The following is a 72,089-nucleotide window of genomic DNA, read 5'->3' on the forward strand; positions in this document are numbered from 1 at the left end:
CAAATAATATTCTAAAATTCTTTTATTAATTTTAAAAATATAAACATACCATGGGGACCCATTGTGCACATAGGCCCACCGTATTTCTAGAACGTGGGGCCCATGACTACCTCCCTTGGGTGGCATGCCCCACCCTTGTTCTCTTTCCTATTATTGTGGTGATATGACATGTGGTCATATGGTTAGAAGATATTGACTTGAAATATCTTTGAAAGATTTTGTAGAAAGATTGAGTAGACTTGTGCTATTTTATGGTATGACCAATATTTTGATTAGAAATAATTGATCTAATTTCTATTGATGAGAAAATAGTTTAGGAAATGGGGATAATAGTTCAAACACCTTCCATAATGTTAATAGCCCATCTATGGAATTGATGGCTCAAATCTCTCACCCCACAAGTTACCCAACATCAATGGTTCATATTCAATCTCACAAAAAGATGCAAGCCAAAGAAAACCCTAAGAAACTCTAATCTTGTTCAAAGCCTATAAAAAAGGATTGTCTCTGCCCAAAAATCTCTACACCTTATCTCTTGTACTTAATTCCATATTTTTTTCTCATATTCCACGAAGGGGCATGCCCAACTTAGAATTTTTCCTCTCTTTCTTGAGAAAAATTTCTCTCTCTTATGAAAGTCAAAGAGGGCACGCCCCACTCTTTCATCTTTTATCTATCTCTCCCACATTGTGAAAGAACCTAAGGATTTAGGTTATGAAGTTCTTCTCTCTCCTATCTCTCAACTATTGATTTATGACTAAAGGTTTTAGGATTTAGAAAAAAGAGAATTCATCTCTCTCAAATTAGTTGCTAACAGAATTCACATAGGGTCTGAGTTTGTGATTAAAAGGGTTCATGTTCTATTGGTGTGGCTTGGCCTAAACGTGCTTTCCCAGTTGAGCTTGAAGGTTGATCATTGATTCCATGCCATAGGATGGTGGTGACTCGATGTGGGGTGTAATAAGTCCGGGTCAGGTAATCCGACACTCTCTTTTGTTTCTTGTCATATTTAATTATATTATCTTTCTATTCCCAAGCATAAGAATTGTGGAATATTTTCTTTGTTCAAAGAAAATTGGTTTAATGTCATTAAGGTTTTTTTTTAAGATTTTGGATTTGTTAGTTTTATTTTCTTTGAAGCAATAATTATTATAATAAGACTACTTGTAAGTGATCTTTGCCAAAAGAAAAGAAAAAGAAAAGAAAAGGGGTGAAAAGAAGAATATATATATATATATATATATACATACACTATCAGTTGTTTATGTTGTTTTCCTTTGACATCAAACCAAACCTCACTCAAGCGAGGCTTCTCCAAATCCAAAGACACACAAACTCTTGATTCAATTCGCATTTGCAACTTGATCGGTTTGTCCATAAAGATAGGCTTTCCTACTGATGAAGAAATTCGAAATAGAAATTATAGCTCCCAGAAAATCATTGGAAGACCAAGAAGCTTAATCCATACATGTACTTCTTGCCTTATATATATATATATATATATATATATATATATGTATGTATGTATGTGTATGTATGTATGTATATGTATTCCTCGGTAAGATCGCATTAGTCTTTCTTTCATCTAAAGCAGGTAGTTCATTTGAATCCTTAGTATTGGTTGTTAACTGAACAAGCCAATTCCATTTGATACTCAACTTCGCCGTACCATTTATATCAACAACATTTGTGACATGGTGTCTGTACTAGAATAATCTCTAAATCAAAATAAAATCTCAGAGCATGCATTGGAATATTCAAGATATTAAGCCCATCACCAAGATATTAAGTAATGGGGAGAGAGAGAAAGGGTGGGGACACATGGGGAGAGAGAGAGGGATTTGGGGAAACACAAGGGGAGAGAGAGAGTGAGAGACACATGGGGAGAGAGAGAGGTTTGGGGAAAGTTAGATAGACAAATTTAGGGAAAAATCACGTGAAGAGAGAAATGATGGCGTTTAGAAAGGATATATCTTTCTTGTATTTGTTAGGGACAACAAAAATAGGTTTAAAATGGATAAAATTAGCTCGGGGGCTTAGAAAATACAGAACTTAGAATTTCTATGACCCAAGATATGTTTTGAAATCTTAGGTCTATTGAGATATACAACTTAAAAATAGGGCATATGGAGATATTTTCTCTTTATAAAATGACATACTGATCAATTCATGAAGTCTTGAAAGTTACAACTCCCCTTTAACATGGATCATGTTAGAATGGCAATGGCCTAGTCTAGCCCTCTCTTTTCTTTTCTTCTTTTTGTTTGTAAATATAAATGAAGGGAATGAAACCCTATATGATATCACTTTGGGGTCATTTTTTCTTGTAACATTTGAGGGTACACTTTTCTTTTTTCATTTTAAATAGATACCATCTCAATAAAAAATTTCAAAATAGCTAAATTGCCATTTTTCAGTGTTTAGAATGCGTAACAAACATGCGCATTTGTATATTTGACCCTTAAGAGGCATTAACCTAATGATAAAAAATAATCTTCGGGGATCAAAAATTCAAGGGAAATTATCGCTAATATACCTTAATTTTAAGAAAGTCGCAAAAAAAAACCCAAACTTCCCAAAACCTAGCCCACACCCTTTTTCCCAATTTTTGATGTTTTTTGGATAAAAATACCCTTTACGGTAATCTTTCTACTGTAATGTATTGTGACCATTACGGTAATTAAAATACCGTTGTAAATAGAGATATAATTATGGTACTTCTAGTACCGTAATAACATAAACATCTATTACGGTACTTTAATTACCGTAATAACATGGAGTATTATGGTAATTAAAATACAGTAGTACTTTAAAGTAGTATTACGGTGATTTAAGTACCATAATATTGCCCAACTCAATACGACAAATTTTTTACTCTCTCAAGCCTACTATTTATTTACTCCCTCGACAAAGATCCACACTAGCTGTAATTTTTCAAATCTCAAATTTTTAGGATATAATATCTACTTAATTTTTATATGGTTCTCAAAATTTTAAAACGAAAACACGCTTAAATAAGTGTTTTTGAGTGAGGGAGTAGATCCACATCGTGCTCCCATGGGATCATAGATTTTTTGAAAAAGATAGCCGTGATATTAGCTTTGGTTTGAAGCTTTTTAAAATATTATTATTTAAAAGGGTAGCTCTGATATAAGCTTTGGTTTGAAGCTTTTAAAGTATTAGGGTACCACCGTTATATTTTAAAAGCCTCAAACCAAAGCTAATATCAGGGCTACCCTTTCAAAAAATCTATGTTCCCATGGAAACACGATGTGGATCTACTCCCTCGCTCAAAAACACCTATTTAAGCGTGTTTTCATTCTAAAATTTTGAGAACCATATAAAAATTAAGTAGAGATTATATCCTAAGTATTTAAGATTTGAAAAATTACAGCTAGCGTGGATTTTTGTCAAAGGAGTAAATAAATAGTAGGCTCGAGAGAGTAAAAAAATCTTTCGTGTTGAGTTGAGCAATATTACGGTACTTAAATTACCGTAATACTATTTTAAAGTATTACTATATTTTAATTACCGTAATACTCTATGTTATTACGGTAATTAAAGTACCATAATAGATGTTTATATTATTACGGTACTAGAAGTACTGTAATTCTATTTCTATTACGGTATTTTAATTACCACAATAGTCGTAATGCATTACGGTAGAAAGATTACCGTAAAGGGTATTTTCATCTAGAAAATGCCGAAAATTGGGAAAAAAGGTGTGGGCGCGGTTTTGGGAAGTTGGGCATTGTTTTGCGATTTTCTTAAAATTTAGATATATTAACACTAATTTCCCAAAATTCAAATAAGACACACATTGTTCAGTATTGGTAATGCGGAACACCTAGAAGTATTTTTATTATTTTGTACCCAAACACTTTGTCTGTATCAAATTACAAAAATACCTCAAGTTGTTATGCATTTCAAATAAACAAATAATGAACAATGTATTTCTTATTTGAAATGCATAACAACTAGGGGTACTTTTATCATTCGATTGTGAAACAATCATGATTATTCATAAGGTAATTTAGATATTTTATATATTAATTTATTAAGGAGGTATCTAATTAAAATGACAAGAGAAAATCAATACCCTCCAATGTTAGGAAAAATATATAATGAGACCATTTATCTTTGGTACAAAATGGTAACAATTATTCTTGACCATTGAATGTGGAATTGGGCGACTACATTTATTTCATTGATCAAGCTCAAAGTTTTAAAAAAACTTTCTCAAATTTTGTGATACATCCAAGCTATCAGATTTCACATTAGAAGGTTGTAAGTAATTGTAATCTCCTTATACCAAAAATAAATGGTCTCATTGTATACAATCCTCAATGTAATTAGGAAAAGGGAAAATTAAGTAAATATCCACTTTAGATTATGTTATTACCAAAATACCTGTATGTTATTACTTATATGTTTGTTTTTTTGAACATCCTAACAATTTTTTTAAAAAATACGAAACTATCGATTTTTGGTTTTTCAAAAACTGAAATCACGTTAATTTTGGTTTTTGAAAAACAAAAAGTTTAAAAATTTTGATTTTTCAAAAAATGAATTTTTTTTCTCTCTTATAAGTACTGTACATATTCTCTCTCTACCAAGCGCTGAGCCTGATCTTTTCTCTGGTTTCGGTCAAGCTCACAGTTCAAATTTGGGGCTTCGAGCTGAGCTGTTAAGACTGCTATTCCTCTCAAGTAGTTGGAGTAATAGGTCCCTTATAGGAGAATCACTGCTCCCTTTTTCGCCTGTAGTTCGCCTGCGCTTATGCTCAGCTTGATACGAAGGCCCCTTCTCAGGATAGCAAACGCCGGTTGCTTCTCGCTTGAGATACCTGCAAAGTGGCTCTCATCATAACAGTACTACTGGAATCTCTCTCCCTCTCACCTCCCTTTTCTCTTTCTCTCAAAACCACAAAACCAAATAACCGATTCTCTAGTCCCAAAAAGGCCATCAGAACACCATGGAAGTCTTACGATCACATGGATGTGTTTTGTGACGCAACACAATGGAAACAACAACATCAACTAGCTATAACGAGAGATTTTCATAGATGGCGTCTAGAGAGAGAGAGGGGGAGAGAGGAAGAAAGACCATACGCAGGGAGTCCATAAGAAAGAGAAATTTCTTTTTGGTTTCTGAATAATCGAAAATTTTTAATTCAAAAATCAAATATTTTAAATGTTTAGTGTTTCAAAATCCGAAATTGACCTTTATTTCAGTTTTTTTAAAAACCAAAATGGGAACTCCAACAAATGGGCCTATCGGTAATAACGAAAGTATTCGGTTTTTTATAATTAACGAAAACTAAGTCAGATATTTACGTAATATTCCCCTTTGGACAAGGGTTTCATGCCTTTGGCGATATTTTTCTTTTATCTTTCGAGTCTAGGGTCTGAACCGAGCTTTCCTAGTCTTGGTCGGGCTCGCCAGCCCGATAGAACTTGGCCCGGCTTGGATGACGACTGGCCCGTCTCAGGCGCAACCCATATCCTGCCGTGGCACCCACCGTGTACAGCACGGCCTCGCTGCTAGTAAAGCCACGAACAAGGTTGGCTTTTGGGTGGATTCGAATTCGAAAGGGTGCAGGCATAAGTCGTAACTAGTAAGGCAGTGAAATTAGTGTGGATCACACGGCTACTGAGTTCAGGCAGGGCTTTCATGGAGGAAGGTGTGCTCCCCCTCTTTTTCTTTATAAATTTGTATCTATGGGCGAGTAGAGCTTTGATTTTTCTTTTCCCTATCTCATCTGTTTACTGTTATAATGATCTAATCTTGCCAACTAAAGAAAGAGAATCCTTTAGCATTAGCTCTTTTTTCAACAAATAATTACATATTTTCCCTTTCTCTTGATAGTTTTTTTCAACACAGAAACTTGCAGGATCATATGATTGTTTATATGCAGGTTATAGAATGCTTGCGGTTGTTGGGTCTTGAAACATGTAATATTATAGGGAAATGGTTTATTTGCTTACATAAATTGTCTCTTTAGATGATTTTCTGCAACTTATTAAGAGACTATATGTACTGAGTGTTTAGATATTAATGGCCGTATTGATGGGTCTAAATACGGAAAGAGACCATCTGTCTCAAACTTTATATGAATCCATAGCTGGATTCTTATGCATATCAGGTTATATTTGTGAATGTTATGATTATATCATCACTGAAAGCAAACAGGACATGTTTAGGAACTAGTGCATTTTTGCCGACCAATGATTACTTGTTGTCCCAATTTTTATTTGGAAAGAATTAAATGTGGGGAGTATTGATGCTAGATTCCATGGATGAGGAAAAGAAATGATCAAATATCAAGTAGTTTTACACCTTGTATTGCCATGGCATGGTGCTGGTTGATGTTGTGGCAGGTTGAAGTTAGAGTTGAAATTTGTGAGTGTTAGTTCTAGTTATACGTACCAAAGAAGGACTATCCATTGGTTAGCAGTAAGTATGTATTGCTAGATAGAGGGGAATACTTTATGGTGCTATAGATTCCTTCAAGGCTTAGCTGCTAGACGTTCTTATTGTTGGAGATGGTATGGATTATTGGAATTGCTTCCCAGTTTACTCATGGTTATGAAGAGAGCGTCACTTTTTTTTACTAGAAAGGATTTCGTTGGTGTGACACGGAGACTTGGAGACTATTATGATAATGAAGATAGACATAGCTGATAAAAAAAGGAAGGAAGAAAAGAAAATAGCAAATGGAGGTGAATATAGAAAAAAAAAAAAAAAAGCAGCAAATGGAGGTGACTAGGAAAATAGGCCCTAGTGGGTGTGAGTACTTTGGGTGATAGAGGGTTAAGGACGAGCACCTCCTTTGAAGACAAGAAAAGCTAGTATTTTTCCTTTCAAGTTTTGAATACGGATACTCATACCTTATTTTGTTCTAGTCACTGTTATGATCCAAGTGGTATTGGTAAAAGATTCATGAAGATTGAATGGGGACGATTTAAGGTGGATGGCCTCTTTGAGCTGTTTCTCAACAAAAATATGATTTTTTTTTTCATTACTCAAATGAAATTATGCCCTTTCTTTTAGAACCCAAAACCTACTAATATCTGTGATCAAGTAACTTTCCTTAATATAGGCATCGAACTAATTCAAATGGCAAAGAGAAATAAACTGAACTAAATCAAAGGTATCCCACAAGGAAACCAACAAAAAGGCCTCTCGTTTTTCTTTTTTTATTATCCTAGTTCTATTCCAATCCATTGGGATATTCTCTGTCTTCTATTTTAGACTTCTTTGTAGGGTCAAAATTGTAGGTTTTGGGTTATAAAGGAAAGAGGTAATTTCAATTAAGGTCATGAAATGCACCAACTCTGTGTGTGTGTGTGTGTGTATGTGTGTGTGTGTGTGTGTGTGAGAGAGAGAGAGAGAGAGAGAGAGAGAGAGAGAGAGAGAGAGAGAGAGAGAGGTGGATGGACCCCAGAGTTGGTGCTTTTCATGACCTTAATTAAAATTATCCCTTTCCTTTACAACCCAAAACCTACAATTTGACCCTATTAAGAAGTCTAAAATAGTTCTAAGTGGTAGGCTGCCATACCAATTTTCTTAATAGTCCAATAAGGCCCATAAACCATGGGAGAAGTGTTTACAAAAAATATGTGATCTGGCTCGTTCGTTGGATACTTTCCTAATTTCCTATTGGCTGATTTTATATTGGAAATTGGCGATTCTTTAAAAATATAAGCTATTATGTTTTTTTTCATGCGAAGTAAGGTATAATAGCTTAGTTGGCTAGCCTGAGAACTCCGAGGCATTAGGTTAGGGGTTCGAATCCCTTCCCAATCAATTATACCTGTTACTCTAAAGCTGTTGGAGGGCAAAGTTCTTCGTATTTTTAATAATTTTATTTAATTTTCAAAAGATGTATTCTGTAGCTTTAATTTTAGGATTTTTATGGTTTTTAATTTTTTTTTGGGATTCTAGGATTTTTATTTTTTTTAGGGGTTTGAGAGATGTTTAGAAAAGTCATTCGAATACTTATGGAGTTATTTATTTTATTAAGGGCAAAAGTGTCGTTATGAATTTTCTTTTAAGTGAAGAGACTTATGGGGCAATGTCACCTTTATTAAAAAAAAAGGGACTTATGGGGTATTTTTATAATGTTTAACTGAATTAAGAATAGTTTTAGTCTTCTTTTTATTATAATGTAATAAAAAGGTCTGGGGTGTTAGGGTCTCTAACACTTTTTGGGGCTTGAGCAATAGAAACAAGGTGTGAACAATACCAGCAAGCCCTATCTAGTGTTTTGGGGTCACTTTTTTGTGTAAAGACAGCTAGATCCACTCAAATTTGGCCTGTTTTGATGATTTATTTAACTGGTTTTTGCCTATTTTCTCTATTTGGGAATCCACAGCCAAGTCTAGAGCTTGTTGATTTTAGGCTAAATTTTCTCAAATCAGCCTAGAACTTGCTAGTTTTAGCTAGGTTTTGTTGGTTCTCTTATTAGAATTTGTGATTTCGATGAACCACTGAGAGGAATAAGAGGTCGAGGTAGGGGTATTCATATGGATCCACCTCGTGATTTGCAGGATCGGGATATAGAGGATCTGAGATGGCAAGTTCAAGAACTTTCAAGGTGGCTTAAAGGCAAGGATCATGGGAGAGATGAAGTTTTCTTTGTCCAAGAAGATTTTGAGTACAACCCTTTTCACTTCTGTGTTACGTGTGAAGAGTCAAGTGAAGAGGAAAGTCAGAGAAGACCTTGGACGTGGGGATCATCACTATAGGGTTTTTAATTTAAAGGAGGAAATTCTTGATTTTGACGCAGGTTGTACAATAAATCAGCAAGTTATAGATTGAGATTTGCCACTAATCTTTGGTACATGCTTAGATGAAGAACAATATCTTGCAGGAGATCCGATTTGTGATGATGATCAAGTTTTCATGGTTAAACCGATCTTTGATGAAGAAAAATGTGAAGGAGTCCAAGGAGAATCAATCGGTGAAGTTATTTGTTCAATCATCAAATCCAGTGCTCATCTCGAAGATGCACCCATGTTGTATTCTAGGGCTGAGCCTAGATAATTTTAATAAGGATATTGGTTAAACTGATGCAATTTCAACAAGTTCATGTGGCTGAACAAACTTTATCAACATGTGGTGACCCTTTCCTCGATATATCAACTGATTACAAAGATTCAGTTTCAATGCACAATCGTTTTTTGATTAGTGCAATAACCCACAAGTCCTATAATTATGTTTACAATAAGAAGATTGCAAGACTAATGCAAAATTCATCTTAGCATACATCAAAACTTGATGATGAGTTTTTTCTAACTAGGGGAGAATGATGGAGGGAAAAATTCTTCTTATTTTTAATATTTGTTTAATTTCAAAGTATGTATATTTTATTTTAGTTTTAGAATTAGGGTTTATAAAATTTTTTAGGCATTCTAGGATCCTTTATAGTTTTTAGGATTCTAGGAGATGTTCAAAAAAGTCATTAGAATACTTATAGAATTACTTATTTTATTAGGGGCAAAAGTGTTATTACAAATTTTCTTCAAGTGAAGGGATTTATGAGGTATTTTTATTATGTTTTAACTTAAGTGATGGTAGTTTTTGGTATTTTTATTTTTTTTATAATGTAATAAAATGGCATGGGGTATTAGGGTGTATAACACTTTTTGGGCTGTGAACAGTAAAAACAGGGTGTGTGTAGTACCAACAAACCCCATCTAGGGTTTTGGGGTCACTTTTTGTGCATGGAAAGCCATATCTACTCAAAGCTGTCCTATTTTGATAGTTTATTGAACTGTTTTTTGTCGATTTTCTCTATTTTCCTCCATTAGAAGCACTCTTATCCTTGATTTTTTTTTTTTTTTTTTTTTTTTTAATTTTTTGTTTTTGATACTATATAAAAAGGAAGTGGGGTCCGTGATCACAACCCTGACATCAACAGCCAGTGTACTAGCTGACTAGGTTGCTTAGAATAGGTGTTATAAATGTTTACATTATTCTTATATTTCTCAAAAAAAAAATGTTTACATTATTCTTATATATGTATGTAGTACTAGCTGACTAGGTTGCTTAAAATAGCAGATGTAAATGTTTACATTGTTCTTATATTATTCGTAAATATTGTTGTATGTATATTTGCATGTATATGTATATATGTATGTATGTATGTGTATTGTTTCACCTTTAACTGATCACCAATCTGGATGATATGGATTGGCAATCATTTTACCTTTGATTGATAGCTGATCTGGACGATCTGGATTGGCAATCTGACAATTCGACATGGGATAGGTGGGTGTGCGATCCACCTGTATATGTGTTGTTTTATCTTTGACTGATTGCCGATTTCGATGAACCAGATTGGCAATCCGACAATTTGACACGGCATAGGTGGTTGTACGATCCACCTCACTGATCCATTTTTCAAAACACTGTTATGCACTAAGCCTGTCACAAGAGCTTATGCACAACGCATTTCATAGGGTAAAGTCTGTTAAACCACAGAGCTTATGTATTATTCTTTGAATTTAGTAACTTAGACATTGCCTTGTATTCCTGAGGGCAGTGAGGAAACTGTACATGTAAGTAGTGTGCAAGGGTGTGTGGAAGAAAGGATCAAGAATGTAGGAGGCCAATGCACTTCTAAGGTTGGAAATCAAAACGATAGGAGAAGATTCTGTGGAGAAATATGACATTATTCGCATCTTAGAGGATTAATGCACTATCGTCTTCTAAGAAAAACACTAACAATTGGAGTCAATGGTAGATGATCAATGCCATCAGGATTTCTCTACAGAGATCGGTATGGTCTGTGGCATTTAGCTTCTTGAGGTAGGCAAGACATGAAAGGGACAATTGGCAGGTTGCCTAGTAGGCTTCAAGTAGGCACTGGCCCCCTATATAATTATTCTTAAAGCTTCACTTGGCTGTATGTACACGTTTGCTTTTAAGAGGGAGACACTGTTAGGAACTTCACCTGCTATTGGAGACTAATTCGAATAGTGCTGGACGTCTGTCCTAATAGGTTCATGGCGGTCAATTTTTTAGATTCATAAATCTTTATTGGGGGGTTTTCCTTTCTCATGTGAACCTAGCTCTTGGTCGTGTGAGGTCCTAGGTGGCCAACGCGGACTAGTGTGAGGTTGCTGGAGGTCCCATGCCATGGACGCAAATGATTTTTAATGGTTATATCATTGGCACAGTCCACGATGTGGCATGAACATGGTGCATGATCCTTGGTGCACGGTCTGGCCAAGAGCTCCAGACATAGCTATGCCTCCTGGCAGTTAGACGCTTCTACAGTGACTCTATGTGGCTAGCATGACCCCAACTAGCACACATCTACAATCCTCTAGTGTCTTTTTGACATTGTTTCCAGCAGCAACTGAGATTTTTGAAGGGCTTCTTAAACACATGCAGCCGTGCAACAATTGTTAAGTAGGAGGCCATTGCTTGCTCAAAGCCTTCCAAGCAGTGCATCATGAGTCCTTTTTGTGCCTCACCTCCCTCCATTGGTTTGCGCCATTGATGAAAGGTGTCCTAGTTGAGAAATTTAGATGACTTTATTGTCCATCATTGCTAGAAGTTGTTGGCATCGTACCTCTGCTTATGTAACAAGTAGTCCTTGGAGCTGCTCTTTCAAGTCCAAATTATTCATCCTTCATTGTGTCCTGTTCTGTTTTGATTTCCCACCTCAAAAGATGTCCTCGAGGCAGATGTCTAGGAGAGGGCCCTGCTTCAGCCCTTCCTAGGTTTTCGAATTCATGTCCCCCATGTCCCATTTGTTCCACTCATCTCTGTTTCCTCATTGTTCTCTAGAAATGAAGTTAATGCAATCATGCACACTTCAGAGGCTACTGGAGGCACATGATCTTCATTCTTTGATAGAGACGAAGAAATAAGAGCCCGTCCATAATGTTCGAAGATGAAGATGATGTCTCAACCAAGTGTAAATTTTGCTAAGATTAAATGAAAATAATAACTCTTGCTGAAGAAAAATGATGCAGGATAGGATGCTGCTTATTTTTGAATTTTCCTTATTAGATTTGGAAATGTTTAAGGGTTCATTTTTAGTCTTTTTAAACTTTTTTTAACGGATTTTAGGATTTTTTTTTAATTGATAGAATTTTAGTTGTTTAGAAAGGTAGAGTGCGTATGGAATTAATTGTTTTATCAAGGGTAGAAATGTCACAATGAAATTTGCTGATTTCTTAACCCGAGGTTTACTGATTTCAGCCTAGGGTTTGCTGATTTCAGCGAACCCGTGGCAACAAGGGGGGGGCATGGAAGGGCAGCTCATTTAGCCTGTGATGCCAGAGACGAAGAAATTGAAGATCTCTAAAGGCAAGTTTAATGAACATCACTCATGGGAAGACGGTGCTCTTTTGCCTGAGACGATGTTGAATACAACCCTTTTCACCGTTGTGCTTTGTGCATGGAGACAAGTGAAGAGGAAAATGTTAGAAGACCTAGATGTGGGTGATATCACTCCAGGGTTTTTGATTTGAAGGCGAACATTCTTGATTTTGATGCAATTTGCATAGAAAAGTAGCAGGTTGTAAATTTGGATTTCCATAAACCTTTGACACATTCTTAGATGAAGAACAAAATCTTGTAGGAGATCCGATCTATGATGAAAAAAAAGTTTTTGTGGTTGACCTGATCTTTGATGACGAAAAAAATGTAGGTCTTCCAGGAGAATAAATAGATGAAGCTGTTGGTTTGATCATCGAGCTGGGGCTTATCTTGAAGATGCTCCCTTGGTTTGTTTTAGGCTGAGCCACGGCAATTTCAGCAGGGTTATTTGGTTGAACTGATTTGATTTTAGCTAGTTTATGTGACCGAACCGAGCATATATATCATGGTTGTTTCATTGACAGAATGACCCTTTCGTCCAGGGTTTCTCAAAAGTGTTTATGAATATGTCAAAGTATTTCAAACCCTCACTGTTAATGCATAATGGTTGTGTTTTGATTGGGCCAATACCCATAGGTCTTAGGATTTGAAGCATAACGCTTGGGGTGAAGAAGGTTGTGTCATTAACGCAAAATTCATCTTAGCTTACTTAAAATACTCGAAAATGAGTTTTCTTCAACTAGAGGTGATTGATGCAGGACAATATACTTTTTACTTTTAATTTTCGTATTGAATTTTGAAAGTAGTGGCTATGTAGGATTCTTGGGATGTAAATTAAAAAATTTACTTTTTTTTTTTTCTGTTATTAACAACTGGGTAATTCTATTTATAATGCTACATTATACGACATAAGCAGAAAATAGAACCTAAATACAACATATGGATCTCAACTCTTACCGCCTTAAAGACAAATGGAAACTTTATTCATAATCTGAATTTAATTATAAGTAAAATCTTAAGTCAAATAGGAAATCCTAATTCAAATAGGAATCCTAATCCATTAGAAATCAAGAACAATAAAATGAGAATTTAAACTCAAAATAAACAAGAAAACTTGGGAATACTTATCTAATCTTTGCCTAGGGCCACCCCCATAGGACTTAGCACAACCCACTGTCGATGACCAGACCAACGATGCATTGATCCTTGGCCGTACTTGAGCCCTCCAAATCTGGGTAGCACCTAGGGCAATACCCTCTCACAAGTTGGGGCTGAGAGCTTTAATAAACTAGGGTTTGTTTTTCAACCCTTTAAACCTGGGGCATGCCACAATATGGCACCACCCCCTGAAACCAAACTAGGCTGGGCGTGCCCGCTCACAAAAGAGAGGGAAGGAGAGAGAGAGAGGTCTCTGCAAGCACACATGATGGGATTGAAAGGGTTTCCCATTGTACATAAGCCCTCATGACCAAGGGTATGCCATCTTCCAATAAGACTCAAATTTGACCATGGAGTTTAACATGATTTGTGAGTTGAACAAAGAGTCAAATTTGAGCCATCCATTCTTTAGATTAGGCATCATGATCATTGAGGAATTCTATAGCCGTTACCCCTCAGATCCTTAACCCATATCCACTTCTACTTGGACCAGAACTATATCTTCCATAATCCCATAAAATTTGGGCTGTTTCTTACATAGAAACATCTTCTAATTACTTTAGAAATCAAGAGTCGACAAAAAGATCTAACTCAAATCTAATTTGGTCAAGGCTTAACTAACCAAATAAAAAATAATTCTCTTTAAGAAAATTATGCTTAACAAATCATTAAAGGACATGGGGTGTCCCTCCCATAAGGGTTGGGTTTGTGGGCCTAGTGGGCCCCACGTCGTTGCCCACTTGGGTCCCCCAATGTGTGGGGTTGGGAGTTGGGCCCTTAGCTCTCCACATGGGTCCTACAAAACCCCTCATAAGTTTGGAAATATCAGAATGCCCTTTTAAGGTTTATATGCATAAAATAAATTTATTGAAATTTGAAAAACATTTAAAAATTGCAAAATCATAAATAAGGTTGGAAAATAATATTTCTGATAATACCAAAAATTCTGAGACATATTTAAAACAGATCTAGAAGTGGATTGGTACTAATGGGTTAGGAATAAATGATAACTTTGAGGCACTCCACCAAGATCCACAACCATCTTCTCAAACTAACCCAACAAAACCCATGACCCACAGTCAATCGCAAGAGCTCATGATTGGACTATCAAAGTTGGTCAGTAAATAACAGAACCATGAATCTAGTGTGTGGATTTCTGATCCCCCTGCCAAACAAAAGCAAGTGATGTCCATAAGGATGCACACACACATATCACTATAGTGCAAGGGAACACTCTCTTATATACATGTACATAGTTCCCTCTTTATAGCGATGCTTCTCCAGAGTGCAACTATCATATGTACATGCCATGCGATGGTTGTTGAAGAATTGGCCATTGCCCTCATAGGCCTACAACTACACATGGGAATCCCGGTGGCTTCCTTGCTCTCGTCATTTTTTTTAGGCATCTCTTTGACCTCAAGAAGGGATGATCATTGAAATCCTCATTGGTAGTGGCTATGCTCAGGAGTAAAGGAGATGTGACCTAGACCATAAACTGCCTAACCTAAGTCCAGTCAACCAATATTTCCACTGAAGTGTGAACATCCACTATAAAATATTTACTTTAAAATGCTTTCAAGGCCTACAAGTTTTAAGGATGTATTTTTGGAAGATTTTTGGGTTTTTGAGTTTTTTTAAGGAATTTTATTTTTCGAATAAAATTTTTACGATTTTAAGATTTTTTTTAGAAGTTACAATGCTTATAATTACAAACTTTGTTTAATTAGGACTTCCATTTCAATTAGAATCAGGATTTCTTAGGCTCTGAGTAAGGTCTTTTATTATAAGAATTTAGACTGAAGAGAGTTGACGTTTTGATATCCTTTTTCTTGGGTTAGCAATTGAAGCCTGGCGTATAGGCTCCCTCTTTAATTTTCCATTCAATAGATCATCTCATTATCTTTCTTGTGACATTCAATCTGCATCAAAAAATTCACTTTTTTCTACCTAGTACCCATATTTTTAGGCAAGGGGAGGAGCATTCAAATCCTCTTGTGCAGTAAGAACAGTTGACACAATTCATGTATATGAGTTGAGGTGGCACAACTGTTAACAATTTTTAGGCATTGAGAATGAGTGCGATGATTCATCCATGCTCTTTTCACAATGAGTTGTGCACACACACACACACACCCACACAAAGGAAGAAGAAGCGAAGTGTAACACAATGAAAACGGAGTTTTATGACTGGGTAGTAGGCTTAAAGAAGATAATAAATGAGTAAATGGTTCTTTTATTCGTGATTGACTAGTGAACAGGTTCCGTTTGTGATGCACATAAACAGCTCCAGACATAGCTAGAAAATCAATTGTCTGTGATTTTACATAGTTTTTTAAAGTATCCATCAAGGATATCCATTCTAAAGTATCCATGCATCATATGTTTCCTCTTTTGAGGGGTTTATTGCTGGATAAATAGAAGTTATCCATTCCCTCTCTAGATTGTCCCAAATTTAAACCCCACTCTTCAAGGGCGTAGGTTCCTGAGTGAGCTTTGTGTCACGACCCCGCCCCTTGGTCCCTACCGCCTAGCTGGAGGGCGACAGGGTGCGAGATCACGACCGGAGGTCGTGACTGACACTCAGGTGGAAGTGGCTCAACGCGTATAAAATTTTCGGAATCAAAGCAAACTACGAAACAAAATAAACTCATAAAACAAAGGGCCACGAACTGAGCAAAATAAAACCATCTCATACAAATATATATATTCAATCTCCAAAAACTCTTTTTCAAAATGTTCAAGACGCTACTGGGCTGCCAACAAAAATACAATATTCATCAGAATGGCATTGTGGCACCTCCACCAGACACCTACAATCAAAAGATCCTTGGATAGAACTTGAGCTTCAAAAGTCTGCTACCACTGGCCAGTTGCCCACGCACGTGCTAAAGGTTCTCACTCTACATAGAAGGGAAAAAAAGAGGTATGAGCTAAAAGCCCAGTAAGTAAATCAGTACCCTTGCGGTCCTATCTACATGCACACATGAGGGATAATAGGCCCACAGATTGTTACAGTTCACGCGGTGTCACAGAACAATGTCATGCATCAGAGTATACTGGCGGAATAAACAGAGTAAAGTTCAGGTATTAAAACTTCGCACATTTTCATGAGCTAACAGTTACATGAACATTCTTCAAAGTCACACAGTTAGAAACTCAGTTAAAGCATACAATTCATACAGACAGAAGCTAGCAGTGCGTACTCCTGAAGTAGAAGTCCCATCGATCAGGCTAAGCTAGTCCTGTAACTTGGAACTTCTACCCTCATTCAGGAGGGAGGACAATGACAAATGGAGGTCCCATTTTATAATGTCCTTACTCACACACAATCCCCAGTGCGCTTTGGGGTTTTGATAGGCTGAGGCCTTGCAAGACACGACCATCTCCTTGCACCTTCAGGCGAGAGGGTGTTACACCACCATTGGAGAATCCATAGTGTAGTGCCTATAACAATTTGGGGGGCACGACTCACCTTGTTATATACAGTTACCTCCCGACTCCACTCCTATCATTGGAGTCAGGGCAAAGTCAGAACTTGTCGGCAGTACAATATCCACTACCAATGGAGGATCCATTGCGTAGTGGTCAGAATTCACATGTATCAATTTCATATAACAGAATCACAATATCCACTATCAATGGAGGACCCATTGCGTAGTGGCCAGAAATCACATATATCAGTTCCACATGACAAAATCACAGTATCCACTACCAATGGAGGACCCATTGTGTAGTGGCTAGAAATCACATATATCAGTTTCACCGTGTATAAGCTTGCGTAACATTTATTCATTCATACTTTACTCTCTTCAAGAGGTCAGGAACATTCAATATTCGTAGGTCACAATCATACCATTTCGGTGTCTTATAACAGAAAATTTCAATCACGTTGCAAAAGGATTAAGCCATGTTAAAAAACATTGCTGCATGACATGTGCATAATTCATATACAACTTAAAATTCGTTGTTGTTCTTATCAATCGTGGGCATATACAGAGTGAGGCATAGCACCCAAATTCTGAGGGGAATCTAACTAAATTCTGATTTCAATTCGCTAACTGAGTGTTACTCGATCAATTAAGGGTTCAGTATATCGTTCAGAATCTTGCAGAAATCTAGGAATAGTGACATATGTTCACAATTTAAATCATAGCTTTCAACCTAGCAAGAATTTCGAAACAATTTTAATATGCAGCCTTTAGTAGACAATCAAAGCCTTTAAATGGTTGCGGTTTTGGAGTAATTGGACTCCATTTGGTCAGCCAAAATTCATGGCAACAGAGACCAAAATTCTGAGTTTCTGTGAGATCTGTCCACAGTGACATACTGAAACATTTTTTTAGCATAGTTCCTCATTTACAGAGAATTTGGGCAAGGTTAAAACATGAAAAGCATAGAAGACTCATGCATCTATCAAATGGCTGTGTTTTTGTACAATAGGTCAGGCAAAGTCTCAGTGCAACAGAAGCAATATTTCTGGAAATTATCACAGTCTGCTAACAGTGACATACATGCATAAATTGAAACATGTCTTCCAAACTACTAAAAATCTCAACTGAACATAAACATTATGCTCAAAGTAAACTCAGAGATCTTTTTAATGGGGGTCATTTGAGGCAATTCTGAGATCATTTGATAGGTTAGTGGAGAGTCACAAAAACCTCAATTGTCCCTGAAATTTCACAGTCCAGCCATAGCATACTTCAAAGATTAAAGCATAACTTCTGTACTACACTAGATAATCACATGAAACCAATTATAGCTTAAACTAGACTCACAAGAGCATCATCCCAGAGAATTTCAGGGCCATCAACAGAATTTCAGTACTCATTTTCACCATGTAAAAGAAGGCAAACTTTCTGGATAATACAGTCATCATTTTTGCACATGCTTATGTCCAAACTATGCTCAAATCGAGCTTCATTCATGTTCTCAGGCTCATGGTGATCTTACTTACCTTTGTGTTCCAATGGTGATCCCAATTCTCCTCCCACAGTCCACTTCACCAGGCTTCTCAAGCTCCCCAACAGTTAGCGAAGGGAGCCTTATCCAAGTCCTTCACTTACCTTAGAGAGAGAGAGTGCCTGTGGTGTGAGGGGAAGGAGGAGGGCTTAAATACTCCTCAGGTGGCAGGTGGCATCCCATGGTTGACAAGTGGCGAGCCACTCACATGTAGCTAGGCAAGTGGCAAAAACTGGCCATGCACGACAGTGTTGCACACAGGGTTGGCCTCCCTTGTGCACGGCGCCAGACTCAATCACGTGCGGCGTTACTCCTTCTTCGTGCGGCGTTACGAGCTCACCAAGTTCACGAAATTTGGATCGTTGCACTTTGAGATTCCTACTGTGGGCTATCTCGATTGGACAATAAGCCTAACTTTAGAAATGTCACAGTAAATTATTATCTGCCACTCAAAAGCAGGTCTTCTGCTTCAATCTCTATAAAGTCCTCAAGTACCAAGGCCAGATTTGTAGAATCCCACACCTTTTCTAACTATTTCTTGGAATATGTATTGGGGAAAGGGGACAAGATATGCAAGACAGTTACTCTTTTTGCTTTAAAGGGACAAGATTAGCTTCCTATGAGGATTCACACTAAAATTGGCACTATTCAGGGCATGCCAAGTAGGTCCAGAAAGAAGGTTTGAATTATTATGGAGAAGGAAGAATGCCTGAGTCCTCAGAGCCTCTCTATGTTGAAAGCAGATTTGGGATTGGAAACCATTGGTGTTAGAGAAATCTAAATCAGTAGTACATAATGTGTTTAGGGATCTCAAGCTCAATCCTGTGCTCCGCGACAAGGGATCTCGATTCCAATGGTTTTTTGACTTTAGGGATCTCGATCCGCAAATTGGGGATCTAAATCTCTTGTTAATGGGATCCAGATTCTTCTCATCTAAATCATATTTCCATGAGTAATGTGGGACTTAAGCATCTGGCATGTGGAATTGAGTTTCTTTTACATTAGAACTGAAGATAACCAACACATTTCAAGTTTCATGCACTGACCACGCCCCTCTTCTTCCACTCATCCTCTCTCTAACTCACTAGCCCATAATCTCTCTCCACCCTTGTGCAGGAGCATATTTTTCAAAAAATTCTGATATCAGAATTAACTTTTTGGTATAGAGCTCGGCCAGTTGAGAAACAGTCCCAATGGCCACAATGGCAACCAAGGTTTGAAGCTTGTAATTTGAACTTTGAACTTGTGAGTCATGAAAACAAATGCCATAACATACAAGTTGCTGCCATATTACGTATGGAACCTGTAGATGAAGGAGAGTAGCTAAAGTTGCTCCATGTTATACCCTAAATCCTGTTGGTTTCACTTACGAGAAACTCTAGAAGGTTTATATAATTGATCTTTGTTTCTAATACCCTCTCATTGACCATATCCACCAATACAAAGACCACAGGTTGACCCTTTCTTTGCCTTTGGACCTTTTTTCTTGGCCTCTCTGAATCTACAAAGCTCTTGACGAGTTGCATACCCAATCTCATGTAAGTGAAAGGACTCAAATGAGGGAAAACAAGGACACTGCATATCCATCAAACACTAGAGTTTCTTTCATGCCTAAGGGCTACAATTTGAATCGTCTTTTTGGGTTTTTATAGTCAATTCTCACTAATGAAACAGACACTCCAATGATAGCAAGAAGTGTTAAAAATATTAAAAAACACGATTCTTTGATGTAATGGTACTTTGGTTTTTGAATTCCGAAAAATTAATCGTATCGTTCAATGAAATTCATTCCCGGTTAGAGTGTCGTGCCCTATGTGGGGAGCCTCAATTCTAAGCTAGACGGATATCGTTACTATATATTTTTATCATTTTATCTTGGACAAATTTGAAACACGCTCCCTTAATATTGGGATCGCGATCCCTATAACTCACGGTGTACGGATCTTGATCCCTATCCCATGGATCTTCGTTCATCTCTTGATCCCTCAGTCCGTTCCCAAACCGGCATCTGACCTTTCTCCCGGTCTTGATAACTATGGCTAGAATCCTCTAACTGGAGCCATAGCATGAGGCTAAACATCAGTTTTTACTTAGTTTTGCCTCTGCTTTAATGCAATATTTCTAACCTTGAATGAAATGACATTTATCATTTACATTGTGTTCTTGGTTTCATGCGATTACATTTCCATCTTAAAATTTATGTGCATTCATCTGTATTGTTATGCATGAATTGATATGTGATTTGCATCCACTGATCTCTTGGCAAAAACAGCAATTGTGGTGCATATTGTTTTCTCAACATTTCAATTTTTATGATTATTTTCAGATTGAACTCACCCAGCAGTTCCCTGATTACATTTGAAGTCCTTGGCCAGCTACTTCACTTCTCTCAGGTAGAATTTTTTATTTAGTTATTTCTTTTAGATGATCAATGGAAGTTATTGAGATCCAGAATATCAACATGATTGTTGATAGAAGTATATTTGAAGGTTATTTCTCTATGTTTTTAGTTTGATTCTGTTTGTTTGTGAATGTCTGCTTACAAGGATAAAGTATGTAAGCATATATTTATATAATGGATATTGAGCAAGTTCTATTTCTTCTGTAAGGAATTGCCTTCACATCTATACCCTTTTAGAAAACATGATATTTTCATTTGACAGGGGTCATTAAGCAACAAGCTTTATTTTGTAACAAAGTCCATTTATAAAGACTCAAAACTGGATAGTTTGGAAATGGATGTGGAATGACACTTTCAAGCAGCTTAGAAATAATGCATAGCTTTGGCAATGAGGTTTCAAAAACAAATAATTGTGTTCAAATACTTTTTTCATTAGGCTGGGATCATTCTTATTTCTAAATAATTAAAAGGGCAACTGAAAAGTTGGGACATATGGTGCAAGCTTATGTGCCTGAAATTTTGGTAGTAAATTAATTAAAGCAGCTTGAGGTTGTGCTTCTCTGGGGAAGATAACAGTATGTATCGTTCTTTACAAATCAAAATTTGTACAGTGAGCAATAGTAAAAGATGGCTGTCTAGTTTTTATCTCATCTACTGTTCCTTTGAGGTTCATGTTATCACAAATGTTGATTTTTTTTACTCTTGTTATTCATCATATTCATCATCATTTCTTTACTCTTGCTATTGTGACGTAGAAATCTTTTTGAGCTCATGTTATTGTAAATGTGGATTATTATATACTTTTTTTTTTCATCTTTGATTGTCAATGTAAGGATACTATGCTTGTATTCTGCATTAAGCATTATTCTTAAGGGGTTCGCTAGGTTATTATTATCTAGTATTTCAGATGTTTCCAGGAAATACTTAATTTTCTTTTAGTTCTCATACTATACTTATGGCTTTGTTATTGAAACTTGTGTATATTTTCAGTTACTGTGAATTGATACTTTCTTGTGTGTAAGTTGCTGAATATCAGCTTTACTCTCTGTTTTGAGTGTCTGTGCATCTTTTGTGGGTGTTTGTGCATCCAACATAATTAAGCAACATCATACTAAGTGTAAGATAGATGTTGCACAAATGCATACTGGATTAGGGCACTTGGGGAGCCGTCAATTAACTCTTTAGAAATTACTGTTGATGATAACTATCGTATAGGTGGCTAGTATCACGGTCTTTAGATAGTTCTTTGGGTATTTATTTTAATGTCTCTAACAATGATAAAGAAAAAAATGTTGAGTCGACCCAGAATCGCTTAAGTCGACTTAGAATTCGTGGAGTACTGGTCTGGCTCTCGTCCGGACTTGTGCAAGTTGCCTGGGACACCCCTTTAGATATGAAAAACAGGTTAAAAAAAAAATACTTTTCTGAATTTTTGTTTATTCAACCAATACATATCTGACCCCATTTTGATTGATTTGGGCACACATCAATCCTTCTTAGCACCAAAAAATAAATTTTTGATAAAAAATTGCCTTTGGAATTATTTTTTCATGAAATCTCACCATTTTTGAGCCCTAAAAGCCATCCGCCTTTCTTGCAATCTTTTTCTCATTTTTCAACCAAATCATCTTCAAATTGGTTCAAAATGTTGGTGTTGGAGCCCTCAACAGGTCTCCATAATGATTTGTTAAATTAAAAGAAAAAGAGAAGAAATCTAGAGTCCAAGTCTTAAGGGTTTTTAGAACCGAAAAATTGGAAATATTTGATTTCTTTATCATTTTTCTCCAAAAATATCCAAATTTGTCCCAAAATGTTCCTTAACACATTGATCCACAAAGGCTCTAACAAATGTTTTCTTGACTCAACCAAAAATCTCTAAGATTGATTTTTTTGGATTTTGATTTATACCTTCTATTATATGAAACCAAATATTTGATTTTCAATTTTTATTTTTTACTTTTTTGTTTTTCACCATTTCACTATTTCTGTCCTTTTTTTTTGTTCAAATTTACTCATGAGTTGACATGATGAAGTCGAGTATGCTTTCTCATGTTAACTTTATTACTTTTGCTTAGAGGAATAATGCGTTCTGTTGTGAACCCAGGGATGTGGTGACATAAACTTTCTAGTTAACTTAGATGCCTTACAAGCTATGGCACATACTCTGAAGCAACAAATTTTGTTGTCCATGGGACCTTCTAATAGTCACCAAACTATACAAGGCCACCAAATTTGACCGGCCAATGTTCAATATGCCTAAGCTAGAGTGATCGTACAACTTGGTTGAATCCCAGCACACCAATATTTAATTTTAGACAATGCCCTGATTTGCTGCTGTTTTATTTTTCATGTGCCATAAGCATTCTGCCATTTGTGAATGCATAAAAATGTCCGCCTACTCTTGTTCGTCAAGGCAAAGTTTCATCCTTCCACAGCAAAGTTTCATCCTTTCACATTGACTATGTTAAATGATATTACGATGTATAGATAAGGTTTCCTAATTTATGTAGAATGAATATTTTCATTTGGGAAAATGATCAAATTACAAGAGACAAACAATTTAACACTTCACACATATTTTTTTATTTAATAGTAAAATACCCATAAAAAACCACATGATCTTGAGTTGAAATAGTTGCAAATGAGTAAAATGTCAGATAGTTCACCTCTTATAGGTATTTTGATAAATTTCCCTTCTCTTTTTTTTTTAATTTATTAATTAAAATTTATTCTCTTGATATTTTGTTTGTTTTCTCCTGATGTCCATAGTTTGTTGAATTTGTGATGCTGATGCCTTTGTATATGGCAGGATCCAAATTGAAAGCATCATGGAACTACAGTTTGGGATACTTCAATGTTTCTTGCCAAATTCTTGGTAATATTACCTTCACTTCATGAGGTCTCTTTGCTGTACTTTTAAGCTTTCCTAGGACATTTTATGAAGTAAAACTTTTGTGTCAATGGCATTATGGATTAAAGTTAATTGCTTCTAATTGTGGCGGGAAGGCCAAGCTATTGATGCAATACTTCATATTACTGAAGGATCTTTCATCGTAGCATGAATAAACGTTAAAAAATACAGCTGCTAGTCAATGAAGAAGGAAAAAATAAGAAAGATAATAAGGGATAAGAAAACATAAAGAAAGGAGAGAGAGAGAGAGTCGCGTTGGGTCTAATTGAACCTGAAGCCCTCTCCTCCATTATATATTAGTTATTAATTTTATTAATGCAAAAAAATGCCCTCAAGTAAAGGGGGACAATAAGTCCTTTGGGACTTAAACACAATAGAAAAAGAACTATAAGTTTTTAACATTCATTTAGAATACTCCCCACTCAAGACATATATATCAATCATGCTCAACTTACTTAAGATCACTGTTAGTCTAGGTTTCTAAACAACCTTTGTAAGAATGTCTGCTATCTTATCTTCTGCTTTTACATGTGGAAGAAAAACTTCTCTGGTGGCGACTCTTCTCGCGTGAAATGTTGGTCTATCCCTACATGCTTGGTTCGATTATGGTGCCTTGGATTTTGCACTATACTGATAGCTGCCTTGTTATCATAATACAAGAACATCGACCCCTTAACAGGAAAACCAAGCTCTCGTAATAAAGGTTTTAGCTAGAGTTAATCACATGCACCATGGACCATGAATTAGTACTCGCTTTTGGACTTGCTCGGGCTACAATTGAGTTTTTTTACTCATCCAAGTCACAAGGTTACCCAACCAATATAGAATAGCTAGATGTAGATCTTTGGTCCAAAGTAGAACCCACTCGATCTACTTCTATACAAGCCTCAACTCACAAGTGTTCATAATAAGCAAATAGCAGTCCTCTCCTTGGTGATGATTTTAAATATCTAAGTACTTTGTAAGCTACTTCAGGATGAATAGTTTGAGCAGGGTGCATGAACTGACTAATCATGCTCACATCATATGCAATATTTGGACATGCAAGTGAAAAATATATCAATTTACCCACTAACCTTATTTTTCATGCTTCCTTAAGGTCTAGCACATGCCAATGTTCAAGAAAGCGGAGGCAGCTGCCTAGATGGCTAGGCGACAGCCACCCATGTCTTTTTTCTTTTTTTTGGGGGGCAGGGGAGGGGGCATTTTCTCCCTTTTATGGTTTCGATTTGTATAAAAAAATTAAAATTAATGGCAGGCAATGTGTAGTTGTATAAAAAAGTAATATTAATATCATGGCTATTTGCATGTGATTGTTGTGTAAATGTGCCGCAAGTGTTTGTCTCTCTCTTCTAAAAATTAAAGAAAGGTATTTTACTAAATAAACGAAATTTACTTTTTCAAGAGCTGTGCCAAGTACTTTACTTTTTAGCGAACAAAAATTAAAGAAAGGATACTTTTATTCAAAAGGACACTTTTTCTCTTTAAAATAAATGAGAAATACAAACAATAAAAAAATTGCTCTCCAAAGACCTAATTCTCTCGCACTAAATAAAAGAAAAAAAAAATTGTAGAGGTTGCACCAGACGGACACCCAGGCTCGCCTAGGCGCCTGCCTTAAACGAATATGCAGGCCATATAGGCGGCTGCCTAGGTGGTGGGTGGCCAAATTTTTGTAGATTGGCACATACTTCTGCTGAGAGAAAAGATTCGTCTCTTTGACTTGGCCACTTCTATACTTAGAAAATACTTTAGTAGACCTATATATTTAATTTCATACTCCCTTGCTAGAAAACTTTTGAGTTGCTCAATTTCCTTAGGACAATTACCTGTTACAACAATATCGTCCACATATACAATTAGGCAAGTGGTATTTACCTTGGTATGTTTGACAAATATGTTATGGTTATCATGACTCGTAATATTGCCTATTATTTGGACATCACCTCTAAACTTCTCAAACCAAGATATGGACACTGCTTTAGTCCATAAATGGCCTTCTTAGTCTACAAACTTCTCTCATATCCAGGAACCCTAAATCTAGGTGGAGGTACCATTTAATACTTCTTCCTCCTGCAGATCTCTACGAAGGAACACATTATCTAGTTGATGCAACAGCCACTTCATGTTAGCTGCTAGAGACAAAAATACCTAAATGAGTTTATCTTAGCCACAAGAGCAAATGTCTCTTGGTTTTCTATTCCGTAGGTCTTAGTGAACCCCTTTACAACTAATCGTGCTTTGTATCTGTTGACTGGACCATTAGCCTTGTGCTTTACAATGTAAACCCATTAGCAACCAACTAGCTTCTTGTCTTTAGGAGGATTACTCACGCTTAAGTACCATTCCTGATTAATGACTTCATCTCTTTGCACATGGCCGCTTTCGGCTTGGGATGAGCTAAAGCTCCTGTAAACATTGGAAGAAATAGTAACAGAAGACACACAACACATAAAAACATGATAGGAAGGAAACAATAACTCATAAGAAGCAAAATTGCTAATTGGGTGTAATGTGCAACTTCATCTACCTTTTTATGCAACAATGTCCTCCTATCTAGGTCCTCAAAAACACAATGGGTAAGGAAAGAAGGTCACACTACAAGGAGGGCGTTGCCTGAGGTCCCATGATTCACACTACTCTTGCATGGTACTAGAGGTCTAGCTTTTGGGTCTCTTTTGAAGTCTCTCTCCCCCCACTCCCCTTCCAGCCCACCTCTCTCTCTTTTTAGTCTTTTCTCTTATGCTTCCACAGATGTTGGTCTATTTCTTATACGCTGCGACCTCCACTGGTGGTCCTCACCTGGTTTTTGTATTTGAACGACCACTATGTGAGTAGCTGGATTTTGTAATGATTGGAGAATTCTTATTCAAGTACCTGCAATGTGGGTTTCCGTTTTGTTTTCTCTCTCTCCCCCTCTTCCCATCTCACCCTCTCTTTGATGCCCACGCCAACTTACCAGGTCAAGAGAGAAGGATGAGAGATGAGGGCTTGAGAGAGAGAGAGAGAGAGAGAGAGAGAGAGAGAGATGAGGGCATGAGAGAGTTTAAAAGAAGAAAAGGGAAAAGGGCATGAATGGGTTAAGGTTTCTTGTACAAGGCAATTGAAAGGGCATAAACTTAAAAAGACAGGAAGTTTCGATCAGCGGGTGGAAAGAAATGTTTTAGGAAATTTTTTTACTAGATATTTAGGAAATGTGAGGGGATGCTATGAAATTAACTCTGATTTTAGGATTATTGAGATATTTTCCCATTCTTTAATATGACTATTCCTTCCACAATGTCACATTTCAACTTTTATCTCCTTGATTGGGCCCCTATTTTCTAGATTTTGAGGTCTACTCCCCTTGTTCTTAGGAGATAACGAGGCAACATGGTGCTTTTCCTACTCTACTCACTTTAAATAGAGTACACCTAGTTGAGCGATGGAAGAGCATCCTTGCTGAGTATTTGAACCTTAGATAACTCAGTCATTAAGGTTTAATCTCGCCAAGAACTCAAGAATATGATTCTGTTTCACAAACTCTCTGTATTTCTCTCCATCTTCCTTACAGGCTAGTTTAAACATTTGATAGTGGTTGGTCCAACTCCTCCCACATGCTATGAATTAATGAGATATAAATAGCAAGAGACCTGTCCACCTGTTGAAGATGGGAAATTTTTGACCTCAGTTGGCACACTTGACACACATGTTTGCTTTAAGAGTAAGTTTGGTATATGTCCCAAATCTCTCACGCAGTTCGAAGGAACAAGAAGCCCCTAGTGATCGATGGTTGCGTGGAGTGTAATAACCCGAATATTACAGTAGATATTGAGTTTTGTGCTTCTCACATGATGGATCTGTTTTGCGGGTTCAATATAGTCTTACAATTGATATACCCTAATTTCCCCCTTCCTCTAATGAACATTTTAGCTGACTGTGACAACTTGAAATAATTTATACCATTGAGTTTGATAATAGTAATCTGCAGCCCATGTTTATGTCCATGGTTCGCCGTATGGCAGGTTACACCTAAAGCACTAAAGATGGTGGATGGCTTGAGTCACTAATCTGCGCTTCTCAATGGCTTTCTGCATCTCAGGTGCCACACTTGATGTCGACCCACCGTTTGGAAGAACTCTGCTACCATGGCTTGTGGGTTCAGCTCAATATTGAAGAGGAGGAGGGATCTTTCCTTACTTGGGTTTGGCCGAGGCACCGGTGTGACCAGAATAGGACGTCGTAACCTTTGCAAGTGTGGAAATGGATGCAGGTTTTGAACTGGGCTAGGCAGTAAAGGATTGACCTCCACATGCCCGAGCAGTTGGACCCAACCCTTTCAAGTATTAGCCAATCGTCTGGCTGGTAGTGGTTGTTATTCATCATTTTTGATGTACTTGTTTCCCTAGGACGCATAAGGAGAGAGCCGGTAGTAACCTTGTCCCGCCGGTGCCAAAAACGCCGCTAAACTATGTGAACACTATAGAAATAAGCCTGATATTCGGTAACCTTAGAGGAAGTGTTGCATGAGAGAATAATTTTGGACGCCCTATGGACACCCGTAAAGTTTCGTCATATTCTGACAAGTTTTGAGCCGATCAAAACGAAACTCGGTTTTCAAATCTAGTTCCTATCATGATGAAAATGGACGATAGCACTACTTTCTGGGTCTCAAAAGAGTATCAGACTACCGCCATTACATTCGGAACATTGAAAACCCCCAGATACCAAATTTGGGCTCAATCGGACCCTCCGAGACCATTCTAAGCCTAACTTACCAAAAAAGGTTGGGTTTTACACTTTGCGGTGTAGCCTCGGTGAACCTGTTTCCATTTATGGAAATTGTGTTTTCTCATTTCGGGATGAATTTGAAATGCTCATAACTTGCTCATTTTGGGTCCAATTATACTCAAATTCGGACCTGCGCTAGATCTTGTCAATACACTCGTTTTTGACATATGGCACGCATCATGGTTTAGCTCGAATGAGAGAATTCTCAGAGAGAAGATGGTCTCGAAACTTGATATTTCAGATTTTAAAAAGTGAAACATCTCATTCTTTGAGAGGCTATAGCTCGAGATCCCGAGGTCAGATCGTCGCAAGTATGGGTTCGTTGCGACCGTGCTTCGAAGGGCTTCAGTTTGATATAATTTTTGGGTATGATCGGAGGCGGATGACACCCAATTTTTAGGTTAAAGAAGGCACATTTTTCGATCATCGGAATCCCATTTTTCGACAACCTCCCAAATTTGGAACGGGCTCAAACGGAGACTAAAAAGGATGAAATTTATCACAAAATGATTGTGATAGTATCCTCTTCAATCTGCGATCAAATTGAAGTCTCGAAACATTACGGATCGTGTCAAATCGGTGGTCGAAGAATCAAAAGTTTATGAACTTGACCGGATTTTGGGTTCTTCCTTAAAACGTCGTTTCAAGACGATCAATGGGTATCAAAATATGCGTAATAATCCAAGCATCGATTCTAGGACGTTTGATCACCTGAATTGCTACCAAAAACATCCAAAAAAGCTCCCAAAGCCTAGCAATGGCAAAAGTCCCTTCATGGGGGGATGGTTTTGTCATTTCATGAAAAGTGCATAGGGGTATTTTAGTCATTAGTTTAAAAAACGAGATTAATATTTTATTTTATTAAATGTGTAATTTCCAACAATTCTAATGGTTTTTGAGTATCCACCCATGTTTTGGGGTTACTCTGTATAAGCAAAGTGAAGTCATTTGAAAATGAGTTTTTGAAATCAATTGAAAGAGCTTGAGAATTCAAAGAGCTTAGGCTTCTTCTTTGCTTCAATTCCAAATCCAAACTCAAGGAGAGAGGGGAGAGAAATAATTGTTAGGGAGAGAAACTACCCTTGGGACCCCTCAAACTTCCAAAATCCTAGAACTTCACACTCTCTACCCCATACTCCCTATCCTACTTCATACACCTTAGCTTATTTCATACTCACTAGCCTCCTCCATACACCTTAGCTTTCCTACACCCTACCTTATTCCATACACCTTAGCCTAACCCATACACCTTAATTTCCATACACCCTAGTCTATCCTATACCCTAGCCTACTCCATATACCCTATCCCATTCTATACACCCAACCTTACTCCATACACCTTAACTTCTGTACACCTTACCTTATCCCAACCTACCTAAGTCCATACACCTAGAGCGTAGACCCTAGCCTTAACCTACAAGGACCAAGAACTCTCTCTAAGGTGCATGCAAAAGGGACCCTCGAAGGTGCATTTAGGCTTGAGCCCACATTAGGTCCACTCTCTCTCCTCTCTTTTCTCTCTCTCTCTTTTTGCCCCCCCTCTCTGTTCCACTCGGACCCAAAGCAGATTCGAGCCCTCCCTCTTCCTCTTTCTCTCTCTCTCTCTTTCACTTGGACCCAAGGTGGGTTCGAGTCCTCCCTCTTCTTCTCTTTGTTCTCTCTCTCTCTCGCCTAAAGTCACGGGCCGGCACCTAGGGCGGGCCCGTCTTCTCTCCCTCTCTTTCTCCTACTCTCTCTCTCTTTCTCACGCCCAAAGCTACGGACCCGTGCCATAGGCGGGTCCGTCCTCTTTCCCTCTCTTTCCCTTTGCTCTCTCACCCGTTTAGGTCACGGACCCACACCATAGGCGGATCCCCCCTTATCTCTATTTCTCTCTCTCACCCTCTCTCACTCGCCTAGGTCACGGACCCACGTCATAGGCAGGTCCGTTCCCTCTCTCTATTTCTCTCTCTTACCCTCTCTCACCCCTAATGACGGACCCGCGCCAGAGGTAGGCTCGTCTCAATCTCACTATCTCTATCCTTCTCTCTCACACCCTCAACCCACCTCCTCTCTACCCTTCTCGCCCTCTCTCTTTCATCATATCTACCTACTCCTCGCCCTAGACACATGAACCCGAGCCATAGCCGGGTTTACCTTCTCTCGATTTCTCCTCTCTCACTCTCTTACTCCACTCTCTCTAACTCCTATTCCTCACTCATCTATCTTCATCTACTCTCTCTCATCTATTCTATCTTTCTCTCCCCTCTCATTCACCCACCTTTATTTCATTATTTCTTCATTCTCTCTCTTCATTCATCTCTTCTCTCACCCTTGAGCACTTGAGACAGGGTCCTCCTGAGATAGTTTCTTAGGGTTCTAACTCTTGGGCTGCTGCGCTAATCATCAGTTCACATAGTGTTTTGGGTTGTAAGAGACTCAGATTCTCTTGCACTCGATCACTCGGGCTAGGTTCCCCCTGAGATAGTTTTTTAAGAGTTTTGATCCTTAATTTTCGGGTCATATCTTCACTTTTATCTCATCATCTTCTTCTTTTTACCTCTAAAACTAAAGTCTCACCAACCCACTCTTATTCTTCTCTTTCTTATCTATCTTCCTGTCCCTCTAACCTTTAAAACTAGAATCCCTATCCCACACGCATAATTAGGAGGAGGTTACCATAGGCAGATTCTAAAAGCAGTCATTTAGTGAGATATTTATTTTTGAGGGGGCAGAATTCAAATCGAGCTGTTGGACAGCCCTGAGGGCTTTCGTCATTGATCTAAGAGGACTACGGCCCGGACACGTCCCATGAACTCAATCATGGTGAGGTAGGTGTTCGAGTCCACCTCTTTACTGCTTTAAAATCTTCTCTTCGTTGGAAATACCTATCCCCACGTGGCACGCGAGCGCACACGCGCGCACAGGTCTAACGGTTGTCCGAGAGGGGGTTCATCGAGCCCGAGTGCTTGTGGGAGCCCGAGCAACGGTAAATCCAGGGCTGACCTACTGGCGATTCCACTGAGGATGTGCCACCCTATAGTTGGTTTGGTCCGCTCTTAATCTGACTTCTCATTTCACTCTCACCTAAAAACTGCTATGGAATCTGCTTACTCCTCCCTCATCCGAGTTGGGGATTTTATCATCCCCACATTCATGAACTTACCCATGGGAAGCAAGGTTCTTCAACCCATTGCTCCCATTTATCTCTTGCGAGGTCACTTAGACCTTCACACCCGGCTCAAGCTCAGGAAAACTCAGGAAAGGGACCCCAAACCCCTTACTCCCTCTCTACTGGCAACAATGGCAAGTCCATTATTGTCAACTGCATGAGCACTTCTAAAACCGCCGCCCCTTACTGGTGGACCCTCCACCAGTGTTAAGCTCAAGTGTGGTCCTAACACCACTCCTTCTTCTCTCGTGGGCGGCTCTTCTAAAGCCACCACTTCAATGGGTAACCATAAGGTCACCGCATCTCCACTCCACAGGGGCACTGCTCATCCTGGTATGATGCCTCATCCTGGTATGATGCCCCACACACTTCATGCTGGCGAATTGATCGCTAGACCATCTAACTTGAAGGGCTCTAAAGCCGGTCGACACACCCTCAAACACATCACTACGAATGGCTCAGCCATTGCAGTGATAAATCGAGGCAAGCAAAAGCTAACCCCGACCACCTCACATGCTTCGGGTCACTTGTGACCCGGACCCACTAGCAAAAGTGGTTCTCAAGCCACTCACACTGCATTGCGTAATACTCATTTGGCTCGGGGCAATCCAAATATTGCACCCGAAAGAGCACACAACCCGTGACTCAGCCATAAGTCCCAAACAATTATGTTCATGCTTGCAAACCAAAGTTGTCCTAAGACCACTCCAACTGCAAAGGTCAACATTCCAAACGCTAGACCTCTCTCTTCACTAAGGGTTGGCTTCCAAGCCACACCCAACACTTTTGCGGATCGCGCTCACACGTGCAGTTCCAATGCTGTCTTTGGCTTTAAGGGGAAGGGCCGGCAGTATATGCCCTTTTCTACCCCCAAAACCATGACAACATGGTATTCAAAGAAATTCCCTTCGAGTACACTCTTGTCAGCCCCTTCTACATTCCATGTATGCGTTGGCCCTCGAGGATGGATTCGGGAAAAAATCACGGCCCCAAGGCCGATGGAACAGTCCCTCCCTTCTTCAAAAACCAAACTTCCAAAGGCAACCCCGAACTCCCTACTCGTGGGGCTCCGCGCCTTACCTGAATGAGTTTGCTTTTAGTCTCTTGAAGGCAGGCCAATCAAACAGGATTCCACACCCAATTCCAGTTCTGGGAGCGCATCTACTGAAGTTTGAGAATCAAGCAGCAAAAAGGCATGAAAGTGCCACTCATAAGAAAGAAGTCAGAGTCTTCCACCTTCGAAGATTTATTAATGAAAAACCCGTTCTACCCATGGCAAACTACGGTAGAACCAAAAATGAACGGTACTGTTCAATGCAGAGTTATCGAGGTGCGGAAAGATGAATCCAGCTCGTCTGAACCACGGCTCCAAGGCCGTCTTGAGCCACAACCAATGGAAGTATGGCCCCAAGGCCGTCTTGAGCCCCAACCTATGGAAGTATGGCCCCAAGGCTGTCATGTGCCTAGTCAGTTCAAGGCATGGCCCCAAGGCTGTCTCATGTCATATCTACCTAAGTTACGGCCCCAAGGCCGTCAAGAGCCGGTGATCACCCAATCATCAAGGCAATCCTAGATCCAATCGGGGTAGTCTGAACCCCTATTGCCTGGATTGCCAGATCGGGGCACAAAGCAAACTAGAGTTACTTCTATCATGGAAACATTTGTCCTTGAAGAACGAGCTGATGTGATGGTAGTCAGTCAAGATGGTGATGGTCCCGAGGATCAAATGGCCCACTTTAATGAAACCTTGAACCATATCCTGGTTAGGTTCAAAGAGCTAGAAAATTCTAGATCAATCAAATAAATGGAATTACTATATGTTAATTCTGGCCATGCATTCATTAACAAGCACTGGACACTTTCTTTTTTCTGTGAATTAAGAAAAGGAGAACTTGATACCCATACAAGTGTCCTTCATTGACACGTGTATCTGTATCCATGCAAATAGGATGTTGGTGAAAACTGTTAATTTTAGTGGTGAATTCACAAAACATCTTTTTTCATGCTTTTACAGGCTGGTGGCATTTCATGCGTCTCTATCTCTTTTTGCATTTAAAAAATTTTTAGCTGTTGGAATTAAACTTCAGTCAAGGGGCAATTGCATCTTTTTCATTTTAAAGAAACTTGAGGTTTGCCCCTTACGAGTTTAAAAATGTTTAGGTACATTTAAGTGCATATCGAGCACTCAGTTCTTCACTCATTTCCTATGAATAATGTATGGATATAGAAACATGACTCAAGAGTGTGAGTTATAGAGGAATTGATATCTGCTATTGTCTATCTATGTGGATGCCAAGTGGCCTCCATGAAGGCTTTTATTAAACAATTTAGGCCGTGATACAAACACTTACTTTTATAGCGGTTGAGATACATACAAAAAAACTTGTGGTGTGAACTTTGATGATACCCTCAGAACCAGGACCAATTTGCTAGTTTGTAATTGTAAACATTAGAAAATCCTCTAGGCATGATTCTTTCATGGTTTATCTGCATCGTAGCTCAACTATTAGAAGCTTTTATTTATTAAGACATGGCTTGTGTATTAAGACATCGAAGACTATGGCTAGATATCCACTTGTTTAAAATTTAAGGAAAGTGTTGTGTAGAAATTTTGTTTGATTTTAAAATAAGAAAGTGTAGAGATTAATTGAAATTTATTTGCAAAAAGATAGTATTTTTCTCTACACTATTTTTTTATGGGAATAGAGTTATGGAAACCGAGGGATAATGCTTCCACCTCATTCCTTTTAATCATGATGATTGATCTAAGGAATGAATGCATGAGATCTCTTCACCCTCATTCTTTTTACTCGGGTCACATAGTCCTTTCAACGATAAAATAGAGGACGTGTACTTGGAGGAGAGGAATGTAGTGCATATAAAAAATATATAGAATATCTAGGGTGTTTGACTTTAAAAGAGAGAGAATGTCTAAGGAAATTTTTATGTGATTTGAATAGATGATATGATAGAATGTCTGGATATTTGAAAGTGAGATGAGTATGTTGTGCAAGGAGATAGTTCTAAGTTGGACTACTCTGTCTCCTTTTGGATAAGTTGGCAGTAGATTTGTACTTAGGATGCCATGCTACAATTGTCAACACCATGCTCATCAAATAATGTGCTCCATTCCTCTCTCTAACATTGTTTCTGTTTTAGCAATGTCATTGAGATTTTGAAAAGCTATAGATGGGCGTTTCAAGTTAAGTCGCTCTCTTTAATGTCATTTTAGATTTAGATGCTTTATGCAATAGGATTTCTTAATGAAAGGGAGGGGTCAAGTTCTGGTTTTTCTCTCTCATGGAACCAAAAGGGTGCATGCAAACTTTGGATATATCAAGTGCAAAAATGCCAATGATGAAGTAACTAGAGCTTCCTTGGCGCAGCATCATTGCACAGCTGTATGTATCTCTCAGTCTTTACAAAGGTACTTCCGTTCTAATAACTGCTGTCCCATTGCACATGTTATTCCTGTTCTTGTTACATGCAACAAAGATCTTGTCAGCGCATCATGGTTAATCTTTGTTATGGCTTTCCTTGTGTTTTGAATTCTGAATTCTCAAATATCTTTGTGTAAAATGGCTATTTTGCGCATTCAACCCATGTGCAACATCTTTTGACTCGGTAATTGTCATCTTGTCCTCACCGTGTATTCAATTACTGGCTATAGTTCTGAAATCTCACTTTCTATTGCCATGCCACATTTTTTCTGCTTCATAGTCGGTAAGGGCGCTTTGCGTACATTTATATCAAACATATTTTTGCATGAAATTTAACAAATAAGAAGATCACATTTTTGTGAGGCGTCAACAATTAAATTGACAAAGATCCTTACAAACTTTGTTCCTTTGTGAGAAAATGGCCAAGTGGGTCGCATGAAGTTTGACTTAACCAAATGTTTATGTTCCATTTTTCTTTGTTTTTTTGGGATTTGATGGCAATCTCTCTCCAGTCTTTGCACATCATTTGTCAGGGAAGTCATGATAACTTGGAAAACTGGCATGGGAAGAGAATGCAAAGTTATTACATTGATGCTTTCTGTATGTGATGTATAGATTAGCTGCAATGCCTATAGAATAGCTGAAGTGATGACCTCTCTTATTTGGCATCGGTGATATGGAACTTTCTTTGGTGTGTGGGATACTAGGTTCTTTCCAATTTTTTTTATTAGTTGTTTTAATATGTCGAAATCCTGTTATTTATTTGGTTGTTTTTTTAGTTATGATTTACTTAACATATGCGAAAGGTTTTTCGTCTTTATCTTATATTGTAATTTGATTTTGAAAAATCTCATATTGTACTTTGATTTTGAGATCTTATTGTACCAGTTCAGGAAAGGAACTGCAGAAAGGGTCAGTTTTGCCCGAATAAATTGATGGGTAAACGAGCTATTGAGCTTGGGGCTGGCTGTGGACTAGCAGGATTTGGTATGCTTACTCGTTCCTTAACATCATGGTGAACTTAATGTAGCAAACATTAGTTGCAACTGAAGTTAATGTATCTAACATTAGTTTTTTCTTCAAAATATATAACAGTAGTCCGTATCTTTCTGTTGATGCTTGTTACATCATTCTTAGGCATGACACTCCTAGGTTGCAATGTTATTTCAACAGACCAGAAGGAAGTACTGCCTTTGCCGATGAGAAATGTTGAGAGAAATATTTGGAGGATTAAACAAGCAAATTTGAATGTTCTGGGTATATGATGGTACTTGTCTATGCACTTTGTATCTCCAGGATAAGCTTATGAGTGCTCTTTTTTATTATTTTTCCTTTTCTCGTGTCATTTTGCTTGGAATGAAAGATTAGTATATTAAGTTAAATTTGTGGTATGGTGTATGCAGAGTATAGATTATACATTTTTCTGCTTTTATTATTTATTTTCCTTTGTTAAAAGTTGGAAAATAATATCTGAAAGCATCCTTGAACCCTTGCAAATAATTGAAGGCTTACAGTACCAAAAAACCATGTTAGGAATCATGTTGGTCATAGTTGTAAGGAGTGGGAGCAGGATCGGGAGTGGAGTATCATTGTTTGCCAGAATCTCCCTAATGGGAGCATTTATAATTAGAAATAAGATATATTTTTAAAAAATAATTGAATGATTTCAACCCCTAGTTCTCTTTCAAATTTTGTCTAGAATGAAAATGTTCATCTTTCTTTAAAAACCAAAATTATATTGAGATGCATTTTGTAGGTTGGACAATGAAACCTGCCAAACAGCCGAAGTATGGGAAGTTTTCCCGCTCCCCAACTGCAGGAGCACCACCTTGGGTGGGATCCTAGTGTCTGATTTTCTATCTGAAAGACTAAGTTTTTAAATTAAGAGATCATGCCATACTTTACTTGGTAGGGTCATCTTCAAATTCATTCACTTCCTTTTCTTGACATCCAGTTCTTCTACATATATACCAAGCGTGTCCTAGGATGTTCTCATTTTCTTTTCAGCAACTAGTCCTTTTACTGCATAATATCACATTCTTACTAAAAGGTCAATTGTTGTAAATTTGGAAAACCCTTGAGGTCTACCGAATGATCAATCATTGCCAATGCTTGTGTATACAAAGGAACATTCGACTTGCCCAAACTTATCTTGAAGGACTATGCCAACTCGTCTGTTATTCTTGAGAAAATTCAACTTCAATATTTGCTACCAAGAATTGCATTAGTGGGAATGTAATGACTGGGTTGTTGATGCAGTAAGAAAAGGTAGGAAATGAAATCCACCCTCTTTTCGATCCTCAAACAAGCAAAAAAGAACAGCATTAAAAAAGAGAACTATGGCAATGAATCAACCCAAGAGACTACAAAAGAGCTCTTTGTAGTCTCTTCCACCAACCTTCTCATCTGGTACCTATTCACCACCACCATCAACATCATTCTCATTACTATATCGAGAGCTCAGAAACCAAACATTCCCATTGTTCTAGGAACAATTTTGTCACTCTCACCCGGTTCTTTATGATCATTATCAAAGATACAAGCACTATCAAAGATACGACAATTCCCATGTTCATAGAATATTGAATCCAATTGAGGGTTGGTATTTTTTGTTCTTCAAGATTATGCTCCTGTGGATTCCATCGTCTATCGAACCCATCAATGTAATTTGACACGTCACTGGTTTGTTCCCACACTAACTTGAGCTCTAGCCATAAAAATCTAAACCCTCACGATTTGGATCCAACCCAGTAAGTCCCTCTTTGTTTGGGGGACGCTGTTGTTGAGCTCTCTAGCGCAGCAGCTGTGTAACCCTCTCCTTTAAGATGTTGATTTTCTTATGCAATCGGATCAGAACGTTATTCGTATGGCCAAAACTTCCATGACCAGCCATTACAATCTCTAACCGCCTTTCAACCATGCTTTGATACCAATTGATGGAGGGATTTGAGAAGGAAAACAAAAAATTAACAAATTCCAACTAAAGCACTAGCACAAGTTGGAGGAAACCTAGGTTTCTTTCCTACAAAATACTAACTAGCACTTCATGTAAGGCTCCCTTTTTCCTTTGCTATAGCTCACATGAATGATTTTAAATAAGCTTAACCGAAAATGAAATTAACTAAATAGTCCCAACTTAACCACAAAATTCCATAATGCCCCATGTTTAAATTTAAAAATAATCAGTCCTAACTTAAAGTAATTTTAAATAAGCTCCTAACTTAAAGTAAAATGCATAAAATGTCCCTTACTCAACCACGAAATAGAAGGAATTAAACTAAACAGAAAATAAACTGAAAAAAATCCCAAAATAGATTGAAAAACATCCCACTCAGGTCTTGTTCTTAGTTCTTCTTAGTACCTCATCTCTGGTTTGCATCTGCTAAATAATTGCAAGCGTTAGGAGGAACCTGCTGATCTTATAAATGTTAATCTTCACTGGCCCACTTGACACACTTTGTACGTTATCAATTGTCTTTCTCAGACAAAATATTAAGTGCATGAGAATATTTTTTCGATTCATGTAGAAGTTTAATAGGAATTTTAGATGTTTGACTTATTATTGTGAATGACCATCTCTGAAAGATGTGAAAGTAAGGTTGACAAGGAAAAAGGTCCTCATTGGTTCATTATTGTTGTCTATAAGTCTTATGCATGAAGTGAGAGAAGGATACAAAGAATCCATTATTAAAACTTAAAAGAATTAGGAACCGTTCCATCAGTAGATCAAGGATTTCTTATCCTCTCACTTCTCTCTGTTGCTTTTGTTTATATTTCTCAAATTTGATGTGGGTTTGCTAGGCCAGGTTGTTTCGCAGCCTAAGGCGTGGAAAGCGACAGGGGGTGCAAGGGAGGGGTATTTACATTCCTAAGAGAATGGTGAGGTATAGCCTTGTAAAAAAAGGTCCTCATTGCTTATTACTGTGGTCAGTAAGACTTTTCATTAAAGCGAGAGAAAACTAAATCGAATCCATTATTAAAACTTAAAAGCAAGGAAATCTCATTATTTTTTTGGAGAAATGCAAAATGTACTCTTCCATCAGTTGATTAAGGATTTCTTGACCATCTCACTTCTCTCTGCTACCTTTGTTTATATTTCTCAAATCTCTTTGATGTGGGTTTGCTGGGCCATGCTACTTTGGCGGCTAAGGCGTAGAAATTGACATGAGGTGCAAGGGGGAGAGGTAAATTGACATGTGGTGCAAGGGGGAGAGGTATTTACAATCCTAAGACATTGTTGAGGTATAGCCTTATAAAATTTGTGCATCATGGAAAGAAATGCAGGATAGTGCTCTCAATGTTTGGGATCTCAGCTATGAATGGGAGCTAAGAGTGATGATTTTTCGGAGAAGGAAATCTGGTCTTCGAAGGTTGCATAAGGGATGTGTGAAGGTTTATTGTTAAGGAGAGGAAATAATTTCTACAATAAATAATCCCGTGCTTTGGTAGCGCAAATGCCATAAGCACATTGGTGTGGTTGGATGGAGCAGGGATATGGCATTAGTCATTTGTGAGGAGTGTATCCAAGAAGATGAGCCAGCTAGTAGAAGGAAGGATCAGGTGGGGATGGCAAGATGTTTTCAAAGTGATATAGTGGTGGTTCGACGTATTACAGTAAGCCTGACTCTTTAGGAGCTGAGTTCACTTGATATCATTTCTTCCAATTGTATTGGACAAAAGTTGGCTCCCATCCAATCTCAGACCACTGTTTCCTTTCGAGGCTGCTGTCTCTATTTTAAAAGTCCTTTTTTTCTGCCTTACCCCATGTCAACTTTCACTAGTGTTGCTGACGGAGCTGCCTTCTCCATCACAAAAGTCCTTATTTCTCCCTTGTTTCAAGTCAACTTTCATGGTGTTGTTGATGCCTCTGTGGCGTTCCTGTTTTCAGATTTTGTTCTAGTTTTTTGTGAGGTGAATGCTTCTCTTTGTTTCTAAGCTAGCTTGAACTGTTTTCCCACAATCATCCTATCAATCCCCTATGAAGAGAAGATGGAGTCTTCCATAGTTGTTGGGTTGGGAGCTGGAGCATGGAATTTTTATAGGCTAGAAGTTCCCTACGGTCGAGATTGTTGTCTGTACACCCTGAATTTTAAGGATCTCGTACGAACTTTTTGGTATTGCATGATAAACTCTAAAGGTCCGAGACCCACCTGGTAAAAGCATCTCTTATCTCTTTGAAAATGTATAGAACATGATTTGGCACCATATTTCTATTTTTTTAGTGGATATATATTTTAGACATGTTTCCTCATAAAGGATCAATCTAACAGGGGTGTGTTTAATATGGACCAATCCTAAAGGGATTCGAATCGTGTTCCTCCCATGTTGGAGCGGTATCTACCAAGATCTAGCTCTAGCAGTGATATCGCCACCAAGTTGGGAGATCCCAGTTGCTATGAATCTCCACTATGGTGGTAAACGACTATTTATATCCCTTATTACAGAATGACGTGCTTTTGTTCCTCATCAGTTTGACCATTTTGATAAAAGACATATCACTAGTCTGATTTCCTACTGCTATTGGGTAATCATTGGATCTGTCCATAATTTGCCTCTCTCTGATTTATCTTGTCAATTGCACTAGTACTTTCAAATGTTTTCTGTTCACACTTTGTAATGTTCTTTTAAGCATCATGTTCTGGCTTGTACAACCTAAACTATTGTTATCAGGATCAGATTGGCCATTAAACTGATGGAGGCTATGCTTTAGTCGGTCTGGGTGAATCTAGCTGGTTCATCAGTCGGAACAGTCAAATTTTAAAATTAATTGAAAAATTTAGGAAAATATTAAATACATGAAAATCAATGGAAGAAAATAGAATCAAATCCTGAAAGAATCTTGGAAATTTCCAAAATATTTAAAGCAGAGAAATAATATAGTCATTTATAGACAACAGTAGAAGCTAAGAAGCAAATAAAAAGGAGGTGAGGAGAACCAATTACACTCCCATTCCTCGAGAAACTTCTTGATAGGTCGAGGCGTAGGCTAGCAGCCTTCAGAAACTACCTTCTAACCATCCCTTCCTAATACACAGTTAGAATTCCCCGATCTTGGAAACACAACCATATACGAAGAGGGAGAAGGCATACACCACCAGGTGAGTGATAAATAAAGTAAAGACGGAACCAACGACTGTTCATCTTTGACCTCCATGAGCCGAAGTATACAATAGTTTATTACATACAGCATAATTGTATTAAGTAAAATGCATTGATTTGAAGAGCATTAGACATGTAAAGTGAATCCCATATCTATTGTCCATGTTGCCTGTAAAGCTCGTATGTTAATTCTTTCACAAGCCATTAAGCAATAGACACCATCTTTGAAAGTTTTATGTTCAAGGCTTGAGGCCTCAAACTTACACATCCAAATTCAAAGTTCAATCCGATACTTACAGTTCATATGTAATTGAAGTTATAGAGTGTGAAAGAAACCACCTAGGTAGAAAGGGATCCTGGCCACTTAGGTGGTGCCTTGATAGCCTAGATAGACGCCTCATGATTGAGGATGCCCAAAACAGAAAACAGAAACAAAAAGAAAGGGGGGAGGGGGGGGGGGGGGGTGTTGGGTTGGATGCTGAAGCCCCTTAAAACGTATTCGACCGTATGATAGAAAACTATTTACCTTTGGTATAAGGTGGTCATAATCACCCATAGCCATCAAATGTAAAATTTGACAGCTTTTAGTGGAGCATGTCTCAAAGTTCTTTTTTTTTTTTTCTCCTTTTCCTGGTTAGGGGGGTGGGAGGGCAGGGTTCAACTCTGTCAATGGGACTCCCAGCTGCTTCATTTCACACTTAGTAGCCGAGGTTTATTTTCAACTCATTGTACAAAATTAAATGAGCTTATTGTGTACTTTCCAAAATATATTTAGTAAATGATAAAGCGACTTCTTTTTAGCATGTTTTGTGTGGATGTTGTTTTGTTCTTCATTTAACATAGATACATGAGTTTGAAACTTGAATTATTAGCACTTTAGAAGATTGAAACTTGCCCAAACATGAAAGCTTAGCTTGAAATACAATAAGAATCACTCGAGTCATACAACATTGTTAATATGAATAAAGGAATATCTTCTATAGGACACATAGGCCTTATGGATTAAACAATTATATTACATGCCATAGTCGGTTCGTACCAACTTCATTAATCCTCAATTCGTCATTGCTACCAGAAGGTCATGAAAGTCAAAAGACTTAAAACAACAAAACAAGCTAAGAAATCTTAAATAAACTGAGGTACATTGTCATCATCATCACCCCCACCACCATAGTCTGCCGCTTTTTCCATCACATCACTAGTTGCATCCGAAGCTGATGATGTGAAACCATGATCATTAGAGTCATCTTCCTCAAAATGTTTATCTTCTTCCTCTTTCTCCATAAGTGCTCTTCCTCATCCCCTATTGTCCCATGCTCTTCCTTGAAGATCTAGATCTAGGGCCCTGACAACTCTCAATGGTCAGCAGCCTCATGAACTTGGCCCCATCTCAAACATCCTTTAGGGAGCACGACATCTCCAACATCGACAAACAACTCTCTAAAGTTATCCATACCTCTCATGGCAATGGGGTCTATGTGATAGGACTCCTGATAGCTTTCTTTCAACCTTCTCATTCACCAAAAAAAAAATGGATAGCTTTACAAGATCATTTAGTAGTCTTCTACTCAAGTTTGTTTTTCTTTGTAAGGTTATGTTGGATAATACATGAATTCATTATTTAGGAAAATGTAATACATATTAGGTATGCCATAATATCACATATGGGGACTCATAACTTAAAGAGTGGTAGGACAATGAGTTAGAAAATTTCCATCAAAAGAGCTAAATTTGAACTCTCAACCAGATGAACTACAAGTCATTTTTAAAATCAAGTCATTTTCAAAATGTGAGAGCCATCTTCTGCAAGTTCTTCATTTTCCTTTATGTGGGCCACCATAGAGCTACATTAAATAAAAATAAATTAAGGTATGTTACGATACTCAGTAAACTGGTGTTTTTAATGTTTATATATTATTAATACTATTTTTTTTTTGAGAAAGGTTAACATTGTATTACTATGGGAGTTTACATGCGATAAGACTGAGAGCACACCCTCCCATGGTGGCTAACAGTAAAAAATACATTAAAGCATTAGTCTTCCAAGATCAGTAAAGGCTTATAAGAAGTGCCCTTCTTACAGGATATACAATGAGATATACAAAAAACTGAGCACTGACTTGCTCGAAAAGCGAGGTGGTAGACTGTACTGTAGAGGTCCTGAACAAAAAAAAGGAGTTGGACCCAATCTATTGGTCAGTACGGCTTAAGTCTTGCACAAACAAGGAGTTGGACCTAGCCAGGGAGTCTAAATACAAACTAGCTCTCTCCTTCGCCAATAGATCTGCTAGACTGTGAGATGTCCTCCAAGTATGCAGCCACAAGAAGTTGATATCCCTGCATAAATATAAAATTTCATCAAAGATTGATGACAATTGCCAAGGAGGGGGGGACAAGCCTCTAGCCCAGGAAATAGTCTTAGAAGAGTCTCCTTCCACTATCAGTGAGGAGCCCCATGAATGTTTAAAGTTTCTCAAGCCCAGTAGGAGAGCCATGGCTTCTGCATATTGGGAATCGAAAGTCCCAAGATGGGCCGAAAGAGGGAAGATGACGCAGCCCGGGCTGTCTCTGAACACACCCCCTGCGCCTGAGGGACCCGTGTTGCCTAAAGAACAGCCATCAAAATTTAGCTTGATGCTGTCCACTGGTGGGGGTCTCCACTTGCTGATTCTTGAGGGTTTGGGAGGTCTATAGTAGAGAATGTTTTGCTAATGAGGGAAGAAAGTGTTCCTGGGGATGCCTGAAAAGGCTTTAGGATGAGAAGCGAGAAAGTGGTTAACAAGACTATCTTGTGGAAAAGGGCTGACAGTTGGAGCTGATCACCATTGAAGATCTTATTGTTCCTTTCCAGCCATAGCGACCAGATTGTAGCAGCCACCGTGGCCTTCCATAATATCTTCCCAGCCAAAACCCAGTGAGAATCGAAGCTGTAGGTGATGAGGGCTTTGACCGTGGGTGGAGTAACCCATTGGAGGCCGAAGAGTTGGAGTACAAGTGACCACAGTTGGCTGGAATAGTCGCAGAGAATGAACAGATGAGGGTTGGATTCCTCCTCATTGAGGCAAAGGCTACATCTATTTGGTAAGGAGAGACCTCTCCTTTGAAGTTGGTCGACTGTAAGTGGTCTATGGGAGCTTGCGATCCAACAAAAGAACTGGATCTTTGGTGCAGCTATGGTGGACCACACTTTCGACAAGATAGAGGTGGGGTTGAGGGGAAAGGTTGGCGATTGAAGGAGGGCTTTGTAGAAAGAGGTTACTGAAGAAAGCCAGAAGGGGACAGGCTCCAAACCAAAGAGTCGCTGCCGGAATAGGGGAGGAAGTGGGAGGATAAGGTACCCAGTAGACGAAGGAACTGAGTGCACTCATCCTCAGAAAAGTTTTTGCGGAATGAAGGGCACCAAGTTCTTCTGCCATCAACAATAGGCAGTTCATTAGCAACAGTGGAGTTGTCATCAGAGGAGAGGGAAAAAAGGAAAGGGAAGGTAAGGCCTTGCACAAAGGTGATGTATTAATACTATTGCATAAATCAAGTACTTCAATCACAAATTCACCATGAAGAATTAAGCTTTTGGTCATCTGCCTTGTTACTATATCTGTCCCATTTGACTCCATTGAAAAGATCCTATAAATGTTCAGCTGATCAGCTCCATTGTGATTACTTGAATAATATACTGCTCACCCACCTCTTATATACACTGTTTACTATTTTAAGTATGATCTCTGCATGATTAGTTTGCTCAGATGCATCAATTGACTTCCAAAACATTCTCAGAATTCACCATAACATTCATGATACTTCTCTTCCAAGCAGTTCATGATCAATATTCTGATCTAACCACGTACTTCTTCCATGCATCCTTGTTGGTTTTGGATGGATTGGTTCCAATTCTCTTTTGCACTCTGATTCCTTTCTTGCACCCGTAATATGAAAGGTAGAGAGAACTCCCATTATAGTTTTTTAAGAAAATAGTTTTCTTTTGGAATCAGTGTGCTATCAAGCTCTGGGTGTTGCAGTTGACTATTGTGACTGTGTTGAATTTCCGCTGCACCGTTTGCTAGAGGTGGCGGACAAGGTTGCAAGAGGTGATAAAGTGATCATGGGTCTTCCTTTCTGTTTCACACAATAGCATATGTTTTCCATCTGGAGTCCCCGTCTCCAGATTCTGTCATTGGTTATGAGGCTCCCTTGGCATGCTAACCAAGTGAATCGAGAGGGCCCAGGATGTATTGGGATTTTCCACCTTGGGATATCATTTATGTTACCATGGTCTCTGATCATGGATTCTCAATCTCATCAGCAATATTATCTCATTTTTTCCTTTCACTTTGTTGCATCTCGTGTATGGTATTGGGGGACACCTTAGAAACATTGGTTGTCTTTTGATCCAAATGTTCCTTGCCCTGATCAATGCTCCTGCCCCTTGTGAACATCTGACAAAAACCACTTTGATTTGGGTACCTCTCTCTCTGTACAACTCTAGTTACATGGCCGCATACAAACCACCACTCAAACCACCCCCATTATCCACCAAGATCACCATAATGCTGCAAACAAAATCTCAAACTAGAAGTAATTGAAAAATCCCACACCATGAAAATCAGAAACCTATCATAATATAAATTGAATAACTAAAGTATGCAATATTAATGAAGTATCTTACTTTCTTGCTTTATAATTCCAAACCCCCCAAAAGTTAATAATTACAATCACCCCAAAAGGTACAGACACAAAGGTACAAACACATTACAATATACATGTTTAGTATAAATGCGAATAGGGCAAATAAGCAATTTAAAAAGAAAGCTAATTTAAAAAGAAAAAATAGGCACTTTTTAGTTCAAATGAACCACATGCCTTGTTTCTATAGATTTGAATCAAAATTTGTAGTAATTTCACGGTTTTAGGCTAGCGAGTCGTAGGGGTAAATCAAAACTGGAAAGAGCCTCTCTTTCTTTCTTTTTCTCTCTCTCTCTCTCTCTCTCAAGATTGGGCTTTTAAAACTTGAAAGTGACCCAGATCATTGGAAGTTTACAAATCTAAATACCAAATAGAGATGCAATCCAAAAAAATGAAAAGAAGTTAGCAACACAAATTTTCTCCAAAAGAAGAAACCACTTTCTTGTTTCTAACTTCTCATAAATTTAAATCAAATAATCACAAAACCAAATGAAAAATACTTACTTGGGAGGTTGATGTAGTAACATGTTAGATGGCCACAAATCTTGCTGTTAAAGGGCATCAAATTATAAGGTCTTGGGTAGAAAGAAATAGAGTGGAAAGAAAAAATTGCAAAACTCTCTCTCTTTCTATCTCCCTCTCTTCAAATATCGAGCTTTCAAGCCTTAAAACTATTCCAGATATTTATTTTGATCACAAATGCACCTATCAATGCCCAAATGACTAAACAAAAGGAGAAAATCCAGCAAAAATTGCCCAAAAATAAAATTCTTTTTTTTTGTTTTTGTAGATTTTATTATGGTGTAAGGAGTGGATGTTCCAGTCTACACCAGTCAAACCAATGAGTTCACTAGAATGAGCCTTGTATTCTCTGATTCGATTTCATGCTGGTCCAGAACCACGAGTTTGACCGGTGGGACCACTAGCTTCGTGTCCGGCCCACCTGTCCTATCCAATCATGATAGCTATCTCAACTCTATTTATCGTCCCAACATGGCGCAACAATGGCCTTCATCCTATCAACCCTTTGCTATTATCCCCTCACCATAGTCACCTTCCGACCAATCAATTTTCTAATTTTCTCCTTTTCAATATAGAAAAAATAAAATAAAGAGAAATACTTTGGGTGCTTAAGCTAAAGCTCTCTGTAAACACTTACACAGTTGTAGCAATCTAGGAGATTCGAGATGCTCTCTAATGCTGGACTTCTTTGGAATCGTAGTATCATGATTCCAACTTTGGGTATTTAGACAAATGAAAACTGAGTATTTTAGGTATCGGTTTCTGTTTGGGATTGTTTCATCATGTGTATTGATTTTGGCCTTTGTTGAGTAATCTAAGTAATAATTACTAAAGTTACTAACGTGGGTTATTGATCACTTATGACAGTTTTTGAAATTTTATCCGTTTTCTGTTTTCCCACACCCTTTTTTTGGCTTACCTTAACTAAATGGTTATCTCAAATAGGCAATTCATGAATAATTTACTTGTCTGCTTTTTTTATTATTTGTTCTTATTTAATGCTTCTAGTTTTGATATTCATAGATTATATTGATGCCTTTAAATTCCTTTTTTTTATTAAAAGACCAAAAATCTAAAATATAGTTCCGTTTTGCGGTTATTTCAATCAACCGTACTGAAAAATTGATTAACAAACTAAAAAATCACAAAAAAAATATTTTCAACTGTATACAGTTGTCCTGTAACTTTTTTTTTCCCTACATATTCAGAATTGTGTTGGAACAATTGATGGGACTTACATCCCAACTTGTATTGAATCACACAATCATCCTCAATTTTGCAACAGAAGGTTCAGATATCTCAAAATGTTTTGGCTACAGTATCCTTCGACATGACTTTGATTCTATATTTTACACAACTATAAAGTAAGTATCGTAAACCTTTTTTTGGGGTAAGTATGAGCGTCGTAAACATTGATGTGCAAGTTGTACTTATTTTAGGAAAATTCTACCTCATAGATGCAAGCTACTCTAACATGCAAAGCTTCATCGCCGTATTCCATAAAAGTTGATACTGTCTTCAAGACCTTCAAGGTAGTAATATCCAAGGACGAAAGATGAGGTTTTTAGTTTACGACATAGCCGCAAATGTGGTTAAGTGCATATTTGGCCTATGTAAGGCGCGATTCCTCATCCAACAAAAGCAATTTCGGTATTGATCTAGTACACAAATCAAGATCGTCATCGCAACTTGCATATTACATAACTTTATTAGGATGACAAAAAACATTGTTACTAATGAGGAGTTAAGATTTGATTATAGAATACTCGCCAGAGGTGACAAGAAACAATAACCAATCACAATAAGTTTGATCCCAATATTGCTACATGATTATGTGAGTCAAATGTGAGAATGGTGCTGACATAGAAGACAAGAGTAAGAGAAAGGGCTAGGGTAGGGTTATAGGTGGCCATCTTGCATACTGCAATAACTACTTGATCAAGGGCGTAATAAGCAACATTATCCTTGGTAGCTTGCTTCCCACGAGGAGTTCATGATCCTATAGAACTTCTACACTTCTTTTTAGAAGGTAGACTCTTGGCACTTTTACTTGAAGTAGATGATGCAAACACCTTATCTACATCTTCCACCAGGTGAAGGGGTGGAGAGTTAAATTTACCAGATAAGCTACCCATCACTTCATTTGGGATTTCATCTCCAATGTTGTGTCCCTTTTAGTGGTAGTATCTTGAGCAGTGCGATTGCATGCAGCCAACTCACCAACACATTACTCTAGATCATCATATCTATGGATGGGCCTTTCTGAAATTTTGATCCCCAAGAGTGTTTCTACACATTTAAAATTATTATATTTATTACATAAGTAAAACAAATAGAGTTATAGACACACGGGACACCTATAGACAAAAAAAAGCGTAGGACTCACCACACAATTAGTTCCAAACAGCTTCATCAGCTATCACTAACTTTTAGGAGTCATTACACCTAAAGCCAGATAAGTTATGCAGTGCCATTGAATGGCCTTATTCACCCTTTAGGGTCCTCAAATTCTGTGGTTTATCCTTATCACATTCTTCCCTATACTTACTTTTCATTGCCTTTACTATATTTCTCCAAGATATTGGGGTGAAAGTCCCTTTCAGCTTTTGCTTTGTCATGAAATATTCTTGATTTGGAGTACACCCAAAGTTCTTTCTTTTCTTTTTAGTATGTCTACTAGAATATGGATATTGGGAATCCATACCTAAAGGTAGAAATACCCATAATCCATACAGACATTCTCATGACTTGTGATCGAATCCATATTGCTTATATTTAAGAACTAAATCTAATTGGAAGAATGCACAGAGTATCCATGCATCTTATGACGCTGCATATTATGGGCAAATTAAACAAATGCATAACATTCAATTCATCTTTCAAATAAATGCAATGGCCCCCCAGCTTTATTATGAGAGGAACACATACACCCTTTTGGATAAAACTCCCATCTTCCACTTCCAAGTTTGAAAACATTACAAAACATTTTTTATGATGTCATTCAATCATTCAATCAAATAAAAATTATGTGCAAATCTGGATAGAGAAAATATGCATGGCAATCAAACCATCATACATCTATAAGAACACATTGGTGCATGATATTTGATCCATCATTTACATTAATGCAATGGCCAACCCAATCTTATTATGATGAAACCCATCCACCTTTTTCCTAAAAGAGCTCGTTTCTTCCATCGAGTTCGGAAACATCACAAAAAAAAAGAAATGATTCACCATTCAATCACTCGATCCAAAAAATACTATGTGCAATTTGGATGAAGAAAATAGTGCATGGCAAGCAAACATCTATATTTTATTGACATACATTGATGCATAACAATCAATCCATCTACGTTGATGCATAATAATCAATCCGTCATTCAAATTAATGCAATGGCTAACCCACACTTTTAAAAAACACAACTTTCTTTGACCAACAAGATCGAAAAGGTTGCCAAAGCTTTGGTGATGCATCACTCAATCATTCAACTTAATTCAACTCTTTTATTGTAGCAAACAACGAAACCCACATCAAATCAAAGAAAAGCTCCCATCCTTTGAACAAAGTAGCACAACGTGAATACATCTTGAAAGGAGCATAGGCAAAGGGCAAATGATCTAAAATGCTTTGAGTATAAAAAATAATAAATTTGTAATGCAAATAAGATTATCTTATAATTTTTTATTCAAAATTTATGAAGCTTATGAGCAAATTTGATAGCATATTTCAAAAACTATGAAACTATTAACTATTTTGTCTTGGCATATGATCCCTATTTCAGATTTATGAATTCTGCTCTGAATTTTCAAAGCATATTTTAGATGTTATCTGAAATTTCATAACATGTTTCTGAATTTTGCTCATATATTTTAGATCTCTAATATGCCCCCATATTGAGTGAGTAAAAAGTCAAAGCTTCAACACAAAATAGATCGAAAATATTGCCGAGTGTATTTTCTATTTAGTAAAATATGACTGTTTGAGGCAGTATGACACAAAACATCCGCAATATTATGAGAACAAATTGCTCTAGCCCTACTACCCAAGATGAAAAACATAATAAAAAGCTAAGAAGTAAAATCATAAACTCCCCTCGAAATTGGAAAATATTTGATTGTGGGAGAAGAAGAAGAGCTTAGGAATACATGATGTATAAGATAGGGTAATATTAAATAACTTTGCCCAAAACCAAGAAATCGATGTGATGTTAGGAAAAAAATCAGAAATTCAAACTTAAACACACAAGTGTTTGACGATGAGAGGACATAAATAACCCAGAAATTTATGTTCAAGTTATAGCAAAATGCGAAAGTGGGCATTTTAGGTTTTGAGGAGTTATCAAGATAACAAAGAAAGAAGTTGTTTGACGAAGGTTCTTCCGATGAGAAAGGTAGCCAAATAGCAGAGTATTTGGAAAACTTACCAAACAGCAAAAACAAAAAACTCAAATAAAATTTTGCATACCTTTTCCTAGATTTCTCTCTCCGTGAAGTATGGATCTAAGCACAGTGAATGGTTTTTTGGGTAGTTTTGTGACTTTTTAACTGAGAACTCGATCTTCCAAACCCTAGCATGAGATAATGCTAGATAATGGAGGAAGGTTGTCAAGACGACAGTTTGGAGAAGAGTAGCAGGGAATCACATAGAGGGCTGAGAGAGAGGCACGACTAGGGCTAGCAGTTGAAAGATTGGTGAGGGTTTCAGAAAGAGAGAGGAGGGTTGTAGGTGGTTTTGTGAGGAACTTACAGCCATACGCTGTATTTGATAAATTAGTTCGGGTGAGAAAACTTCCAACTGGAAGCTCCTACCCACTTCATGAGATATGGCGATTTTCTCATACTGATTAGCTTATTTGATGGTAAACTATTGTGCCATGGGATAAATTTTCATATGCATTACGCACAAATGAAACGTCTGTAATATATATTTCACATGAGAACTGTTTCATGTAATTTTTTTCATCAAAGTCACAAATTTGTCCCTCTAATCAAGGTTTTCAGGGATAAAATAATAAATTTTTTTATGATACTTTTTGGAAAAAATACCAATTAAGGGGTTGAAACTCCTTACAAAATTATTAAAGGGATCAAAATATTATAAATTACATTTGAGGGTTTGCTCTTAAATTTCTATTTCAATCAGATACATCCTTTAAAAAAACATCAAAAAGTTCTTAGATGGCCCTTTTTGTTGTTGGGAAGCCCAAAAATTAGGAGCACTTGATAATTTTACCCCCAAAAAGACTTTAATGGAATGATATAATTACTTTTGCTTTTTCGGGATTAGAATTAACAAACAGTTTGTTTGGTATTTGAAATGAAGAACAACAAAGGGGTATTTATATCATTTGACATAGAGATGCTTCTTTTATTCCGTTACGTTATTTGATATAGAGGCTATGTGAAATAATGTAAATACCCTTCGTTGTTACTGATTTCAAATACCGAACAAATTGTTTGTTATTTTTTGAAAAGAAACAAATTGTTTGTTATTTCTATCTCCAAACAAGCAGGGGTAATATCATTCCTTTAAGAAATTTACATTCCACTACAGCCTCAAAAAGTCAATGTATTTCCTCTATGCAAAAGTTATAGTCCTCTAAGTTATTAAAAATTATGAGTTTCACGAGACTGAAACAGGAAAAAAGGCACATATACTTTTTTCTATTATGCCATCTCTTAATGCCCATCCATACAACTTTTTCTAGATGCCAAAGTTAATCAAGATAAAGCATATGATCAAATGAAACATCTACCTATGAATTTCATAAGATAATTCAATTAAAAGATGTATATCTAGAGGCTCCCTCATTTAAATTATACATTTACGGCCAATAACATCAGAAGTAAGCTGTCTAACTGATTCAACAATTTGATAACTTTACAAAATGTTCTGAAAATGATAATATAATATGGGTGCAATCTTCTAACCTGAAAACATTCATCACTTCAGACTTTCGAAGACAAATGAAAAATTCACTACTAAAGAACTCAAGCAATTATAAATCGTTGTAAAGTTGCTTACCAAGATCCAGTTGATGATAGGGACCAGGAACATCTAATTGACAAGCATCAAACTATTACCTATTTTGTCTTGGGATATGATCTCTATTTCAGATTTATGAATTTTACTCTAAATTTTCAAAGCATATTTAAGATATTATTTGAAATTTCATAACATATTTATGAATTTTGCTCGTATACTTTTTATCTCTAATGTGCCTCTATATTCATTGAGTGAAAAATCCAAGTTTCAACGCAAAATAGATGGAAAACATTGCTGAGTTTATTTTCTATTTAGTAAAAAATAACTGCTCAGGGTAGTATGACACAAAACATCTGTAATATTATCAAAAAAAAATTGCTCAAGTCCTACTACCCAATATGAGAAAAACAATAAAAAGCTAAAAAGTAAATTCATAAACTCGTATCGAAATCGGAAAATATTTGATTGTGGGAGAAGAAAAAGAGCTTAGGAATACATGTTCAAGAAAGGGTACATTAAATAAATTTGCTCAAAACAATATCATTTTATAAATCCAATAAAGAAATCAATGTGAAGCTAGGAAAGAAATGAGAAATTCAGACTTAAACATAGAAGTGTTTGATAATGAGAAAACAAAAATACCCCAAAAATTCATGTTCAAGTTACAACAACATGCGATTGAAAAAAAAAGAAAAAAAAAAAGGTGGCCATTTTAGGTTTTGAGGAGTTATCAAGATAAGAAAGAAAGAAGTTATTTGACGAAGGTTCTTCTGGTGAGAAACGCGGCTAAATAGAAGAGTATAAGGAAAAACCTGCCAAACAGAAAAAAACAAAAAACCCAAATAAAATTTTACATACCTTTCCTAGATTTGTTAAAGTATGGATCTAGGCACAGTAAATGGTTTTCTATGTAGTTTGTGGCTCTTTCAACTGAGAACTCGATTTTTCAGACCCTAGCATGAGATAATGGAAGATAATGGAGGAAGGTTGTAGAGACGGTAGTTTGGAGAAGAGTTGCAGGGAGTCACAAAGAGGGCTATGAGAGAGAGCTTGGCTAGGGCTAGCAGTTGAGAGATTGTGAGGGTTTCAGAAAGGGAGAGGAGGGTTGCAGGTGGTTTTGTGAGGAATTTCCAACCATAGGCTGTATTTGATAAATTAGTTTGGGTGAGAAAAAGATCCAACTGGAAGCTCCTACCTACTTCATGAGGTATGGAGATTTTCTCATACCGATTGGTCTATTTTGTGGTAAACTATTTTGCCATGGGATAAATTTTCATATGTATTGCGCACAAATCAAATGTGTATAATATATAATTCACATGAGAACTGTTTCATGTAATTCTTTTCATCAAATTCACAAAATTGTCCATCTAATTAAGGTTTCCAGGGATGAAATAATAATATTTTTGATAATACTTTTTGGGGAAAATATGAATTAAGGGGTTGAACTCCTTACAAAATTACTAAAGGGATCAAAAGATCATAAATTACATTTGAGGGTTTGCTCTTAAATTTCTATTTCAATCAGATACATCCTTAAAAAAACATTAAAAAGTTCCTAGATTGCCTTTCTTTGTGGTTGGAAAGCTCAAAAATTAAGAGCATTTGATAATTTTACCCCCAAAAAGGCTTTAATGGAATGATATAAGTACGTTACCCGTTCGGGGTACGAATTAACAACCAGTTTATTTGGTATTTAAAATGAGGAACAACAAGGGGTATTTACATCATTTGACATAGACATGCTTCTATCATTCCGTAACGTTATTCAATATAGAGGCTATGTAAAATAATGTAAATACTCTTCATTTTTATTGATTTCAAGTACTGAACAAATTGTTTGTTATTTTTTTACGGTAACAAATTGTTTGTTATTTCTATCTCCAAACAAGCAGGGGTAATATCATTCCTTTAAGCAATTTACATTCAACTACAGCCTCAAAAAAGACAGTGTATTTCCTCTATGCAAAAGTTATACTCCTCTAGGTTATTAAAAATTATGAGTTTCACGAGACTGAAACATGAAAAAATGCACATCTATATATTTTTCTATTATGACACATCTATTAATGCCCATTCATATAACTTTCTACAGGATGCCAAAATTAATCAAGATAAAGCATATGATTAGATGAATGAGAAAAGCTACCTATGAATTTCATAAGAGAATTCTATTAAAAGATGTATATCTTGAGGCTTCCTCATTTAAATCATATATTTATGGTCAATCATATCATAAGTAAGTTGTCTAATAGATTCAACAATTTGATAACTTTACAAAATGTTGTGAAAATGAGAAAATAATTTGGGTGCATTCTTCTAACCTGAAAAGCTCATCACCTCAAATTTTTGAAGACAAATGAAAAATTCACTACTAAACAACTCAATCAACTATAAACCATTGTAATGTTGCTTACCAAGATCCAGTTGATGACAATGACCAGGAACTTCTAATTAACAAGCATCAAACAGGCTTGTTGATGGAAAAAATTTTGCAGCTAATACAGAAAACTCATGTTGATGAGAGGAGTCTGCAACATTTCAAGCCAACATGTGGGGCAACAGTAAAACTATTATATACACACACATAATAGAATTATATGTAGTTCGTCATTCCTGTCCCAAATAGCTCCGCGGCTACTTCAAGATTCATGATGTGTTGACACAAAGGAATCTCAATAGCACCTCGATGAAACTGAACAAAAGAAATTTGCTAACTCTCAAGGCCAAATCCAGGACCAAAGTAAAAACAAAACGATGCAACACAACTACATGCAGTCTACAACAGTTTCTTTCTTGAACAACTCCACTTGTTTTACAAATCATATTGGACTGCCATCAAGGGATCTCGCTAAGATAACCCCGATATTAATAAATGAAAAACAAAAATGAAGAATAACCCATCACAAGTGGTGCTACCATCACAACCCCAACCCCAACACCAACCCCAACTCTATTGTCGAGTTTTTTAGGCTTACCCATCATAAAAAGTAATAATGCGACAACCTTCAAAGTAATAAACTTCCCCACTTTGAATGAAAGGCGCGTGTAAGGGAGAGATATGTTGAAGTAATGTTGCAATTTCATTCTCTTCATCATTTTAAGACGGGGGGAGAGAATTGCCGAAATAATGGCATAATTTTATTCATTGATGAATGGTTAAAAACAAATTGTATTTAAGGTTTTCAAAATGGGAAATATGTTAACACTTTTCCTCCATATGCATCTTATATACTTCCTTTATCTCCCAGTAATACGATTTGAATGAATGATTATGATTACCCTAATCACAATATCACACTTATACATTGTTCTATATTTTATTTTATTTTACAAAAAAGTTTTGACACTCCTCTCTTTAACTTGAACTTTAAAAAATATAAATATTCCCTACAAAATAAAATGACCAATACCTCTGAAAGTTTTGGGAGCATTTTGATCATTTTATTTTTTAAAAACTATTTTATTAATATTATCTTTAGGTGCACCCATTGAGATGATGAACATACTAAATTTCATTCATATGATTTGAAGAAAAAAATTAAAAAAAAAAAAATTCTCTAAGACATCGTATCCGGTTCATATGGCCAGTGGTTCATTTGTCACATTTTGAGACATGTAACCACATCTGTTCATTTAAATTGGATGACTGGATAGGAGGAGAAGTATATACGATGTGTATGGTGGGAAATTATAGAAATTTTCCCTCTTGAAATATAGTTTATCAAACAAGTTAAACTCTTTTCTTACTATGCATAAGAAATTGATTACATGATTTTCCAGACGCGTCTACTAACCATGGTAAAAAAAACAAGTTTGAAAAACTCTTTTCTATAAATTATTTGTATACATAAATAGTTGGACATGGTTTCTATGTGACCATCCTGCATATTGTGGAGATGTGAGCTTGGCAATAAATATATTTTTTAAATATAATTTGATCGGAATTTTTAGAGAATATATAACCTTTAACAAGATTATGAATATCGCAAAAAAAAAAAAAGGAAACTAAAAATAATAATTATATTAAGAAAACATTTGGACCGTGTAGAAATGAGGTCCAGCTTGCATGAAACATTTTTCCTAAATAATTTTAGGACCCAATTACTATATGGCCTAGCCCGCATATGTAGATAAATCTATTTTTGAGATCTATTTTAAGACTTAATTTTTTAGTACGTGTAATCTCTAACAAGCAGATCATGAATATGAAAAAATAAATCAATTTTAAAAACTAGAAATAATAATTCTAATAAGAAAATGTTTGGACCGTTAGTTTCCATTGTTTTTAGATGGAACACCTACTTGCATATCTTTAAGATGGATGCTTTACAGTTTCTGGACCGCATATGTAGAAATGCATTCCAGCCCGCATGAAACAATTTTACATAAGTTTAAATGAGCAAACTGTTATGTATAAATCAACCATAACGTTGTTAAAAAAATACATATATCATCTCATCCTTACAAAACCTGATTGGAGGGACAATTTTGTAACTTAGAATTTAGACTGTGATAGATCTTGACTGGCCCGACACAGATTTGTGGGTTGTCACATTGTAACTATAGGATGCAAAAAGGGGTAAAAAGGATGCCCCACACTGCTGAAGGCTGAGCTGACCACCAACACAATGTTATGGATTTGCAAAAGTAAGGGATCTGACCCCTTCCCACACAATTCCCAAATTTAGTTCTCTACCCTACTTGTTCAATGCTCAAGAACCTGGGTTGCTGTTATGCTCTATTTTGATCCAACAAATTAAGATCATTTACTTACAAGTAATATCCCCTAACAATATTGGATACGCATAATAAATTAGTCTCATTTTCTAAATTCAGGGGATTCGTATAGGAAGGCAGAATCATGGTGGAATTAGATCATAATAAATTTAAGCTCAATCCCATAAAGAGTTAGATATTAGTCTTTCGAACACCTAATTGCTTGCATTTTTTGGACACATGGATTGCATTCTAAAAAGAAGGAGCCAAGACTTTGAACATGATGAGAATTGCTCAAAAAAATGGCAACTTCATGTCATCCTTATATTTGTGCCTTGGATTACAAAGGATGAGCATAGCCGCGCAATAAATAAAAGCCTGATTTGGCTAGCAACAATATATATTCAAGAATGGAACAACATTATATCAAATATATCTTTAGCCCAAATCGTAGGCACAGCAGGCCAGAAATATATACTACAATACATATCCAAGAAAGGAGCAAAAATATATGGATCTATCTAAACCCAAATGGTGAAAAAGAGCACTCACACTATAACTTGCATGAGAGGAAATAGAGACATCCTTGAACAATTCGTGTTCAAGGTATGAAACACCATTTACAACCCATAAAAACCACAGGTAAAGACTGGGTTGCCTTAATCAAGTGTTGTTCAATTGTAAGTTTACCAAATATCAGCACTCCATAATTTATCCAAAAGTGAAAAATTGCCTTCTTAGTGAAATCAAGATGGACTCCCAAAGATACAAAAGACAACTACAATGCTCAAATTTTAATATCATTGAACCCAAAACCAAATGGGAAAGGTATACATGGCTCAGCTTCAGATGACCTTCACATTCAAGAGCCGTATCTTCGTGCTTCCCATTCATTCAAATGCTTCTGGTTTTCTAAACCTGGGTCTTCTTTTCTTTCCTTGAATCCCTCTTCATCACCATGAGAATAATCCACCATATCCTCAGCAATCTCGATATTCTCATCATCTCCATGCTTAATCTCTGCAACTGCACATTTACAAACTTGTTGAGGGAGTGTCATCTTCAATCTCATTACGAAGAGTTGGATGCTCGAATGCTGATACTTGGGATCCATCTATGTAGAAGGTGAGATATTACATGATCAGTTGCCATACTACAAAGGTACCAAATATACTTGGGATCCATCTATGCAGAAGGTGAGATATTACATGATCAGTTGCCATACGACAAAGTTACCAAATAATTCTCACCTATTCATATGCAGTAATTGGGCCATAAACTCAAAAGAAAAAATATAGAAAGGATAAAAAGGAACAAAAAAGAAAACTCACCTTTGATTTAGGTATGCTTTTAACTTCATAGTTGGTCTTCCACATGTTCATCATTTCTCATGGACATTCGTGGACCGAAGCTCATATCCCAACTAAATTAAAAATGCAGCAACGGATAAAGCCAGACAGTAACTATGGTGCCAACACATCATTTATGACAAGAAATCATATACACATGAGCTGGAAGTAGCTAACCAAGATAGTAGTTTTTGGTCCAGATAACGCATTTAAGGTTGCCACTCGTGGATCCAGAAGATACTCTGCATTAACCTTGAGATACGAAAAAATAATAAATCTCTCCATATTCTTATAAAAACTAAATGCAACTCTGAAATGCTAATGAATCCATCACATAGAAACACTACCCCTACATAGAAAATGAAAGCCGGGCTGTGTGACATGTAGAAAGACAGTGTTCACTGCCAAAACCAAGCCGACTTTCGAAGTTGAACAGTAAACTCGAAAACTAGGTGAGTTTTACAAACCATTTTGGAAAAAAAAAAAGTGTCATTTATGGGAATCAACCCAGCTCAAGAACACTGAATAATAGAAAAGAAAAACCATAAGTATATTCCCATTTTTTTATTTATAAAATTTGTTTACTAAACAAGTCAAGTTTCTCAGTCAATTTTTGCTACTTATAGATGAGACTTTATTTACTGAATTCATATATGCACCCGAGCTTATTAGACCAATAAACCTGATTTGCTTAGAATTGCAGAAGATCACTAAAGAGGGGTAATAATTTTCAGGAACAATAAAGCTTTGCATACAGGACATAAAATAGGCACGAGAATTGAAAAGGATTAAAGTGCACAAACGAGACATTTTCATATTCTCAATTGTTTTCTCAGCAAATGCAATGATTAGAAATGAAAAACTACATGGAGTGTCCAATGAATTGTACAAGATTTATAAGCAAAGACTCAACTTAAGATTTGACCAAATCTTCGGCTGAGTCAACTCAGGAGCACTCTACAAAACACTACATGAGCTGACTAAGTCTTTCAGATAAAAAAAAAAAGAAAAAGAAGAACCACAAGACTCACCAAGTAGATGAGGTTGGACAACTAAACTGGCTGATCTTCAAACACCGGGATTGTGGAACCTCGTGCTAAAAAGAGGCAATGAGAACGGTAAAATTCCTAAATCTAGCATAAACTCCAAATTCCTTTGCATGGTAAAACTACAAACCAAAAAATATAGGAATCTCTCTCTCTCTCTCTCTCTCTCTCTCTCTCTCTCTCTCACACACACACACACACACAAAAGAAACTCAGATCACGTTTAGAACGCTATAAGATCAATTGATATGAAAAGAGAATTGATTCGGAGGTCAAAAAGTTGCCCACCCAATATATATATAGGAATTGTACACAATGAGACCATTTACCTTTGGTATAGGGAGGTCACAATTACTTACAATCACTCGATGTGAAATCTAATAACTTGGGTGTGTCACAAAGTTAGAGAAAATTTATTTTGAACTTTGAGCTTCGTCAATGAAATAAATGCAGCCACCTAATTTAATATCCAATAGACAAGATTAATTGTGACCACCTTGTGTACAGGTGGTATCGAGTGCTACACCTTTTCAACCTCCTCAGGTGCAATATCTATATCAACCACTGAAGAAACTTTGGTCTACCCCAGAGCAGGATGACTACAGATTCCAAGATCTAGGTAAGCATAAAGGGGGTATTGAACACATATCAAGCACTTAACGAGCGACTAGCTGGGCCGATAATACTAAGTACATAAAAAGGAGGGCACCAAAGCCAATATCTCCTAAATATATTTATATAAGGACTACCCCAGAGCAGGAGGACTACAGGTTCCAAGCTCTACGTAAGCATAAAGGGGGTATTGGACATATATAAAGCCCTCAATGAGCGATTAGATGGACTAATAACTATATAGCTACTAAGCCCCTTAATAACAACAAAAACAAACGACTGCCTCAGACCTAGGCCCTATGGAAGTATTCAGGGTGTAGGACTTTAATAGCCTCCCCCAACTATTCGACTGGATGGGATATGAGATCGTCATTGGGCTAACCCTGATAAATTTTCTTCTATGCGTTTTGTGTGCTTTTCCATGTTCTAGGGAAGTCGACACCATCAAAGCCCTTTTTAATGACATTGCCCAAATTGAGGAGGATCTGTCAAACAGGTTTGTGGGTTGGCAAATCTCCTCAAGCTTATAAGTTGCAACAGCTCCTCGAAGCTGCAGATATGGAATTTGTAGCGACTGTGAAAAATGACTGTATCCTCCCGGTGAGTGCAAATATGTGTCATTGATAAAAGAAAGCAGTCAAAGATCTATTGTCGCCTAAGACGCAAGAATGAGTACAATAAGGATGAATACCCACGCTCATACCTATTATGTACTCTGGTCCCAGGTTTAAAACTGCATTTGAAACTCTTTTCAAATATATACTAATGGTTACTCATGAATGTTGTTAGCAAATTTGCAACACCATGACTGAGTGTCCCCAAGAAAATTGTTGGTGGTTCTATTGCAATATTCTTGTTATCCCTCTGCAGGCATATCCTTAGGAGTATCCCACATAACCTCGAAAAAGTGTTAACATCCATACGTATAAGATCAAAAGAATTTTATCTATGAGTATCAATTAAATACTCAATGAATGTAGCCCCAATAACCACTGAAGTGTGTACTCGTACTACCTAAATGGGTGGTCTATGAATCTTATCCTAAAAATTTCATATTACCCATGTACATAAAATTGCAACAACACTTTTACGAGTTTGGTATGGGTCCATATCAATACAATGTTTGGTGATAGCAAACACAAAAGCTAGACGGCAAAATACTAAGACAAATGAATCACAAGTAAGATAAAAGAATATAAAAAATATAAAATCTAAATAATATATCAAAAGACTCATAATATATATCATTGCAAGAAACATCCAAAGCAAATACATGTATAAAAAGCAAACAAACCAAATATAACTACAAAATCCCATAATTAAAGAGGTCCATAAGTACTTGTCCATCCAAACATCAACAAAACACAATTGTTCCTTCAAAGTACAAATCGTATAGAGATAAAAGTTTAAGTTAGATTTCGCTTAACATCTTGTCTATCCAGCCCTTGTGGTATTGCTAAGGAATAACTAAGAATATGGTTGATCTTTTATGATTCATAAATATCTTTAAGGTTTTTTAAAAAATATCTTTCAGATAACTTTTCTTTATATAATCCAACAATAGTTTCAATGCAGTTCGAAGCAAGGATTTAAAAGGAGGAATGAGCAGGGGCATGGGCAATGATACTTGTCTTTAAACATTGTTTATCATACTTGTTTGGCATGGGTCTGAAATGTTTATAGTTATATATGGAATGTGATTGAATGTTTTGGTACTAAATTTTGCTATTTATATTGCAAAAATTGGATATGTATTATAGGAACGAAAATTGTCTCATGCGGGCTGGACTATTCAAAAAGTGTAAAGCATCCATTTTTAAAGATGGATGCAAGTAGGTGTTCCATCTAAAAATAATGGAAACTAGTGGTCCAAGTGTTTTCTTACTAAAATTATTATTTTTATTTTTTATTTTTTTTCATGTTCATGATCTCCATGTTAGAGATTATGTTTCATTAAAAATTAAGTCCAAAAATTCGTCTCAAAAATAAATTTAGTCCTTAGAGGAAATGCCAACTAAAAACTACTACATATTCTTCGGGGCTGGCGATTTGTGGTATACACATCTTGGGAAGGAGATGTACTTTGTGCTATCATTTATAATTGTTGCTATTAGTGTTTGACTATTTTATCTTTTGAAAAACGAATTGAATTGGATCTTTGTAACTTCATCTGGATTATCAGGCAAAATTGAACATTGTTGTGGTATTGAATATAGATGAATGCAATGAGATTTTTTATTTTTTATTTGTTTTATTTTTTTTGACAATGCATGTTGTGAGAAATATTTTGGTAAGCATGTAGTGATACATATGCAATGGTCATGTATGATATCTATCAAATATCAATGGTCTCTCTCTCTCAATTAGACAGAGAGAGATGTCAAAATAATGAAATTTTAATCTTTTTTCAATTTGTTTTGTTGGGGGTGTTTTTTTTGGGAGGAGGGGGAGTTTTTTAAGCTTTTTTATTTTGTTGGGTAATTCAATGGGGATGAATGTGTTAGGTGAGAATAGAAGCCTAGACCTTAGCTGGGGCACAAGTGGTGTTACCACCCCAACCCCAACCCCATTGTCGAGTTTTTCAGGCTTACCCATCACAAAAAGTAATAATGCGACAACCTTCAAAATACTAAGCTTCCCTACTTTGAATGAAAGAAACATGTGAGGGAGAGCTGTGTTGAAGTAATGGCGCAATTTCATTCTCTTCATCAATTTAAGTGAGAGATAGAGAGGGAGAAAGAAATGCCGAAATAATGGCATAATTTTATTAATTGATGAATGGTCAAAAACAAATTGTATTTAAGGTTTTAAAAATTGGAAAATTGTTAACACTTATCCACCATATGCATCTTATATACTTCCTTTATCTCCCAGCCATATGATTTGAATGAATGGTTATGATGACCCCAATCACAATGTCACACCTATACATTGTTCTATATTTTATTTTTTTTTATAAAAACATTTTGACACCAAATTTGGGGAGTTCGCTCCTCTCTTAAACTTGCACTGCAAAAAATATAAATATTCCCTACAAAATAAAATGACCAATACCTCTGAAAGATTTGGGAGCATTTTGATTATTTTATTTTTTTTAAAATATTTTATTAATATTATCTTTAGGTGCACTCACACCCATTGAGATGATGAACATACTAAATTTTACTCATGATTTGTAGAAAAAAATAAAAAGAAAATTCTATAACATATCATATCTGGATCATATGGCCAATGGTTCATTTGTCACATTTTGAGACAAGTAACCTCTGTCGTTCATTTAAATTAAACAACTAGATAGGAGGAGAAGTATATACGATGTATATGGTGGGAAATTATAGAAATTTTCCCTCTTGTAATATAGTTTACCAAACAAGTTACTATGATTACATGATTTTCTAGACGCGTTTACTAACCGTGGTAAAAAACAAGTTTGAAAAACTCTTTTCTATAAACTATTTGTATACATAAATAATTGGACACGGTTTCTATGCGGTCAACCCGCATATTGTAGAAATGCAGGCTTGGTAATAAATATATTTTTTAAATATAATTTGATACTAATTTTTAGATAATATATAACCTTTAACATGGAGATTATGAAAAAAAAAAAAAAAATGGAAACTAAAAATAATAATTATATTAAGAAAACATTTGGACCGTATAGAACGGCGGTCTAGCCCACGTGAAACAATTTTCCTAAATAATTTTACGACCCGGTTTCCATGAGGCCAAGTCCGCATATGTAGAAATGTGGGCCTCATAATAAATCTATTTTTGAGATGTATTTTAAGACTTAAATTTTTAGAATGTGTAATCTCTAAATGGAGATCATGAATATGAAAAAATAAATCAATTTTAAAAATTAGAAATAATATATTCTAATAATAAAATATTTGGACCGTTGGTTTCCATTGGTTTTAGATGGAACACCTACTTGCATCCATCTTTAAGATGGATGCTTTACACTTTCTGGACGGCATTTTCCATAAGTTTATACGAGCAAACCATTTTGTATAAATCAACCATAACGTAGTTAAAAAAATACATATATTATCTCATCCTTACAAAACCTGATTGGAAGGACAATTATGTGAGTTGGAATTTAGACTTGCTTCAGAATCCCCGATGGTAATAGATCTTGGTTGGTCCGGCACAGATTTGTGGGTTGTCACATTGTAACTATAGGATGCATAAAGGGGTAAAAAGGACGCTCCACACTGCTGAGAGTTGAGCTGACCACCAACACAATGTTATGGATTGGCGAAAGCAAGGGATCTGACCCCTTCATGCACAATGCCCAAATTTAGTTCTCTGGCCTACTTGTTCAATGCTTAAGAACTGGGGTTAAGCTGTTGTTATGCTCTATTTTGATCCAAGAAATTGATATCATTTACTTACAAGTAAATATCCCCTAATAATATTGGATATGCATAATAAATTAGTCTCATTTTCTAAATTCAAGGGATTTGTATAGGAAGGCAGAATCGTGTTGGAATTAGATGATAATGAACCCAATCCCATAAGGAGTCAGATATTAGTCTTTCAAACATCTAATTGCTTGAATTTTTTGGATACATGGATTAGAAAGAAGAATGAGTCATGCCAAGACTTTGAACATGATGAGAATTGCTCAAGAAAATGGCAACTTCATGTCATTCTTATATTTGTGCCTTGGATTACAAAGGATGAGCATAGTTGTGCAATAAATAAAAGACTGATTTAGCTAGCCAAAAGTATCTGCAACGATATATATTCAAGGATGGAACAACATTATATCAAGTATATCGTCAGCCCAAATGGTAGGCATAGCACGCACGAAATAGCAGCCTGAGTTTGCTAGCTAGAAATATATACTACAGTACATATCCAAGTAAGGAGCAACAATATATGGATCTATCTAAACCCAAATGGTGAAAGAGAGCACTCACAACTATGATTTGCATGAGAGGAATTTGAGACATCCTTGAACAATTCGTGTTCAAGGAATGAAACACCATTTACAAGCCATAGAAACCACTGGTAAACACCGGGTTGCCTTAATCAAGTGTTGTTCAAATGTAAGTCTACCAAATGTCAGCACTCCATAATTTATCCAAAAGTGAAAAATTGCCGTCCTGGTGAATTCAAGATGGACTCCCAAAGATACAAAAGACAACGACAATACTCAAATTAAATATCAAAAACCCAAAACCAAATGGGAAGGTATATATGGCTTAGCTTCAAGTGACCTTTACATTCAACAGCCGTATCTTCGTGTTTCCCATTCATTCAAATGCTTCTTGTTCTAAACCTAAGTCTTCTTTTCTTTCCTTGATTCCCTCTTCATCCCCATGAGAATAATCCTCATATCCTCTTCTTTTTTTAACGGTAACATACGATCTATCATTTATTCATATGTAAAATACAAGATGTTCAAGCAAAGACACAAAATTATAGAACTGAAGTAACCAACAGAGATGGAGTATGGACTTCGCTTTTGGCAAGAACATCAGCATCTTCATTTGCCTCTCTATAACAATGTTGGACCGTTGCCATAGAGGTTGACAAAATATCTCAAATTTGATGAAAAATAATCCTTAATATCCAAGGAATATGAGCCTTTCTCTTACTCCAGGCATTGATATTTGCCCAGTCTCCTTCAATAATCTTGTCCCCTTCCAAAGTGCAAAGCAATTTCAAACATTTTAATAAACCTCTTGCTTCCGCCTCGTTTGTTGTTGTGATACCACAAGGACCCGAGTAAGAAAATATAATGTGACTCAAATTATTTCTGATAAGTCTACCATAGCCAGCTGACCTTAAATTGCTAAGTGAACTTCCATCAAAATTAAGTTTGAAGGAATTCACTGGTGGTGGTATCCAAACAACCTCACTACGAGTGTTGGTGATAACACCTATAGTCGTCACTGTCAAGGGATTGCTAATGATAAGACTTTCAAGAATAAATCCTCTATCCTTATGTGTAAGGAACCAATCAGCTGTAAGTGCCAAAATATTCGATTTTAATGTAGACAGATCTGTACTTATACTATCAAATATTCTTCTATTCATTTCCGTCTACACATTCCAAATAAGGCAAACTCAAATAGATCTTCAAAGAATAGTTCTCATCTTTGAAATATCGGGTGTGATCTATTGGTCAAGAAGAGCTTTGACATTTTCGGGCAAAGGTAATGACAGATTGAGGTACTGTCGAGCCCAATACTAAAGATATGTAACAAAAGGGCATGAGAGGAAAAGATTTTGCGAAGTTTCATCACTGTCTTTGCATAGGATACATACATTAGTGATAATAAACCCCCTCTTTCTCAAGTTGTTAACAGTTGCTAATTTATCTTGACACAAGATCCATAAGAATAGCTGCACTTTAAGAGCACATGCAATATCTTAATCTTGAATAAACCAGCATCCAACTCTCTCCAACGATCAGAAAATAATAGATTGTAGGTTGACTTAACCGAAAAATCTCCCGAAGGGGTAAGATCCCAAATAAAGCTATCATCCATATTTAGAGTCAAATATCTGTCATTCAATAATTCCAACAATGTCTGATACTCCTCAATGAATCTGTTTGTACCTCTCATGTACATGCAAGGAATTGATCAAACAATATTAATATAAACACCCCCACTAGCCTCTTTGACAGATGCTAGTGGATTTAAAGCTTTTGAGAAAACCTCAGGGAAAAAGTATCTCAACGGGTCATCTTCAATCCATTTGTCAAGCCAAACGAGAGTTGATTCTCCATTCCCCACTATTTTATGAAATTGCCATAGATACACAGATATCTCATAGTCAATACCTCTCCAAACATAGGACAAACTTGTACTGTTTATTAGACTTTAAATGAGGCCAAAGTTCAAATCCATTCCATATTTATCTCTCAAAACAAGCACCCAAAAAGACTCAGGTTGTGTATGGATCCTCAACCGCCATTTTGCTAAAAGTGTCGAGTTCATATGTTTCAGTCTCCTAACACCCAATCCCCCCTCTTTCATTAGTCTATAAACTTTTTTCCAACTCACCAGATGAAATCGTTTCCTTCTTATGTCAGCTCCCTACAAGAAATTTCTAATAGTTCTCTCTAGTTGTTTTTCAACTTCTTTTGGCATCTTAAATAAGGACATAAAATATACTAGGATGTTGGACAAAGTGGATTTAATCAACGTATATCTTCCCCCCATAGAAAGAATTTTAGCTTCCAAAATGTCTAGTTTCTTGTCAAATCTCTCCACCAACGGATCCCAAATTGAACTTGAAGACCTCGAATCCACTAGAGGAATTCCCAAATAAGTACAAGGTAAGGACTCAACACCACAACCTAATAAATGTGTTATTCTTGAAACTACCATTTGCGGACAACCAATACCAATGAGTTTGGTTTTACTCAAATTAACTTTTAAGTCCAGTTGAGACTTCTACACTTTTCAAGAAAATCCATTGGCAAGTGATTTCCTTAACCGTGAGATCACATAATATAATGGTATTATCAGCATACTGTAAATGTGATACTGTAAGATCATTATTACAAATATTAACACCTGATAAGATCATTTGCAATGTCAATCCATTAAGCATGACACTACAGCTCTCAGTTACCAAAGTATATAAAAATGGTGAAAGAGGGTCCCTTTGTATCAATCATCTTGATCCTTTGAAAAGACTAGTTGCTTTGCCATCAACAAGAACTGAAAAAAGGGTAGAAGAATGACAATCATCAATCCACAATCTCCACTTTGAACGAAAACCCATTTTAGCCATGATACTTTGTAGTACCCCCCAATCAACTGTATCATATGCCTTCTCAAAGTCTAGCTTACAAATAAGGTCTTGTTTGTCATCCTTGATTCTTGAGTGGATACATTCTTTAATAACCATGTGAGTTACCTGGCACAGTCTATTAGCTAAAATCTTTGCTATACTTTTATACATACTAGCAATAAGACTAATAGGTTGAATATCTTTGATCTCCGCAATGATATTTTTCTTTGGAATTAAAGCGATAAAAGTGGAATTCATGACAATACTAATTTTACCCCTCCAATAAAATTCTTCAATAATTGAACAATATCATCTTTCAAAATATCCCAAAAGATTGAAAAAACACCATTGGGTATCCATCTGGGCTAGGAGCCTTATCTCTGCCTAGGCCAAAGAGTGAATCTTTGATTTCTTGCTCTTCAAATTTTCTCTCCAACCACTGAGCTTGTTCTAATGGCAACCTAGTAAAAGGTAGATCTTGAATGGATAGTTGAATCCCACTATCGGCCTCATAAGACTTCTTAAAATGATCAACCAGACCCTTTCAACCTCTGACATGTTATCACAGTCTATTCCTTCAATACATAGGGTTTGAATTGAGTTACCTATTTTTCTTGCATTAACAATAGCATGAAAGAATCTCGTGTTTTTATCGCCCTCCTTGAACCATTTCACACGAGATCTTTGTCTCCAATGGATTTCCTCCAAATTAAGCAATTGTTTATACATAGCCACTCATAAGCTTCTATCTCTGAAATGATCTTATGTTAGAGTACCACCCATAAAATGAACATTATCTAACTCCTCTATATGAGACCTTACAGCCCTGATTTTAGATTGTAAATCTCTCCAAACATTCATCTTCCATGTAATAATCCTTTATTTTAAGAGTTGGAGCTACTTTGAAATTTGGAAATCTTTCCAACCATCAATGATAGTGTTTTTTCGGAATCTTTAATCAGGCTGAGTAAAGATCTCTCTAATAGCCATGTCAATTCAAATTTAAATGAGGATGGTCCAGACAAGAAATAGTCAGAGTTAAGGAGAAGAGGGACATGAACAAAAGAAATTTTTGGTAGGGCTTTCACACTTATTTTTGGGAAACGGGTAACAAACTCAGAAGAGACAAGAAACCTGTCTAACCTTGTCAAAATAGGATTTTGTAAATTATGATTGGACCAGGTATAGTTAGCCCCAGTAAAAGGAAGATCAATCAATTCATGGTGTTGTATAAAACCTTCAAACAATTCCATAAAAGGAGACATAGAAGGAGAAGATGTAAATTCACTTGACCATCTAATAATATTAAAGTCAGCACAAATCAACCAAAGCACATTCAAATTTAACTGAATATTTGCTAGTTCCTCAAAAAAATCAGATCTGTCAGTAGCTCTGTTAGTACACTAAGAAAAATTATCTAAAGGCCCCTGGAAAACAATGGAAATTTTTCTACTTGAAAGAAAGTTTTCTGAAGCACTCAAAACCAAAGGTCCAAAAGGACCCAAATACCACCAGAAAAACCAGAAGCATCTAATCCTAAAAAATCTAGGGAACTATTTCCTCAAACCAATCTTAATACGAATAGTCGGGGCCTCCAATTTAGTGTCATGAAGATGCAAGAGATCAAGCATTTCCTTTCTGCAAAAAGAAAGAACATCTCTCTTGCATTGAGCATTATTGAGGCCCCTCACATTCCAACATAACACTTTCATAAAAACTAGTAACCATCTCTACGTTTGGTGACCCTTGAAGGACTAGCAAACGTAGGCATCAAAGCTTCAGAATGAGCACGAGGACAAGCACTTACCTCACCGTGATCATAGTTAATATGACATACAAAATTGTCGAGTTTTATTTGAAGCCTTCCTTTCTGCTTGGATTTTTGAATTTTGCTCCCAACAAGCATTTCCTCTAGTTCCTTTCTATGCTCCTCATTTAAGGTATCTGTAATGGCGTCAAGAGAGTCACCATAACGTACATTAATTGCATCCAAAACTGTACCAATTTTCAAAGGTTGGATCACTAAGGACATGCCATCATTGACATTGTCATAGTCATCAAATCCCTCAAAATTATCTATTACAAGAACTTCATCATCAGCATCATCACTCGGTAGTCTCATAGCAATCGGAAGAACTATAAGAGGTTCTTCCAGCTCGTGTTCTTTGAGGCTTTGACTTTTGTTATCAAGAACAACACTTTCAAGATTTTTCCAAAGTTTATCACTACAGGTAGAAAGAACATATCTTCCTTCTTTGTCTTCTTCCTCACTCTCGACATTATAAACCAGCACTGGTTTTTCAACAAACTTCCCCTTCATTTGCGTCTTTAACTGCTTGGAAGCAACCCTCTCAAATAAACTCATCTACTGCATCTTGTCTTATTTAGATTTCCTCTCTTTACTCGCATCAGAGAAAGAGTCGGCTTGAACCTCAACGATGGTGTTCTTTGGGGTTACTTGTGGGATGCGAACTTTTTTTTGAAGCTGTAGAATTTTTTTATCTTTGATGGAAGATTGTGGGAAGTAATTAATTGGTCACTCATCCAAACATCCAAAGGGAAACTTTTCAAAAGTTTCGAACCAGTTATGGCAATGAATAAGATTGCTTTCCAAAACATATAAATTTTGGCAAGGAATTTCCATAGCATATTTTTTTGGGATGTTTCGATCAAATTTAACAACCCATTTTTTAATGATACGTTTCCTTTTGAGAGATGACGTGGCAGCGTAAGAATTGCCTGAACTTGCCCTCCCACGAAATTTTTGACGATGATATTGGTTGTCAATTTTTTAAAGTCCATTGTTGCAGCTTGATCAGTTGATCACATAGATTTGCTACATCTTTAAAGACTTTAGATGACCAAGCAATGATTGGAATACCAGAAACCGCAAACCAGGACGATTTTGGTTTGATCAGGGAGGCTTCTAAGGAGGGTACCCATCTTTCTGCAACCAAATCAGCCCCTCGGAAGTGTCAAAATCTCTGATTGATTACTTTAATAACTTCCTCACAAGAGCCCAGAAAACAAATAATTTACTTCTTGGGAATGAGCGATACAAGCTCGGGGTCTTAGTCCATGTCTTATCAACCCATTCCTGAAACATCTGTACTTCCAAAATTCTCCCTAAAATTTACGATCACTACTGATTGAATTCTCTTTTCTCATTCTTTAATAATATCACCTCGAACCAAAATAGTGGGGTTCCTATGGAGATGAGAACTCGAAGGAGAACATAAAGCTGCAACACAGGAAACACCGCCATTCTCCATCATCTTCTCAGAATGCACCTTTCTCAACTCTTCATCATTCTACCACCTAATTGCACCATCACCACACCACCACTTCTTAGCTACTACAACTGTATCACCCACCATCACCAACCACAAACCAGAATCATCTATCAAAAAATTTCTCTCTAGATTTCTACAAAGAACTCTCTTTGTAAAAACCTTCTTCACCTTGCACGCCAAGGCCAGTCTCTACAGTATCAAAACCTTGCACAAGCAAATCTCTACAACTTCAAATTTCCCACTTTGCGCGAGCTCACTCATCATGGCAGTCCATGTAAAGATGCTGCTCATTTTGTTACGAGGTAAACAAAGATCACTACATTCCAAATTTTTTGAAATTCTTTGATGAATTTCATCGAACATATTTCAAGCCTAAGAAAAAAGGGAAAGGTTTCTATACTTCCCCTACAACATAGAAGATCTATGCTTCCCATACCATCCATCCATCCAATTTTGATCAAGAGAGCCACTCACCGTTTGATCTTAGATCCGACATCTCAAAGTATTTTATTTTTAATTTTTTGTTATACATATTGTGTGAATATGAAATTTTGTATGTGTTATCTTCTCATTGGGGCGCACCTCTAAAAAATATTAAAAATAATTTTTCGATGAAATATAATGACCAAAATGCCCCTTGAAACTGTTAGGGGTATTTTCATCATTTTATTTATTGAAAATATTTTTTGCTAGTGCAAGTTTAATAGAGGATTGGACATCCAAAATTTGGTGTCAAAATAGTATATAGAAAAAAATTAAAAATAAAATAGTGTAGAGACGTGACATTGTGATTGGGGCAATATTAGCCCTCCAATCAGAATGGAGGGTTGGATAAGGAAAAATATATAAGTTTTATGCTGTAGAGGAAGCATAGAAAGCTTGCC

The 72,089-nt window shown here is 36.7% G+C and overlaps 2 long non-coding RNA genes across 8 annotated transcripts; one reads left to right on the forward strand and one right to left on the reverse strand.

Moving 5' to 3' along the window:
• Positions 1–5,640: 5,640 nt before the first annotated feature.
• Positions 5,641–36,526, forward strand: LOC105420870 (uncharacterized). Of its 7 annotated transcripts, none has more exons than XR_016046258.1 (6): positions 5,641–5,683; positions 20,789–20,855; positions 23,673–23,738; positions 34,928–35,122; positions 36,009–36,122; positions 36,273–36,526. It is a non-coding gene; the product is annotated as an uncharacterized LOC105420870 (long non-coding RNA). The 7 variants fall into 7 exon arrangements; XR_016046254.1 differs by having other exon boundaries at positions 36,024–36,122; XR_016046257.1 differs by having other exon boundaries at positions 34,950–35,122; positions 36,024–36,122.
• A 21,573-nt stretch (positions 36,527–58,099) lies between these two features.
• On the reverse strand, positions 58,100–58,573 carry LOC148779476 (uncharacterized). Its single transcript, XR_016045757.1, has 2 exons — positions 58,476–58,573; positions 58,100–58,258 (listed from the first exon to the last, which is right to left on the reverse strand). It is a non-coding gene; the product is annotated as an uncharacterized LOC148779476 (long non-coding RNA).
• Positions 58,574–72,089: the final 13,516 nt, after the last annotated feature.

Source organism: Amborella trichopoda, chromosome 12 (assembly GCF_054954075.1).
Source record: "Amborella trichopoda isolate Santa Cruz 75 chromosome 12, AtrichopodaSantaCruz75HAP2 v2.0, whole genome shotgun sequence".
NCBI lineage: Eukaryota > Viridiplantae > Streptophyta > Magnoliopsida > Amborellales > Amborellaceae > Amborella > Amborella trichopoda.